This window comes from Porites lutea, chromosome 12 (genome assembly GCF_958299795.1).
Source record: "Porites lutea chromosome 12, jaPorLute2.1, whole genome shotgun sequence".
NCBI classification, from domain to species: domain Eukaryota; kingdom Metazoa; phylum Cnidaria; class Anthozoa; order Scleractinia; family Poritidae; genus Porites; species Porites lutea.
The window spans coordinates 23,592,806-23,664,108 of NC_133212.1; the positions used below are offsets into that span (position 1 = coordinate 23,592,806).

The following is a 71,303-nucleotide window of genomic DNA, read 5'->3' on the forward strand; positions in this document are numbered from 1 at the left end:
TCATGAAATGTAATAATTATAATAATAATAATAATAATTTAATTCTTATATTTAATTCCTCGTGCTGTGTTTATTCAAATGACTCTGATATTAAAGGAGCTGTGTCATGAAATGTAATAATTATAATAATAATAATAATAATTTAATTCTTATATTTAATTCCTCATGCCGTGTTGATTCAAATGACTCTGATATTAAAGGAGCTGTGTCATGAAATGTAATAATTATAATAATAATAATAATAATTTAATTCTTATATTTAATTCCTCGTGCTGTGTTGATTCAAATGACTCTGATATTAAAGGAGCTGTGTCATGAAATGTAATAATTGTAATAATAATAATAATAATTTAATTCTTATATTGTATCAAGAACCGCCATCGACAAACTGAGTGAAGCATAAAAACCCGGGGGGGGGGGGCACTTTAGGAATTTCTGGGTGGGGATGTGCCGCTGGGAGCCTGGAACCCTTAACCTATACCAGAGCTAGTTCAGCTGAATTTTGCTACCCTATACTAGAGTAAACTCCCCAAATCCCCCCTATCCTAGAGTAGCTGTTTCCCTAGTCTAGATAAACTCTTCAACCAACTGATCAGTTCCTGAAAAATGATACCCTATTCTAGACCCAAACGCTCCGATTTATATACCCTATCCTAGAGTAAACTGCTTGAAAACCATACCCTTCACAGCGGCACATACCTATATAGCCCATATATGGCAGTACCCCCCCCATCCCCGGGCATAAAAATAGCCTCTCAAAAGATGAAAAGACGGTGTAAATAACATAGCAAATACAAAAGAAGGCACCAGTGGACAATTGTGGTTTTGGAAAACTTGTTAGCCCAGCAGTTTTTCAAACTAAAGTTCATTTTCTAATGTTTGTAAATGTTTTAATATAACGCTTGAGAGATATATTTGTTTGACACAACTGGGTCGGAGTTTTCTCGAAGTGCAATATGGGACTGAAAACAATCCCACAATGCAATTCGACACAACACCGACGTAATCTCACGAGCAAAATGGACAGATTCATTTTGCTGCGCCAATCTGAGTAAAGCTATCTATGTAGATGAACAAGAGATACCAAATGATGTCACTGAAATGTAGGAAGAACAAAAAAGATGGCAACTGAGCCGAAGGCAATGACAGGCACTGGTGTTCTTACCACAGTTTCGACACCCGTCTGTAAACAGTACCAGGCAGTTTGCGCAGTTCATTATCAACTCATACGAAAATCGATAGAAGAGCTACAATAGACTGGAGATAGATGCTGCACTGATGACAAGTCTCACCATATTATTGCCTCTACAAAAACAAGCAACAACAGCAATTTACAAAATCCTGGTTAAATGGTCTTCTATGAATTAGACGGGTTTACGTCCTTGGGGACCCCCAAGACAAGTTTCTCTGACATCCTCAATGGACGCATAAATTTGAAAAAGGAAATGTCGCCTTCCACTGGAATCATATAAGACGAGTTTCCTTCTTTGTTAATTCTTTTAATTTCGAAGACGGATTTATGTATTCTTCATATGGATATAATTAATAAGGAAACAATTTCATAATAAATAGTGTCAAAGGGATAGCAAACGGACGCAGAAAAAGAATCGCCGAGGACTGCCTCGAATTTAAAGGACTGTGCGCAAATCAAATGTGGCCATCTGTACTCCGGCTACCAACATATAAAGTCTCTTTGCTCCACAGCTTCTGGTAGGGCGACCTCCCTTGCAGCGCAACTGTGATGCCGGACGATTCTCACAGAGACCACTTTCCTAACGCCAAGTTACGTGAAACAGTATGGACCGTTCAGTGTGACGTAAGGTGTTACTGACTGGGGCTGATATGCCAGGCTTTTAGTCAGTTTCCATGTTAGTAGAGGTCTCCAGTGGATAGTTCAAAAACGATCCTTCTCTTAGCTTATAGACAGCAAAAAGGGGCTTGGTCAGTTTAATGAACTATCACTTTTCTTTTCCACATTTATGCCTCCTTCTCCTTATGCCTTCTTAGAAATGCAATATTTCAACCAAGTGTAGCATAGTCAAGCCATTCCTCCCTACCTCCCTCCATTACCCCCCGACCCCCCCCCCCCCGAGCCGCAGACCAGACGTGAACTAACAATTTATAAAAAATATCAAGAGCCTCTAAGTTTTTGTCATGCAGCAGAGAAAATAAACAGCCACACAAAAAACGAAGTTAGAGTTTTGAAGTTAAACAGTTGTATATCAAAAAAGACTCCCATTCTTCCTAGGAAATGTTCTGAAAGTTTGACTTTTGTACCGGCGTATAGCTATATAGAGGCAACTTCCCGTTATAGAGGTACGATAGTTAATTCCTATTTTTATTCAGTATTATTTCTATGGCAACGACAGCAAAAAAATCTTCGTTACACGCTTTAACCTTTATACTGACACTCTTGAACTCATGGCGTTACCATGGCATGAAACAAGGCATGTATTTTAATCGGGCAATTTTTACATGGAATTACTTTGAAAAGAAAGGCCACACCGAGTTATTTCCTTTTGTTATAAAACTTTTCATACTGCTAGCATCTCTCCAAAGTAAGTACAATGCTTTTTTCCTTTATCTTCCTTCATATTACGTGGCCGTGGGATGAAAACGGAAAAGATTAAAACTGCCCTTCGGGTAAATTTTCTTCATCCAACGGCATTCCGCCCTGCCGAGCAGTCTCGACAACATTGTGGGCGGAAGACAGGGTTACTGAAAATCGATTTAAACTGTCACTTTTGTCGCCGAAAAAAAGAAGGTTATTATTCCAACGTATATTTTTGACTTCCCAGAGTGACAATAGTCACGAAGAGTGGATATTCAATATAACGTGACGTAGGCGTTGTGAGTATATTGCATGTGTATTGCGACAGAGAGAGGATGTGAAGGTCACAACTCATATGACGTAATGACAGCGGTAATTATTGTGGGCATTGTTAAAAGCTTCCCGTTTCATGGTCTAATGTTCGTGTTAAATCTCGCTTTCGCGCCGTTCAAATAAATTTTTCCTTGGATCCACTAAAAGTTTCTGCCTCCACAGGTGCACAAGAATAACACAATTATCTTATCACCGTACATCCAATCAGAATGCTTCCTTTTGACATGTGATCGGACGCGTGCAGCTGAGGGGCGCATGGCGCGGTCGCGGACTTGAGGTGGCAACAAAATGGCGTCTGAGACCGAGATGGAAATGTCTCCCGGGTTTTAATGAAGGTCTCCAGATAATATTGACGTCTTTTTGAACGACATGGTGTTGGAATTAAGGCTGCATAGTCCTGCTGGAGCGGAGCCTCTGGTATACTCATGGCCGCTTCTAAAATCGGTGAGTTTTAGCAACCGGTTTTTCGGTTTGTGTTTGTAATTCGCGAGCGAGATGGTAATACATCATGTTTGCCTCTCATATTTCTTAAACAGTTAACGCGACTGTCTTTGTTTCAGGATGGGAGAGATGAAGCAGCAGAAATTGTGGAAACTATCAGGTAAAATGTTTCATCAAGCCCTGATTTCCTTCTTGTGTCATTACAAAAGTTGAGGAGAGCTATTTGCAAAACGGTATAAACAGTTGGGAGGAAGCTTGACGTCCTCTCGTGTTAGCGCCAGTTAATTTTTTTTCTTCTCCCTTCTTGTCTTAGATGGGTTTGTGCGGATTTCCCAGAGCTGAAACTCGCTGTTGAGAATTATGTTCTCCGTGAGTTTGATCCAAGCAGGTATGAAATCTATACAACCACCGCGCTTTGTTTATCATTACAAATTGGGGTTTCGTGTCCCAATGATGTTATAAGTTTATGTCTGTCCTGATACGAAACTTCGCCCAGTAATTTATTATATCTTACACTTTTTTCTCTCCTTCGTTGCAGCTTTGAGAGCATGTCCAAGCTTTGCGAGCGATATAACAGAGCAATTGACGGAATTTTACAACTGGTAAGTGAAATACCATGTCGCGTGTACAAGTATCTCGAGCCACGATGTCAATTTCGCCCGAGGTGAAAATTTCGGCAGGGATTGTTAGAAAATACACGAAATGTCGTAATGTTTTCTGTCGATATGTTTTTATATAATCAAGGAGTAAATTTCACTTGCCAAGGCGTTTTTATTACAGTTAAAGTTGCCGTAATCGTCTGATGGCGTTCGTGGAATACTACACATACCGGAAGGAAAGAAAAATAATCTTCCTAATTAAATTTACGGAGCGGGTGAACCGGATCTTCCGTTTGTATTCCGTCATGACATGTCATTCGTTTCGTCTACTTAAAATGCTGAATTAGCTCTTTAACTTATAGTTTTTATAAAACTTACAACATTAAGAGTGATGTTTGCTTCATAATTTTAAAAAATTCTGATTTAAACCAAAGTATTGATTCTCAATGAGTATCAAGTTCTATTTCCTTTCTTTGAGAGCTTTTACCCACACATCCTTTCTTTCCTTAAGTATTCTAAATACCTCAGACTCTAGCCCTGGGGGTGGGGAGTACTCCTGGGAATTCTCGGTGGGGCTGTGCCGCCTGGTTTTCCAAATCCTGACCCTATTTCAAACCAAAAAATGTCATTTTCCACTCCCATTTTCAGACCTGGAGGTGGTCACAAAACGCAACATATGTGTTTACATTAACATAAAATATGTCACCATTGCCGAGTTTAGTACGCCAACAAAAAGATTTCTTTCTTTCTTTTTCATTTATAACTGAAACAACGAAGACATTCAGAAACTGCCGTAGTTCCTTTGTAAACCATACCTGATTCCAGACCAAAATGGGCAAAATCTCTACCCTTTTTCAGACCAAAACAGCGCCAAAACCATACCCTTGGGGGCGACACATACCTATATGGCCTATATAAGGGAGCCCCCCCTCCCCCCGGTCCAAAGCCTAGTTGTCTACTTGTTTCTCCTTTCTAGTTGCCTGTGGACAAATCCAAGCAAGTAATTGCCTTCATGGCAGGTATCAAAAGCGGTGGAAGTAAGGGAAAAAGGAGGGGTTGGGCCAGGAGAGAGGAAAACGGATGCCTGTTATAAGAACCCCCTTTCATTTGTATGTCAAAGTTCTTATTGACAAAGCCATATTGAGTAACTTATTGATTTGTATCGAGCAAGACACTACTATTTTAGCTGGGAAATCGTCTTTAAAAACCTCAATCTTAAGGTTTCTAATTTACCCATAACCCTATGTCACAAGGGAGACATGTTTATATTTACATTATTTTATTTTTCTCACATCAGTGGAAAGGCTGTGCCCCTCCAGCATGTATTAATGTCCCACCTTCACAAGAACTGTTACGTCATATCATACAACAAGTTTATAGCCGTTCTGTGAAAGATCCTGACAAGCTGAATGACTACGAGCCTTTTTCTCCAGAGGTAGGAACATTTAACTGTAAATACTGTATTTGATTGTTGTAACGATGAGTAAACTGCAAAGAGGTAAAATATATCTCAATTGCATTCATCTGTTGGCCTCATAACTGACTTTATTATAATGTCCATCAAACTTTAGAAGTTGTTTGATTTTGAGGTAATTAATTATAAATTAATAAATTATTGATAATACTGTAGAATTTCCTTGATACAGGGCTGGTAAGTTTGAGTGATAAAGCTGTAATTCTTGTAACCCAGAATTCCCACTCTGGCCTCTAGCTGTTGTTCTATTATTCACTATTAGTGAGTTCATGAAACAGGACGGCAGGAAGAAGAGGACAGCAAAACACCTGTGTGTGACAAACATCACAGGGCTATTACTTGCGTTTTTTGTTGTGATCTTCACTTAACACCAATGTTTTCTGGTCCTTCACAAAAAGATCTGTTTAAAGAAAAGGTGAAAAGGCGTTTCAAACAAAATTATTGTCACGCTTGTCACACAAGGTTTGCTGTCTTCTTTCCTTTCCCGTCCTATTACATAAGTTCACTATTAATTGCTTAGTTACATGTGATATAAGAAGTCTGTTCCCTCCAGGTTTATGGTGAAACATCATTTGAACTTATCGCACAGATGATCAGGGAAGTCCCCATGAGCCCAGATGATCTGTTTATCGATTTAGGAAGTGGTAAGCTGAGCCCTGATTGTTAGCGTCATAATAATTCAATTAACAAAATGTAATGGGTATAAAACCTTTTAGTGATGTCTGCTTTGGAGACTGTAAATAGCTTGACATAGCTTTGGAGTGTTAAGGGCCACAGGACCATAGGGCATACAAGGGGTCAGCTTATGATAAAGGTTTATCCAGGGTACAGGGTCCCCAAGTAGGTTGAGAATAGCCTACATGTAGATCCTAAAGCACAAATCCCCTAGAAATACTTAGATGGGATGTTTAGCCTGTCACAGGGAGACCTGTTTTACATGGCTATTACTCCCAGGTGTGTTACTGCCTGCTAATTATTAGCTACAAGTCCGTCATAAGGTTTTCTATACCCTACTGCATTATCTAGGCATTATGTTGCTGCTGTCTATGTTTATTAAATAAATAAATCTTTTTGGAGTGGGAGGGACGGTGTGAAACAAAGTGTTTTTTTGAAGGCGACAGTGATTGGAGACAATGGTTGCCTGTCCCCTACCCGAGCTCCATGTTAAAAATCCTGTCTCTTTTGGGGGGTGGAAATTAAGATGAAACTCTACAGCATTGTGCATTTTATCAAGTGTTGCTGTACAATGTAAGTATTTCCATATCAAAGTTACTTTTAAGTTGTTAGTAATGTGTTTCCTTGGAATTAATAGCTGAGATTTGAACACTTTCTTCTTCATGTGTGAGGCAACTATGTTATTTCAAACTCAGTTGTAATTGTTTGATATGATTAGGGGTTGGTCAAGTTGTGCTACAAGTTGCAGCATCAGGAAATGTGAAGGAATGCTATGGTATAGAAAAAGCAGAAATTCCAGCAAATTATGCGGAGGTAAACTATGCAGTGTGTGTTTTTTATTGACTTAATACATGTAACTGGAAGAATTAGATTGACTAGTGTACCTTAAACTCCCTGATACCTTTCTACACTTAAATTGTTGTGTACAGTAACTCTCTCTAAGATGGACACCTTTGGGTTTGGCCTTGTGAGAGTGATACCGGTCTTGTGGAGAGTCAAATAAGGGGAGTAAAGAAAAGTAGAGACCAACTTTAAGTGTCTGTTTTACTGAGGTGTCTGCCTTATAGAGGTGTCTAATAAGAGGGAGTTGACTGTATTTTTGCTTATATTTGACCAGTGATTTCCACTCTCCCAGACTGGGTTTGCAGTTTCTTCATAATCCTTTAACTTTTTAAGTCCCAAGAGTAATCAACATCAATTATTTTCCCCTAACAGTATGAATGCCTATTGAAGAGAAAAGGTTACAAGAATTAATGAAATGATCACCAAACGAAACATTCTTTTATCTTTTGATCAAATTCTCTCGACTAATTCTTTAAGGAAATGTATGGTGACCAGTCTGGAGAATTTGTGTATGGGTATTAGGACCTAAAGGGTTAAAGCCATTTGTCTCCTTCCTCTCACAAATCTTGATCAGAAGTCATTTTTGAAATTGTGTGTTACATGTAGTTCTTACTTCATAAACGAATTAACAATTAACAAAGAAGTTCACTTTCAAACTGGCCGCTGTGTATAGAATGTGAATATGGATCGTTCACAAGTCTTTTATAGTAGATTTGCGAAAAGAATGCTAGGTAACAAGATGTCATCATCTGTAATAGTTGAATCCCTGAGTTTGATTGTAACAAATTGTTAGTAAGTTTAATATTGTTTAATCTTTGTTGAGGACCTCCCTGAAAACCACATAATGTGATGGGAGCCTCCTCTATAAAGATTATTTATTATTATTATTAATATTATTATTATTGTTATTATTGACAGGACTGTTTATAATAGCAATACACCTCCTGCTGTGTGTCTGTTTAAAAAAGTTTTTTGTTTGTTTGTATCTTTAAGGATATGGACAGAGAATTTCGTAAACTGATGCGATGGTTTGGCAAGACACACAAGCCTTACAAGGTTATTATTATAGCGAACATTCTACATGTACAGTGTAGCTTAATGTTTTAGGTCAATGACCCAACTTACACTTTGTTTTGTAAACAATGGAGAGAATTTAATTAAGGTTACAGTATGCAAGATTGTTTTAGAAGGAAAGACATTGCCATTAAACAAAAAGTATAATTTAAAAGTTTCAGTCTGCTTCACCTGTCTTCAGATAAATGTAGCATGTATAGACCATCTTACTTGCTTGTAACAAATAGCTTTTATTTCAATTTATTACAACTTGAAAAGATTTCTTTGGAATGAAAATAACTTTTCCATCTAAACCAAGAGAAAAGTAAGGCATTCACCAGTGATGATTTCTTCTTTTCTCCTTTTCCCATTTGTGTTTCTCCCACAATACCCCTCATGTTCCTTTCTTGTGTTCAACAGCTTGAAAAAGGTGATTTTCTTGTGGCTAAGATGAGAGATAAGATACAGTCTGCAGGGTGAGTCTTTTTACGCAGAAAATATTTCTCTTTGGGAACAGTGTAGATAAGTGGTGAGCACGTTGGACTCACAATCTAGCAATCCAGGGTTCAACTCCCTCCCTGACTAGTAGCTGGAATTGCTTTTTGATAGACCTACCAAGTTCAAATCCTTAGCCATGCTTGTATTTATACACATGTAGCATCTAATTGCCTCCTACCAGTTGGGTTTTTCATCCTGTTATGTTCTTTTTGGATTATTTGGCTTGAGCAAATTACTTGTACAGTAGCTCTTGGGCTAAGTGCATGTCATTGTACCCTTTGTCAAAACAAGAAGATGGTCAGTAATCTAGCCCTTTAACGATAACAATAACCGATACCAGTTACAGTTATGAGGGACCTACAGCAGTACTAACAGCAACTGAAAAGAAAACGTTACAACACAATAGCTTTATAAAAGAAAACAACAAACCTGGATTTTTCTTGAAAAGTTCTGGGCTTACTAGCCATACTTCTACATTTTTGCAACATCTTAAAGACCTATGGCTATGGTTAAAATAATGTCTATATTTTGTACTGAAATGAAATGACATACTCACTGTTTATTTATTTACTTTAACCACTGTAGAGTTGTGTTTGTTAACAACTTTGCTTTTGGACCAAGTGTGGACCATAAATTGAAGGAACGATTTGCTTCTATGAGAGAAGGTATGTATGTATGTATGTATCAACAATTACTCATATTCAAGATGTTTGTCTGGTATTTCAATTGCAAAAAGAAAAAAAGATTTGCTATTGTGATGAACAAACCAAGAGAAATGGATCAAAACATTATTTTGTGTTTTTTCTTTTAGGTGCCAAGATCATTTCGTCAAAAGCATTCTGTTCCTTAAACTTCCGAACAACCTCTCGTAATTTATCAGGTAGGTCATAACTTAATGTATTTTAACTTAAATTGCCAAGTTGACACTTACCAAGCTTGTTCATTTGGGAAGTGTTATCCGCATGCACTTTTGTTTAATGTAAACATGCTTTTGGTTCAACTTTTACTGCTTTTCCAAACTTCCTTACAAATGGGTTTCCGTTAATAAAATTAAGAGTATTTTTGTGCCCTACCTAAACAACAGAAATTCACAACAAAGACAACACTGTGAGTCAACTTTTCCCTAAGTTTGCTTTTGCATTTACTTCCTTACCAGACTTGTGCAAAAGTTCTTGGCAGCCCCCCTTGATCATACACTTTTATTGATTTAAGTATTGAAAACATTTTTAATCTCAGACAAGTCTTTCTTCAAACACTCCTTAATCCTTTATATCTTTTCTATCTGGTTTATAGATATCGGCACCATATTACATGTTTCTGAGCTGAAGCCTCATGGACGAGCGGTCTCTTGGACAGGAAAGCCAGTCTCATATTTTGTCCATGTCATTGATAGAACTCTGGTGAGATTGGATTTTGTGTAAACCTGTTTTATTCTGTCTCCATGGTGACCCTTGTAGTGCTTCCTTAGAGGTCTCCTCTGGGTGGTCACACTACTTGATTTGTTGATAGACTGCTGAGACAGAACTATACTATGCATGCATTTTTTGTTAAATACCTTATTGTAATCCGCTCAAATGTTTGCATGACTCCAAAGGTGCATGTAATAAAATATTACCTGTTTCAACTCATATGGTCAACTCTCTCCTAATGGACACCTCTATAAGACAGACTTCTCGCTAAAACAGACACCTATAGTTGGTCCCTGCCTTTCTTTACTCCTTTTAGTTGACTCTCCATAAGACGGGCACCTCCGTAAGATGCACACATAGTGCAGGTCTTAAAGGTGTCTGTCCTAGAGAGAGTTGGCTGTACACAGATAAAGACAAAACGTCACTGACCAGTAGTTCTCAGAAAACTTTCACTTATAAACCTGCTTTCAAACCTGTTTTTTTTTTCTCTTAGCTTGAGCAGTACTTTGCAGATCTCAAGAGAAGAAAGGTTAGTTATGCTCATATAATTAAAATTACAGTTAAAGACACCTCAATATTATGTCCCCAAGCATGCCCTTACATTTCCTCTGAATTCAACCTGCTTGATATGGACAACCCGTTAATAAGGACACTTGTTCTTAAGACACCCTCAGTATCTGTATTAACAGAGTTTGACTGTATACTTAATGATATAAAGAGTGTGAAAATAATGCATGCAAAATAGTTACTGTTGCAAACTTAACCTGAAAAGCCTGCATTTCCACAGGAAGGGAGAGATTTTAGTGATACAAGCAGCTTAAGTGACTCAATGGCAAGTGCACCAAACTTTGAAGAACTGGATGATGTTATCTTTGGTGTTTCAACTCGTCATCAGTGGCACCAGCTCATTAACCAGATAGAAGCCACCAACCATGCGAATAAAAGGGGCGGTAAAAAGACAAAGAATAAGAATAAGAATATATTACAGGAGCAAAACAGGGAAATCTTTCCTATCACAGGCCAAGAGCAGGATATGAAAGGTGGAGCTAAGGTAAAAGTTACAGTAACTTAGGAATATAGCAAACACCTCGGTATTATGAGTAATGGCCTTTGCCATAGTTACAGCAACATAATGCAATGTAACCCCCATGACAGGTAGCCCATATGTCCAGAATTGCCTGGTTAATATCATGTACAGTCTTTTAATAGTTATATGCTATAGCTATAGTTATATTAATAAAAAAACACAGACAACCCAGTCTTAATACGCTTCATGGCATCAGTCTGGTTTTGTTCTGGCACCACTTTCAAGTTTCAGCTATTGAATCTCCATTGTTGGATGTAAGCCTTCCTCTTTGACCTCCACTGGTCCAAATTTGGATGACACTTTGACAACGTTTTATGAAATTATCTAAGTCATCTCTTTATTTTATCCTTGGTATTCCTCTGTTCTTGTGTGTTCCCACAGTAGTCTGCTTTCTCGCCACATGTCCAGCCCAATTCCATTGTGTTTGCTTATCGTTTCACTTACTTTGTAGGCCCATCAACCAACATTTGCTCAAAAAGTCCGAAGGAAGTACCAAAGACAACAAAACAAGAAAGCCCAGAAGCTAAAGAAAAACTCAAAGAATTCCAGGGGAAAAGCCAAGCAAAAACCAAAACCAAGGAAAAACGCTTCACTAACCAAGGTGAAGCCCAAGCGGTCGACATCCAAGGCAAGTCAGAAAAGATACAGTGACTCTCTTGCTGTAACAGCTTTGGAGAATGCTACTGTGGCAGCATTGCAGGTTGGTGGGGAGGGTAGAAGTAGTCAGTAGAAAACGTTTTAAAATACCTTATAGCAGCGTGCAAAGAATGTAGTGTCCTATATCCCTGGGCTAGTGGATTTTGCAATCGGGCTAGTGAATTCTGATATTAACTTGCCCAATGGGCAAGTGAATTTTTTTGAGGAATTCAAATTACAGACTGAAGAACTGTGAAATCAATCTGGTGATCATAACGTTTTTGGGGCTAGTTGAAATGATGTCTGGGCTACTAAATGTTAGCTTTAGCTTGCCCAAATGGCAATCTGTAAAAATGACTTTCTTTGCACCCTGCTTATTGTATAATTTGATTGTAAAACATTTGAGAGAAGGCCTTCATGAGAAGAAGTGGTTTATGAGCCTTCTCTGTCATGACATTGTCCTTTAATGTTAATGAAGTAACAAAATATATGAAAGAAAATATGCTAATAAAAGAAAATAAATAATAAATAATAAGGATTTCTATAGCGCCAAATTCATACGCTCATGGAGCTTAAATACCAAAAAGAGAGGGTGACACTTGACATTTCAAGAACTAATAAATCCATGGCCCTCTAACCTAACTGTCCTCAACTTACTGGAGACAATTTCAAGATCAAAAATCAATTTGAAATTTGGAATGTTAGTTTTTTGGGAGAGGGGAAAACTAGGGAAAAAGGGGGAACCAACGGGAAACTCAAACCACATATGGCATCAACAACAGGACTTGAAGCTGGATTACATTGGCGAGAGGCAGGTGCTTTCAACGTTGGACCATCCCTGTCCCCCCAATGTGTCGTAAATCCTCTATCAATCCCCCCTTACTAGTAAGTCCCCCTTTCTGGGAAAAATGTTAATAAGCCCCCGCCCCCTTGCCACCTCTCTTCTTATTCTTCTCAACAAAATTGAGAAATGACAGACTGTATTGATTAAACACAACTGTAATGCTACGTGTGGACTGATCCGGCATGGCTTATTCACATGCTGGAAGTGCAGATATTTTTTTTTTTTTTTTTACTATTTTATTTTTTTTATCTTTGGCTGCATGACCTCCCAACTTCATGCACTTGATCTTTTTCTCCTTCCATTCTAGGTCTCTATGAAGAACTGATACCATCATCCTTACTTAATTAACCCCCCTCCTCCTTAAACGTGCTTGAAATAAATAAGCCTCCCAAGAGACTTAATAAAGGATTTACAGTAGATAGAGAATTAAAAGAGGATTGCATATGACATGTATTATATTTAAGTAGGAAACAAAGTGCAATGAAAAAACGTTTGCCTTTTCTTGTGGTATTTCTTACCAGAGCCTTCAGAAGAGGAAAGGACAGATTCAGGGAATGAGAATTTCTTCAGCATCACCCCCACCACTCCCTGGCTTTAACATGGAGCAAAGCCTTCCTGCTCTTGAGCACTTGTTGGGTAAGTTAAAGCACTGACCCACATGTACATTGTTGAGTCATTTCTTTTGCCTATCATTCAATAGCCTGCATCATAGGCATAATCTAACCCCAGTTAGTAACGTCTGCAAAGCAGTGCTAAGATCCTTGTTTGGGGCCACCAAAGGATTCAATGAATTACTGGAAGCGTGTTATGAACCTCCCTTCAACATGATCAGCCAACTGAACCATTATGGCTTTTTGAATAGGCCGACCATGGCATGTACTCAAATCCTGGTTCACAGTTAGGGCCAAGAACAACGATTTTGGCGCTGGTTTCAGATGAACTTAACCAGAAGTTTAGTTTCATCTATGGTGTAGGCTAAGCATTCTATTCTGTTATTAACACTTTCACCCCTAAAAGGTGCCTGTTGAACAGATTACTAAAAAATCCCACTTTCTTTTCATAAAACCTAAGAAATATATATTTTTGTGCAATAGATTTTCCTAAGAGTTTTCATCAGAAGACAAATGTAGTAATAGCACAGGATTTCATTCACAGATTTAAAAGTTACTAGAGTGTCAAACAATATTGCCATAATGTGGTCTTGGAGTAGAGGGGTTGCCAAAGTGTCCATTAGCCCTGTAAATGATAGTCATTTAGTAAGAAAATAACCGCATATTTTCTTGTGCACTTTTCACTCAAGCTTAACTCAACCCTGCTGCATTTGTGTTGTTGTCCGTGTCATCTCTTGTGATGGAGTATTTTTGTTTGTTATTTTACAGGAATTTTTCGTTATCAGTTTCTTCATTTCATTTGTCATATGAACTCCTCTGAATACAAAGAGAATCTCAAACGTCAAATTGAAGAAGAAAAGGTACGAGTGGCTGGAAAGAACAAGGCTTCTGACCCGGCGCCTGTGTTCTATTTATTTATTTAATTTTTTTTTTTTTTTCACACTATGGATTTGTTTTGTCATCATTTTTGTTTCCGCTTTTGTAACAGGCAAGAAAGAAAGAATTAACAGGAAAAGTGAACCAAGCCGAAAAAATAGTGAATTCATTGCAAAAAGAGGCTCTTGGAAATCTCCAACAGCGAATGAGTGAGGTATGCAGAGTTTTTAAAAAAGAAAGGAATGCTTGAGACCTGTGTATTGAACATACTACACGCATTCTACGGTAATACCTGTTGGCTTGTTATGGCACAGTAGCTTTAATACTGACCAATGTTGTTCAATGTTGTAGATTGGTCTATCTGCAAAGACGCCTCGAGAGTTACTTATGAAGGCTGGAGAGCTGTTGGGACAACACAAAAAAATGAAAGACAAAGTAAAACGCCTTGAAAAGGAAGTGAAACATCTGGAGAAACACAAAAATGGTGGTCATCACTCACATGTAAGTGAACAGAACATTTTTTAGTTATCAAATTGCAAACAGTATCCTTCTAATAGAGCACGTTGGAATTGGATGACAGAGGCGTGTTGGTGGAATAATTTCGCGCCATGTTTTCAACCAATAAGGAAAAAAACCAAAACCAATCGTAACCTGTTCAGCCGCGTTTTCCCGCGCTTTTTACTGCCTGCGTAGTCTGCCTCGAGTTCTGATTGGTTCTTGTCATTTTCTTTTGTCCCTTTTTATTGGCTGTATCCGTGGCCTTGATTTTGGTTGTACGACACACAATTGAACACCGCTCGAAAACGTTTGAATGACAGAAAGCGCAATATTAATCCATTTCTTTTCTTTTTGTTAGACCAAAGAAAGTAAGCCCACTAATGGAGAGGTTGACGTTCTCCTGAAAACAGTAAGTCTATCCAGCAGTCTAGGAATAGTTACAGTGAACCAGTATGAGATAGTGACAAACTTAGCAAAATACCAAAAGTGATTTTGTGCAGACTCGAGAGAGAATTGAGCTCACTATCTCTTGGCAGACAGTGTAAGATTTTTGGACGGAAGAATCAGAGAATTGAAACCCTGAATGTGAAGATACAGGAAATGAGTGTCTGTCTTACTTAGCGTATTGATTTGTAAGAGAACGCAAATAAGCCATCATGCTACTTTCATTTTCGGTTGTCTCTAGATTCATGGTTCTCCGGAAGTTCGATCCGGTGACCGACAAAATTCGCCGTCTTGTCGTCACGAAAGCCCCGGTTACTCTCAAAAATAATTTTTATTTGCTTTCGAACACTTCTTCAATAACTTAAAGATAAAGCAGATGGCGGCAAATATAGGTGCCTACCTCAGTGATTTAAATCCTTTTCCTACTCGGTCAAAATGCAGTAAATTAACCGCGGTAGGATTAGCTTAGTAGGTAGAGCGCTTGACTACGGAACGGGAGGTCGCGGGTTCGATTCCAGGGGCCTGACCAATACTCAGGGTCTTGAAAATAACTGAGAAATGAATGTACTGCCTTTGTCCTGCAAACGGCTATACCTGGGAGACGTAAAAATAGTGTCCCCAATTAGTACTTAATACATTGACACTTAAATAAAGTACATTTTTAACGACATTTTCCAGGGCCCTTAAAACAAACATTTTCCCAAAGGAAGCCTTCCGACTACCTCGCTGAAAGAGGCGAGGAGGGGGGGGGGGGGGGGAGTGGAGGGGGAAACTTCCCTCTTATTTCTACCCCAGCGTGAAAGGCGCTCCTTTCTATCTAACTTTTTGCCGCCTACTTTTTTTTTTCTTTTACCACAAATCAAACAGATTTCCTCAATATTTCGTGATTTCTCTGTCTTCATCAGGGAGAATCCCCAGCTAAAGTTCAAGAAAGCCTCATGAGTCATCTGTATGAAGAGTTGGCGAAACGAAAAGCATTACTCGAAAAAGTCAACAAGCTTCAGAATGAAGTTGACCAACTTGACTCCAAATCAGCATTAGGTGATAAGTCCACCGTCGCTTCCACGCCCTCTGCAAGTGTGTACACGTCTGTGAATGCAAGACCTTCTGCGCAATCGATAACTACTGTCGCTTCCTCTATTTCCGTAAACTCCAGACCTGCTGTATCGCTTGCCAAACCGCTACTTCCTGTTACAACTGCTTATAGCTCAGCCCCAAGTGTGGTTTCTAAACCCGCCACAGTCATGTCTATTCCGCCAGGAACACTGGTTAATCCTCTTCGGCAGCATTACATTACTACTGCACAGCCTCAACTTGTCAACACTTTCCAGCCCCTGTTGAGACCTTCTGTGGGGGTGCCAGTACAGATGGTATCTTATATATCCAAGGAGGGCAACCCTATCAACAATATGCCGTCGTCCAAATCAAGACGAACCAAGCAGAAAGGAAGCGCAAAGAAAAAACCTAAAATGGACCAGCAATCTCAGCAGCCAGTGTCTAGGGTCACCCAGCCATCCTCTACTGCACTTTTGAGTCCACAGCTTGTGGCTTCCCAAACTACTCCCACCAGCTCTACATGGCAGTCACCAAGTGTTTCTCGCGCCCACCATTCCCTTATCACATCTCCCGTCACGCCTGTTAACTCATCGTTTCATTCTGGAAATGACCGATCGGGTCCAGTCTCTTTGGTGACGTCACCCGTGACGCCGACTCCAGTCAGGTTAGTGTCCAGTGATTTATCTTCCGTGGTTTCCTTGCCATCGCGGTCAGCGTCCTCTAGTGGCCCAGGCAGTGAAGTACCACCGATGGTGTCATTTGTGCAAAGCGGTCTCTCCTGCATCTCTCCCTTGAGCCCTTTATCAAGTATGTCCAGTGCATCAGTATCTCGCTCTCTTACCACCGGTGCTACTCCTCTCAGCTCTCTCTCAGCATCAACACAGAAGTACTTGAACACGTTCACGACACAGAGCACTGAAGCTTCACGAAGCTTCCCTGCCTCAACCAACCAGTCGTCATTTGCAGGTCGAACGTCATTTCTCAATACAGACTTATCAACAGACCACAGTGCTGGGATCAAGTTGCTTTGTGATCTGCTCAATGACACCCTTCCTGAGCAGCCCCCTCCCCTGGTGGCCACGTCACTAGCTGTACGATCTCTAGGAACTCCAACATCAGTATCATCAGCATCTTCAGACTCTTCTGTAGTTGAGCAAGGAAGACACCCAACCACCCCTCCCACTCTTCCAAGCAGGTCTTCATCGAAATCCCCGAGGACCCCTCCCCTGGGAAACACTCTAGCGCGTCCGTCCCCCGGAGGTACTACATCTTCCTCGGAACAAACACCTACTCACAATACCCCACCTACTGCAGAAGCTCCCGCTGCGGGGAAGAAAAGAACATCGCCATTTACGATTGAAAACCTGGTTAGTTCAAACCCAGAAAAGAGTAAAAGTCCGGGTGAAACTGGTGTTGGAGAAAGAAACCCCAGCCCTGTATCAGCCAACAGTAGACGCAGCCCTAAGGGGAAGAATACAAACTTCAGTATTGCGGAAATCACCCGTGATATGAACCCGTCTAGTAAGGAACGTGTTCCTTTTGTGACAGGACCAGTGGGCTGTTCAGTTCCTACATCTGTGTCACCTGGCCAAGAGAAGCAGAATCAGCGAAGGATCTCTCCACCATTGGCAACGATTACAAATCCTGAACCCGATGGGTCTGTCGTGGTATCTACTGGCATAAAGCCTTTGAATGCAGTCCAGAGTTCCACAAACCAAAAATCCGATCCCATTCCCAAGAATGAAGGAGAGTTAAAACGAGGACAATTGTCTGCACCCGTGGCCAGAGTGAGTAGTGTATCCGCCCATATGAACGGCTATGTGCCATCGAGCTTGGTCTCAAAAAGTTCTGCTTTAAAACAGGACGTTGTTCACTCCGAAGGTCAAAATCCCATCAGCAAACATCATGAAGATCGTAGCTGTTTGGATTCAAAGCTAATAAGCCCAACTCCTGATCGTACTCCATCTCAAAAAGCCCAGCCTGTTTCTGATGTTCCCAAGGACGAAACTGCCTCCAGTGAAGTTAGTTCTTCTATTCCTTCATCGACTTCAAGCCCTGAGCGTCACAGACCAGATGCATCGACTCATGCCTCTGAAATCATCTCCGATGTTCCGTTAGATATGATTCCTCTTCCGAGCGGTAAGAGACCCAGCCCTACCAGTTTGTCAGGAAAAAAAGGTTCCGCTAACAAGAAGCGCCGTTCTCCTGTTTCGCAGATTCCAAAATCCGCGAGTCCAGATTCCGAGGTCACCAGCCTTATGACTAATGAGGCTCTTCCCCAGTCTCCGTCAATCTCGTCTTCCGTTTCAAAGGCGACAGCGGTGTTAGAAGGTCAGGCACCTGTGTTAGTTGATAGTAATCCCTGCTCAGCACGCAGTCCTATCCCAGTAGCCCCTTCGTCACTGCTACAGCCTCAATCTGGAGTATCACTACCCTCCTTTGGAAGTGTTTTTTCGCTCCCTAAGGAAGAACAGACTGTGACATCACAGAACTCAGCAGCCAAAAGCAGGTACGGATTGTATTTAGCAGCGTAAGCGTAGCAGTCGACTAATCAAAACGTACCAATTTTTTATTTTATATATTTTGTTTTTTGCGCAGCAGTCATGTCTCTGAGATGCCAAGCCAATGCACAAAATTAGCATCCGCCGAGCCTCCCGCGAAGAAACGGAAGCGTAAAGACAAGAAAAAGATGCCTGGTAAGGCTGCCAAGGGAGCGTTAAGCCTGTTAATACAGTATGACAGTGACAGTCAAAGCTCGTGTAGCACCCACGGCACCGAGAGTGATGATAGTTCCGCCCACAGTACTAGCCCGGTCAGCGGTACACTTAGTCCAGTTGTAGTGGAAACCACAGAAACTCCTCGGTCCCAGACCGCCGGAGCACAGCCGGAACAAAGCCAAAAATTCTCCGCCAAGAACGCCTCGCACATTAACGGTGCTACATCACCAAAGGGTAGGCAAAAAAGCACGGTAAAGAAACAGTCCAGCGTTGGGAAGTCGGCTGCTGAGAGGAAGAAACCCAAAGGAAGAGGAAACCAACGAGGAGACGTGCTTAACGCTTCGCCATTTGTTAACCTGAATGACACTGTGGGTTCAATGCAGCAGATAAAATCCGCAGGACCTAGCGTCGCGGTGCCTACCAGCTATCAACCCTATCCGCCCGCTTACTCAAGCTACCCAACCCCAGGGCAACAGGGCTATGTCATGTCGAATTTCTCAATCCCCACCGGCACACTCAACTTTACCCCAGGGGGACATCAGTTCTCTGCAAGTCTTCCACAGTATTACACAGGAGAGGCGCACCCTGCTCCTACCGGGTACGGCACTTCACCAGGGGGATTTTTCCCCCAGTGGCGAACAAGTTACGCCCCGATGCCGTGTCAGCCACCTGCTTTCAGTTATTCAAACAATGGCAACAATGGTGGTGGTGGTAAAGTGTATAGATAAAGACTAGAAGGAGTTAATTGTTAGTTAGTACTTAAGCACTTGGTGTGGTGCGTTTTCTTGGTGCCTTCTAGAAAACCAATGGTAAATGGTGTTCTAATATAAGACAATACAACAAACAAATACTTACGATTTTCGTCCTCAAATTTAATATCGCCTTGTACAATGTACAGCATAATAAACAGCGCCACAAGGACGTTATGCTTACTAGCTTTTATGTCCCATTTTAGGATTTTAGGCACAGACTCAGATATCAGAACAACTTTGTACAGCATAGTAAACAGTACTACAGGAAAGTACTGCTCAGCAGCTTTCATTTGAATGGTCGCACTTTAGAATTTCATCCACAGATTCAAAAGTTAGAACCACCTTTTACAGGATAATAAAACAGTACGACAGGAAAGAACTGCCCAAGAATGGTCACACTTAAGGATTTCATGCACTTTGTTTAGCATAACAGACAGCACCACCTGAAATTACCGCTCAGTAGCTTTCACAGATGCCACAGTGTGCACACTCACAACGTAACAAGCGACACAACAAGAGGGTAATTCTCTTAAAGATAAAATGATTCTTGGAGGGATTCTTAAAGTAAATGCTTCTGGCAGTTACTTGAATATGCCTATTTATACTACATGAATATACGATAAAATTAGTATACAAAAGTTTTCTCTTTATAGGTTGTCTATTTATCATGGGAAAATTGATTATTTAGGGTGAACCTTTCTTTGCTTTAGAAGGAAAACGTTTACATTTTAATATAGTTAGTATGAAATTTTGAAATCTTTGTAATGAAATTCCTGTTAAGAGTCGCTTATTGCGGCTCTATTTCTTTCAGTCGTTTTATCTCTTTTTAACTTGTGTAAATATGCTTGATCTAGGCGTTCATTTGGCAAGAAAAAAACTTTTTGTAGATCGTTGCAATTCTTTGTTGAAATTTAACGTTTGTTATACTTTAACTAGTTGGTCCGTTTTCTTCACTTGAATCACCAGCTATCAGATTCGCATTTAGTAAGTATTGCAGCTTCAATCGCGAGTCGTTTCCAAGAACCAGTGAGATTTCTGCTGTTTTTCAAAAGAGTCCTAGTGTCCTGATTTAATCTTGCAGCAACCACCTCTGTCAGTCTTGACGTTTCTTCTTTTAATGTGAACTGTCAGTCAAGGGTTTTTAGAGAAAGAATGATCACTGGATAGAATCATGTTTCAACAGAGAGCTACGTTTTCGGTGTTTGTAAGTCAGAAATTACAGCGGCTTTTCACTGAGTGTTGCCACAACGGAATTGACTTCTCTAGCCAATCACAACGCACGCGGGCAATGTAATGAACCAATCAGAACTCACAGAACAAGTGCAGCCGATCGAGGAAACGCGTAGGGAAACAGCAGATTTTATCAGCCAAAAGCAAAGCGTTTCATTGTAATTCGGATGCAATGACCGAATGAATGAAAGCCGCTGTATTCGCTTAGAAGAGGTCCACAGATAGGCTATGTCAGTATTTGAAAATCTGCAATGAAAAAAAAAGTTAAGCGTGTTTCCTAGATCTAGAATGAATTTTCCCTTGTGTCACTCGGAACTTGCCAATTGTTTTTATCCTTAATTGAGACCCTGAAAGCGCACCGAATGTTTAAAACGTTGGCGTTCGTAGAACGATTACTTTGTCTTCGTTCGAGAAACGAGACAACCATCATATGTCTTCTAATCGTTTTTAATTCTAGAGGCTTATGACTAGTGATGGTATTAAGGAGCTTAAGCAACGACGCCGACTCCGGTGGCGAAAAGGTCTCCTAAAAAGTGAATCCACGCTGTTTTAAAATTTCATCGCTCTTCATCCGTGTCGTTCGATTTGTCAAATAATAGTGAATTATTATATAGTTCAATTTAAAGAACTGTATCTAAGTTTTAAAAAAAGTAGGAAATCGTCGTGTGTTCTAGTCCTCCAGAAAACTTGAAATTAGTACAACCGACGACGACAAAGAAATATACAAACAAGCGTGATCCCTGCACGTGCCAAGTTTTGTTTTTCTAACGTAAACCTATTGTTTCTTGACGTTCTCGTTGCCGTCGTCTTCTTTGCTTACCTTATTATGCACGGTCAACGAGCGGCTTGGGTTTGAACTGTGCAGTAGATAGATAAAAGGGGTGGATATCTTAAATCTTATTACTTTCTTGTTTGGTTCTGCGTTTGACATTAAGAAGGAAAATAGATGTTGACATCTCAGTGTGCGGCCTACCATAGAATGTAGGTTTTAGTAGAAATAGATCAAGGAGTTCTCCAACATAAGTCGCAAGTCTCTTTGAATATGGACAGTTTCCTGCTATTTAGCGCCCCATGTAAGAGAATCCGGGAAATCGTTGATTGGAATCCGGAATCCTGGGTTTTGGAATCTGGACTACAGCTTAAGGATTCCAGAATCACACTAACGATTGGAATCCGGAATCCAAATTCCACTAACAGAATCCGGAATCCAATACCAGGAATCCAGAATCCACGGTGTGGAATCCAGAATCCAAAACTGTCTTGAATTCTCTTACATGGGTCGATACTGTAATCTTCTGATATAAAAGACTTCCCACTCTCAAAAAAGCTGGCAGGAAAGAGTAAAGGTTGTATAGAACAGGGTACTTCTGTTGACAGACATATGTGCCTATTGATAGTGTACAGTGGACAAATTTACCTTGAGAAAAGAATTACGCTATTTTTTATTAAAAACTTTGTTGCAGAAGCTTTAGCTTTGTTTGGTTGTGTGGATTATACTAGTGCAGTATTATAAGTTGGGAACTGTGGAGTTGCATTGTTACGCTCACAAAAAACTTCAAAAATGGGACCGAACAGATAATAATAGGAATGGGTGGAGAACGGACACCAAAGTTGAATTTTCACTTGCATGGATTTTATTAATCTACCGTAAATCTTCTATTACGCCCCCCTGTCAAATACCCCCCCCGCCCCTTTTCAGGGGAAGAAAGCTAATAAGCTCCCCCTCTCTGTAAAGCCCCCCGCCCCCTCCCCTAATTATTCTTCACTAATAAATGATAGACTGGATTAATCAATCACGACTGTAAAACTTCATGTGGACTGATCCCGGATGGTTTCTTTACCAACTGTAGGAGCCGCGACTTCTGCCAATTGAAAGTCTGATCCTTGGCTGCATGGCCTGCAACCTTCTTGTACTTGAGCTTTTCCATTTTGTATTGTAGTTCTTTATGGAGAACTGATACCATCCTCTTTTCTAAATTAAATAAGCTCTGGCCCCCATCTTAAATAAGCCCCCCGTCTCTATAACCCCCCCCCCCTTCCCTCAAATTGGCTTGAAATAAATAAGCCCCCCCCGGGGGGAGGTTTAATAGAGGATTTATAGTAAGATCTCTTTGACGGATAAACATGAAACGCAATTTATTAAGATTTTTTGTTATTTTCCGGCTTTCCGTGATTGAGTTTGAGTTCTCCTAACGATTGCCACAGGCGCCTATATTTAGGACGTGTTCGATTGAAAGTATTCCGGAATAAGACTTAAGAGGGATGATGGAATCAATTAGGAAATTGAGTAATTTTAATTCTCACTGGACAAAAACCTTTCAGTCATGTTGTATTCTTTTATACACCTTTCGAATGCTATTATTGTAATAAGTTAAAGGAAATTAAATAACTGAAGCGAAAAGGTTCGCATGGGAGGCCGAGAAAGCAAACTTCAAAAGCTTCAAATTTCACCAAACGAAACTTACGCATGACGATTTTACTTGTGTTTTCTCAATTCCTATGAAATTTGAAATCTATTTTCTCGGGCTCCCATAACAACCTTTTCTTTGGAGTTATTTCATATAACTTACCACATTTATAGTCCTCGAAAAGTGTAAAAAATGCGAATATGTAAAGAATGCGATATGGCTTAAAATATTCTGGTACAAGGCCCACCGGAAAGTAAAATTACTTAATTTCCTGATGGGTTACTTCTTAAACTCTAGAAATCAATTGTTTTGGCATCCATGCCATTGCAGTATCTAAAAATCTGCTTGGAATGGAATATTCCGATGCGTGTAGAGTTTAAATGGTGCAAATCACAGTAGCAGAGATTTGTAACAAAACGTTCACTTATTCCGGAACAGGATCAATCAAACGCACCGTTGATATGACCGTATTGTAATCCCAACCATCTAAAATGTAACTATTTGCAGAGAGCTGCAGTCAACTATTCCACCTACACGTTACAAATTTCTTTATAGAGACAGAGTCATCAAGATTTACTAGACCTAAATAAGAATCTAACAGAAGGGGTTTTAGCAGACCAAGGCAACCCTACTGAGTGGTCTCGGGGAAGGTGACCATGGATAATAGTGTATGAAGACGTTTAGAAAATGTGTTGCTCAGCCTAAATACGGGTAAGAAAAATAGTTGAAAACGTCCGGTCTACTTTTTCAAAGTTTGACTGAGCAAGTTAAGAAAAACTGCATACATATGCTCCCGCAAAAACAGTTTATTATGGCCGGATTGCTGCAACTTATTCGAATATTTTCAAAGGCCGTTTTGTGCCGCATTATCGAATATACAATCTAGGTCTTAGTGTAGTTAACATGAAAATTAAGTTTGAATGAATTATCATGACACTTTCCCTGTTTAAGTTTTTATTCTTGGAATTAGAGTATCTGCACTGCTAAACTTCCCTGTGCCGCATAATGGCTTGGCGATGATTCTTACCATTTTTAGATAAAAAGTTGTGTGACCATTTAAATGAAAGTTATTGATCACTACTTTTATGCGGTACAGAGTAGGGATGAAAGGAGTTTTCAATTCTTTTTGTGATTAAAATTCTCAGTGTTACTTATGAATTGCATGAAAACTTTTTCCGTTATCGAGAAACGATTGAAATTTACAGAGTTAATCTGCATCAATATAGAATTACGCCTTTTGGATGCAAGTGAATGTTAAAGCTTTCGACTGGTTACAATTAAATAAGAGTGACTTTAACAATTAAACACTTAGCTAGTATAGTTTCCTTATTATGAACGTTTGTGGTCGTCTTTGTTTACATTTGGTAACCTTCTTACTATAAATTTGCTAATGAGCTCCATTTAGCCTTGTCCGGTTTGATTTAACTGATTAAACATTTAAGTCGCAAATCGGATGTAGTTTTATACACGTGCTTTGAAAATTTCGTTAACTTTGACTTTTCTACAGGACAACTAGCTTAATTAAGAACAACAAGTGTAAACAAAAAGTACTTCAATATTTGTTCTTCCGTTAAAGTCCTCTTAATTATGCACTTTTCTTTAGTTAAAATCTAAGCTGAGTTTTAACTTAAGTTTGAACAGCAAGTCTGTACTGCTCTATGTCCTGGCTTCATTTAGCAAACAGAAATTGTTATTTTTCAGTAACTTCCTTTGTAAATAAAAAAATGTCGCGATTTGTTTACTGTGAGTCCAAAATTCACAGAAGATTAAGATTTCTTACAATTCCGCGATCTTAATTACTTTGACAATTGGCAATACCAAGTGGTAGTTTAGTTTTACTAAAAGTCGAAACAAGAGAGAAAGTGTATCAAACCGGCAGCTCTGGTAAGTTAACTCTAAACTTCCGTTATTTCAAAAAATATTCATGGGCGCCTTCAGTTTGTTCGGCAATGATTTTTTCTTTGGGAGAACACTTATAAATTGGTAATAAGCCTCAATTCATTATCAAATTTTAAACGTTTTGAGTCAAATTGTTGCCCTCTGTTCATATATGGTGGTTTTTAAAAAGCTATTTCTAATAGGAGATATTTCAACAAGTTGTATTTTAAAAACGTATTGTTAGCGACTGCGGCTAAGGTGACTTTCTCTGATTAAAGCAATTTACTTAGTTTCACTGAAAAGTTGAAAGTTAGCAGTCCATCTAGTCTTCCAGCTGTACTTTTTGATTAAAGGTACAAATTACCATCATCTATAACGGTTCGGTGGTTTGCAGCTACGTTGAACAAAACTAAAATCTGTATTTTCATTGAGCGTCAAAGCAAGAAAAAGGCACGCCGATAAAACTAAAGCTATATACCAAAGGAAATATAAACTTCAACTGTTTTTAACATGTCGAAAAAGACTATGAGATCGAGCTGCTATTGAAGTCCCCTTTTTTCCAGAATTCACGGAGGTATAAAAGACTGAAGAGAATAGTAATATTCCAGTATATCTTCAGTTTGAAATAGATTTGCCCTTACTCTCGTTAACTACGTTAGTTAGCTAATCTGTTTTTGACCTTATTTGCCACTTTTTGGGCGAACAAAGCTGACACGTAACTGCGAAGGAAATCTGTTAAAAGAAGTTAATTGTGTTTATTTCACAAATAGTTTTTTTTACGTACTTGATCAGTGATGGCGACTTGAACTGGGCTTTGCTTTTAGTTCTTAAATGGTTTCTGCGCTACATCAAGGACATCAGCGTGCAGAGCGTGCTCTATCGCTTAATTTAGCCCTGATTAGACTAATCACTTTACTAGTTAAAGGGGGAGGTTATCATTATGGCTCAAACCCAAAAACATATTTTAACAATGACATCGTTTCCCTTAACGAGTTCTTTCATTTTTAAGCACAATAAAACCAACCTCTTCGAATGTCTAGAAAAGGAAAAGCCAAGTCTACCAACTTGAAAAAGACGTTCGGCTTATAACTTTTTCCAGTTGTGTCAATCGCGTCTAAGACAAATCCGTGTTAAACTAAAAACTATCTTAGTTGCATCACAGTGCATCTATATACAAACTCATTCTTTTGAAATAAAACCATGGCTCTCTTATGAGCATTCGGATATTTGATTTGGCCTTGTTTCTACTTTACAAAGGGAAGTATACATTTAGATAAAAACAACCATCAATATTATCGGCACGCCAATGGGCTTCTGATGTTTATTTATACAGAGTATTGATTAAAAAAATAATACTATATTTACTTCATTCTATCACGTAAAAAAATCAAAATGTTTTAGGAGGAATCCATCCAGGTAAAAAATATTATCGCCACTATATGACTTCGTTACAGTATTTAAATCTTCAAATTGTTTTAATCAGATGAAAGCTAGTGAAAGCGTTTCTTGTCGTACCGTAGTAATTACTAAGAGAGAAAAATTTATCTTCTTCTGTTGTTAGAAATATACTGCTTATAGTTGGTATATAGTGGTGCGACGTGTGCACGGTTTGTTCAGTGCAATATATTTTCCAATGATTGGGGTCTTTAATTCGCACTCCATACTCTTGAGTAAAGCCTCGGTAAAACGGGCAACAAAAATGTGCAACGTGTTTTGCAACATTGCGGCAAAACGAGTTGAACAGCGATGTTGCACGTTTTATCACCCACGTTCAAATCTGTTAACAACTAGATTTGTTGTAACATAGGTTTGATGTGGGTGGTAAAACTCGAAACATCGCTATTCAACTCGTTTTGCGGCAATGTTGCAAGATAAGTTGCATATTTTACCGTACCTTAACAGAAATCCTATCTAGTGATTGTACTCATCTTTGAAAGATTGAGAACATAATCCACAAATACGATCATTTCCAACAAAGCAAGATCCTGAGAAGAACTTAGAAGTCAATCCTCCAGTCTGATGGTGTACAAGTGATTATATCAAACTGAAACTGATGTCGTTTAAACCGACTGACATTATATGTAAAAACATGAATACAGTATTCATGTTGCGCCAGCGACCGTATTACAGTTCAAAGCTGCTGATTGCTGGGTTGCAGTTTTTCAAAAAGGCGTTCATCGAGGTACTGCCACTGCATGACTTTCATATAATCTTCAACTTCTCTTGATTTTAATCCTTTCGCCCTATTCATCAGTATTTTATTTTCTCGGTAAAACTTGACGGGTCCGATATGTGAGCTCTTTGCAACCGGAAAACTGACTCCACATTTTCGTCGAAATTGCTCAGTTGCCGGGCGCTGACTTGTTTAGGAAAAGTCAGTGGTAAATTATAAAAACATCAAAAAATCAACTGAGTCACTTTTCTGAGCTCAATCCTCTCACTGATTCATACAATGCATGAACAAAACACTAAATGACATATTTTCCGTTTCCCGGGCAGCGATGTATATAATTATTTCGTAAGTGATGACTCCCAAACAGTTTAAAGCTGGCGGTACAAAGGAGTATCAGTGACTCGCCGTTAAAGAAACGATTTCCCAGGTAAGTTATTTCTTCAGTGACCTTTTTTCGCCTTGGTTTTTATTTCTACGTGTAATCGTGTAATTTTTCAACTCGCATCCCAAAGCGACGGAATTTTGTAGCGCTAAAATGAACAGCGTATATTGAATAGACACTGTGGTTCATAGATTATGCCTTCATCAATTGTTTGCCTAATTCTTATTCAATCATGGCTTGCACAAAAATTTTTTTTACCGATTGTGCTTTTCAAGAACTAAAATACATGAATATCTCTTTGGAAAGTTGAAATTCTATGTTATTGTTTCTTGGTTTCTGGTTTAAGGCGCGAATTTTGGTAATTGCAACATTTTCCACGCGCTGACGTATCTCCAAATTCAAGTAAATGACGGTAGCGTTAATTTAGTTTCGCAGTAAAAGTCGATCTTATTAAACACTGCAACTGTCTTCACCTCCTAAGTAAGAGCTGTTTAAGTTAAATCAGATAATTAAATGACCTTCGGTAAAACAAATATTCAGAAGGCACAAATAGCGTGGTCTATTCCAAAACCGCGATATATGTGCGTTTCTGGAAGTGTGAATCAGTTAACACATCGAAGAAAAAAATCATAGTTAAAAATAGCTACTATAGTTACAAAAGCCATCCATTTTAGAAGACACTAAGGTAAAATCACGTATTCGAGTTATCGAAGTATTTTTGAGTTAATTCTTGCGAATCACAAACTCTCTTTGAAGTTTAAAACAGTGCATTTTAAGCCCACGCATTTTTCACGCGTCCACCGCGTTTCACGTTATGCATTTACTAAGTATTAAGTATAGCTAAGCCAAAGCATTCGTAGCGCTCTTTCGCTTCTTGGCTTGATTTCTTGAGTAAATATTTATGCACACTCGTTTATTCACCTTAACTCGTACTCCTAGTCCATAAAAGCTAAAAAATTAATCAAGGTTTCGTCGGGTGAGATCAAAAGAGCAAGATAATTTCCTTAGGCGTTGTCGGTAATTCACCCTTACATTTGGGTAAATTTTATCTGTGACAAAGAACGATGTCGATTTTAACAAATAACTTCCTCTCTTTTCTATGTTATCCTGGTTCAATTTCGACCCAAAATACGCAGTTTCAATCTAAAAACAGCTCTGTCTTAAAGAATACTGAGGATCTATAGATTTAGCTAACTCCTGCGCAAAATGTGGGTTTTAATTTGCGCCGTATTCGTTTAATTGCATTTCCCAGAACTAATCCAAAATTCCCTCTTGCCATTTTTGTTGGCTTAGCTTATAACAAGCATGCCTTCCGGCAAAAACTGTTTCTTTCTTTTCTTTCTTAAATTTATAGTTTTCACTCGTATTTTTCACTGCGTGGGAATATCAACTAATCGCAAATCTTTCTTCGCTGTGCTGAGTTAGTAAACGCGACGAGCAAAGTTAGAATTCGTAGCACTGAACGCATGGGTCGCGATCGCATGTCGTGATAAGATGTCATTTCTTTCACGCAGCATATGGCTTACTAGGATTTAAGCTAATTACGATACTTACAAGGCAGATACCGTTAGTAATTTGCATATTAGCTTAATGTGTATTTACACTTCAAAGAACCAAGCGAAGTTAGACCTCAATCGAAAGTGTTTTATTAAAATTTCTGTTATTAAATTTTCCGTTTAAGCTTCTCTGTTTGAACTATTCCTCGAACCTTTTCTAAGGAAAAGGTCACTTTGAACGAAAAAAAATTTACTTTATTAGAATACAAAATTGAAAACCGCGTTCATCACTCCGGCAAAAGGCATAAAATTTGATCCTATTTTTTAGTACTACTTATTTCGCTCCCGGCAATTAAGTTTAATGGTTTCAAAGGTAGAACATTATGACACAAACTAGTTTGTATCGGCGTCATAAATTTTCTTAGAGGAAGCCTAAACAAATAACTTGTTTAAGCAAAAAGGCGATCCCCCGCATTTTGCGGTTAAGTCATTAAGAACCTTAAGAAGATAATTTTTCAGTCTTCCCTTGACAGACTTTATTTTCTCAGTACTCTCCTTGCTAATTCTTTGTTCATCCGTACCTGTCGACATCAAAACGACATATTTAACTAAAACAGCAAAGAATATAAAAATGCCAAATGAGCGATCTGCCTTTGTCAAAATTCAACGTTAAAAGCCCATTTCAAGGCCGTTAAAGAGACGTAATGAGATCTCATGCGATGGACAATTTCCAAGCCGGACTGGATGATATTCTTAATTGGTTGTTTCATGCAACAATAAAATTAAACATACGCCAGAAACCACTAAAATAAAAAGGGACACTAGATTACAACCACGAATAACAGGAAGAAACTATCAAATAAAAACACCGAGTTTGTAAAATGAAGACTTTTTCGGCGATATTAGCACATTGAATCAAGCGAAAATTTAGTGGCAGTGAAAATGACTCTATGCGCTGGAGAGTCAAAACCTTAACAAATATGGATTAGAATTGTAAATTTTCGCATGTTCTATCGCCCGGCTTAGTATTTTTTTAAAAAAAAATATAGATAGACAGGTGTCTCTGTAATATTAGCTTATCGCTTTCGGTGTATTATGTAAGTTGAGAATTCAATTTTTAAAAAGTTGCGTTTTTTCTCCAATTTGTTTTCTTTCGATTTATTCATCGCGGACTTAAAATAAAAACCAATACGCGTCTGCAGTCTTTGCACTACGAGAATTGTAAACAGGAATTCCCCGCGCCAAATTTTCTATAAAATTTGTAAATTGGAAAAGTTGTTTTGGAAGTGCTTTATTTATGTTGCGCGCCTATCAGAGTAGGTTAGCTTTCCATGCGCTCAGTTTGTATAATACAAACAAAAGCCTGGTACCTTAGATTAATTTGGCTTTATTAACCATCATAATGCAATCATTTCACTGGAACAAAAAGATTGGGGACAGCTGCAAATTTTAAATTTCTCTTAAAAGAGTTTAGAAGATGTTAAATTGTAGCCGAGCAGAAAACGGCAAATCCACTCGATTGTTTTTAAAGCTTGCTGTTCTTCAATCACCAATTATCGGCGCGTGGTAGTGAAACTTCATTTCGTCCACTTTGAACTGAATGTTGGAGTGTTGATAACGAATCGAAATTAAATTTAGTGGAAAATACTCCAAAGTGAAAACTTGCCAAAATGGACCTTCAAGGCACAGCAAGAGGCTTATCTTTTGTTAGTATTTCCTTCCTATTTTGAAACAAGTTAATTTCATCTCGTAGTTCTTGTCATCTTCTATCCTACCGGGTTGTTTATAATAAGTATTAAACCCTTAGGACAACGCGGAGAAAAGAAAGAAACTTCTAAACAGCGTGGGTGACAAATTTATGATACTGTTTCGGAAGTTTTCTTTTCAAATACACCAATTCCCGGCAAAATGCAATAACTTAGCAGCGCCAAGATTTGTTTGGTTTTGTTAAAAAAAATTATTAATTTTAGTCCGCAGAAGGTTATGCGCGCACAACATACCCAGTTAAGCGAAGTGTCAAAAATTACTTTGTTATCACAATTTAGCTATCTTTAACCACTACCGAAGCGGGCGGAATTCTCAAGAATCGTTTCCTCAATTCATCTTTTAATCCTAGCCCAGAGCACTTTAAAGTCTATTTCTTAAATCATTGCTTTTTTATCAAAGAAATTCGAGCTCGTTAAACAATTAAATAGCGTTCATAAATTTTCACTCGGCGAGGGGCCTATCTGAACGAAGACTGGAACTGTCGTAATTTTTAATATGGACCTGAAATCTCTTGCCAGGTACATTCTCAGTTTAAATAACTTTAATTAGCATAGAAATTGGTCCAAGTCTGCTAGTGTTCGTTTCCTGATTATAATTTAAACCTTTAAACGGGATGTTAATGGATTGCGAATGTTTGATTTTTGCTTTCTTTCCCGAGTGAATTAGTGGCTCGGATAAGCAATTTCGGCAACTTAACATATTTACTGACTTAAAAGTTGCCAATGCGCAAGTTAAAAAAATTATAATTTGCCTCTTGATCCAGAATAAACTCACATTTATTAGACTCGCAGCAGGAACTTGTTTTCAAAGTAAAAATTTTAATGATCCCTTCTTTTTTAACCGTGTTATAAGCAATACATGGCAACTCCCCTTTCATATGATAAGTCGCTGAAATTGTATATTGCGAATTGAGCAGTTGGTCTACAACAGTCAAAATGTTTGCAAGTTAAATTAAGAAAGCGGCTCGGTTTGCGGTGATCAGAATCCCCAAGGAACAGTAGCTAAAGAAAAAAAACAATGTATCATTTCTCAATAGTTCTTTACTTTGCAAAACTTAACTTTGCCGACTTAAATACAGTGTTAGGCTCAAAACCTCTTAGAAACAATGTGGTGGCGAGAGGGCTTTTGAACGCTTTACAAATTCATATCCTGTTCTATGACAAACTGGAGTCTTCATTTAATAAATATTTAGAAACGGAAACTTCCCCAGACACCAGGGAACTAATTGATAAAGATGGATCGCGTACAACTGCCGGAAAACTGAAAAGAGAAGTCAGGTTAATTGCGTTCGGCTCTAAACGAATTTTCGGCGCGTGAGTAAAGTTGTAAAAATTAGACATGGAGATCTGCAGTGTAAACAATGTCTTATTTCATCAGTTTTGTTCATTAAAAATAACTTTGTTATCACTTGCTCAATACCATTTGCCTAACATTTGTTTGATGTCTCTCGCTTTGGTTTTTAATAGGCAATCTAATATGGAGAACAATTTTCTCGGAAAATCTAGTTTACACTTTCTGATTCAAGTCTCTGTTTTTGAAGATCTATCAAAATTTTTACGAAATTGAGAAGAAATAATTTTTGGTAAGTATATACATGTTTGCAGTCTTAAATAATATTTTTTGCCACTGAATCGTAAATGAAGCTAAATATCTCATTTCCCTGAGGTGCTTAACCAAAAAAAATTATTAAAGTTGGACTTTGCAATCCGGATGTTTGTACGATATTGAAAACTATCGTCGCGAACTGTTAGTTTAAGAAGCCGAGCAGCAGGTTCTTTTAAAAATATGAAAATTCATGCTATCTTGTTTAGGCTCGCGGGAGAAATTTCTGTCATTGAAATGTTTTATTTGCACAACGAAAGAAGGAAATTATTTCGCTTTTCATCGGCCAGTAGCCAGTGGTTCTTCTCTCGCGGCGGCTGGGAACGAGTTGAAACCAGTACGCATGCTCATTAGGTTCAAAATAAAAGCGCCTTCCTTCCAGCTGTAATTTACTTCGCTGTTCTTTCTTTGGAAGAAAAGATATCCATCTTTGCTTAATCTACCGCATCTTCCGCCCACTGTGCAGAAGCTCTCGCCTGATCCAAGAAGTTAAGTCCTTCTTGACGCTGGAACGGGTATTTTGGCATTCATCTTATCGCTTTTGCTTACGGATGCATCTCCGGTTTTGTTAAGTGGTTTACAAAGCTCTTCGCTTTTATTGCTAATTTCCAGTTTTGTCGCTCAGCAGCTAGAGTACACGATCGTGTTTATTATCTTCGAAAGCCCTGCATCGGCTTTGCTTATTTGATACCTGACTGCTTGCTCGTCGTGAGAGGGTGGAATTCGCTTATTTCGGGAATAAACTCGATGACGGACGGACCTGCAGTTTATCAACGCCGAGAACTGAGGACCTGATTCACATTTCTTGCTTGACTTGTGCGTACACTTTGGCTTTTATAGACAGTGTTTGCTTTATGAACTTGGGAACACTCTGCGCTTAGCTTAGTTCTGTTTTAATTGAGTTTTTGGTGTCTTTTTTCACGTATTATTCGCTGATGCTTCTGTGGTCAGATCATTAGCATGACATGAATTTAAGCTTAATTTGAAACTCGTCTTATATTGAAGTTTATTATAAAGTAAGCTCATAAATGCACGGTACTGGCACAAATAGACATACTAGATTAAGCGTAGAATTGAAGTAATCTATCGCGAGAATTTCATTTTCAATTTCATTTTCCTGCAATGCCCTGTAGTAGGCAAAGGGAAAATATCTAATGATTAATTATTGTACAGTCAGATGGAAAAACTTGGTGGACCTGCTTATATTCCAAATCCACTGACATCTCCGGCACTTATGGTATTAGCTTCAACAGCTGAGGCTGCACGCTCATCATCATCATCTCCTGGACCAATGAATGACTATCACCCAGTGTATTCTTCACCATCAAGTCGCTACATTGATGGTGAGACTGTTCACAGAATGGTGTTGAATTCGTCGCACTACCAGCATAGATCTTCCCATCTTGCATTGTATCCTGGTGCAGAACATTACACTGAGAGAATGCCTCATGAATTTAGCCCCCACTTTCTCCAACTTCATCACCACCTTAGTGGTGGTCTCCTGCACAAGACAAGTGGGCCGACAGCGCTATTTAATGGGACAGGCGCGTTCCGAAGGGTATTACCTCCAGAGCACACTTTCCCATTCCATCACCTTCAACATCAGCGGTTAGAGAGAGAACATGTTGAAAGCTTGTATAAAAACTCTGAACTTGATAAGGAAACAAGCTTAGACAGAGTAGCAAAGGAGAGGATTTCTCCACATAAACCTGAGAAGGACAGTGAAATGCTGCTCAAACACAGCAAGTCAAAGAGTCCTAGCCCAAGGATGACTTCAAGCTTGCTCAAGGAGTCTGATAATGCAAGTGTTGAAACCCTAAGCATCAAAACAGAACAAATCGATGACAGTGAATGTGGAAAAAGCAGTGAGGAAGACACCGAAGTTGGTGAAGATTTGCCACTGAAAGGTATGTACAGTGTATCTTAAAATAATTTTTGAAAACCTCTTAAATAATTTCTAAATCCTGTTCCTTCCAGTGAAACCCAAAATGTTTTTTCCTGAAGTGTCAGATCATGATTTTTTTTTAAAAAAAAAGATGAAAACAAAGTCAATCTAAAGTATTCCTTGGTAGGCCCTAATTACAGGTGTATATTTATATATCAGCATTGAGTGTTGCCATCTACCCACTTGAAAGTTCCATAACCACATTTCACAGGATTTAGCAAGGGGGAAAAGACTTCTGTGATAATATTATCATCTCTTAAGCTCTAAAAGAACTAAATTAATTTGAATGCTAGTTGTTTCATTTTCAACCCTGAGAGGTTGCAGATGTGATAATATCAGCCGGTTGTGTTTTGTTTTCTACCCTAGACATTTATTAAAATGCTCTTATGAGCCATTAGCTTTATAAAAATAATACTGCAAACACCTCAGTATTCTTCATTGTTTGTCTTTTTGCTTTCATTTGACATACACTGTAGTCAAAAGGAATTCTCGGATATATTAAATTTGCAAATTTTTGTGACTCAGCACAAGAACTTAATTTTCAGAGTGAAAGTCACATGAATACAGATTATTTATTTAAATGCTAGTTGTGTCAGGTTTCTTGCCAAAAACTGGTCTTCTTAAATCCTGATTAAAACTATATTGAATTTGTAAATTCTAAAGTGTTGGATATGAGGGCTGGTTTTCCTTTGCTCTGATGTGCATGGTGGGTTAAGAAAATAATAATGGAGATATTTCAGTGGTGTGTTTTAATTTTATCCTTCTTGTTTGCTAATCATCATTTAAGAAAGTTCAGTAAGTGTATTAAATTGAAAAATGGAGTTGCTTGGATCCAGCAAAGATGAAATCTAGTCTTGTTCATGAGCCAAGACTTTTAAAAATATATGAACAGGACAACTTTGTAATAAATTTGTTTCCTCAAAAAGTAATTTGTTTTCAACTACTGGTGCTCTAGTGGACGACTGAAATACTATCCATTCATTTATTTTATACTTACACTTTTAAAAGTAATTTCACTCATAAATGTCAGGTTATTCGAATTTATTTGAAATATCTCGATGTGATTTTGTAAAGTGAAAGGAAGCAGGTTGGAAGAGCTTATTGGGTTTCCATCAAAGCGGGTGATTATATTCACTTCTTTGGGTTTATTGTAAATATTGAGAGATGTTTGAAATTGGTGATTTGTAATATACTCCTACTAAGTTGTGAAAGCAGATGTGAATTAACATAACAATGTCACATGCTTGGTAGCTGTTTCTGTTACCATGAACAAAAATTGATCCCTCTTTTCAATAGAGGGAAATTTTGTAAATATGGTTTAAAATTCTTTTTGTTTTCAAGAGAGAACATTTAAAACCCATACTTCTGTTAAACACACTTTACAAGAAAACTTCACTTTTACACCCTTTTGATAGAGCATAGAAGTGGTGTCATTGACAGTTCTTAAACACACTGTACTCTTCAACAATCATTTTCAGTTTACACCTGTATGCTAAATAGCCATTCATGTGGTCTTCCCTATTGTCTCTGTTTTTTTCTTTTGCTTTTTCTTAACGAGAGGAGCTAATTTTCTCGGAGCCCTGTTGTCTCTTTTTAGCGTGTTTAGCCAAGATAAGTGATATCAATATACTTTCCTTTATTAGTTGCTCATTTGGGTTGCTGCAGGAGTTAACAAGTAATTGCTATATTTCAAGGGATTGTCTTAACATCCTGAGTTTTTTTTTAGCAGTATTAAAAATAAACCCTCTAAAAAGATTTTGTTGTGGTGAAAAGTGTTTTGTGAAAAAATATCAAGAGAAATAACATACAAAGTCTAATTACTGTTCTGATGACATAAATTTTCCTGTTTAGGGTTCAATTTCAATGAGGTGTAATTCATGCATTTTCATTACGTGACCAAAAGTGTATTTTAGGGTGATTTTAATTATACTAGTTATTCAGTGAAATACCTGTAATTATAAATGATACTCTTCTCCACATGGGGTAAGTTGTGTTAAATGTACACAGTGTTAAAAATTGTCATATAGTTTTCTTCCAGCCAAATACTCTTCTCACTTCTAACAATGTGGATTTAGAGTGATAATAATTACTACAGCACTGTTTTGTCATGTTGTTTTATTTTACAGCTAGGCCTTCATGTATTTTGCATACCTCTTCCTTTTTTTAATAACTTAAACATTTTACATGTTAAGTTGGTTTTGTAAGTCTTGGTCAAAGAAAAATTTTTAAGAGGAAAAAAATGGTTTCTATGGCATCAATTTGATGTCTGTTCATGATTTTATTTTTAGTTTGAAATATAATCCATTGAAACGTGATGCCCAGTTGTTACCTCTTTGCTTATTAGCTTTCCGCTGTAAAATATACTCCAATGCATAGCTACATAATGACACTGTAGTGTATGATTGTGTATTATGAAGGTGAATATTTACTGTCTGTTACAAGTGAATGATAGGTGACAGAAGATAATGACAGAAAATTACAGCATTGTTGGAAGGTGTTTGTAATGGTTTTTAGCCACGTTCGCTATTATGAAGTAAAGTCTGAGCAGGTACAATTTAGAAGGAAAAACTCAAGAATTATGCATTTTGGTTTTATTTTTTTTTTTTTGTATAATCTTTATTTTTGGCTTTGAACTTTGAAAAGAAACTCAAAGATCTATAATGCCGGGGATGTTGATAAGGACTGTCCAAAAGTGACTAAAGTCAAAATTCAACAAAATTTCCAGAATTCATTTCATAAATTGCTGAAAAACAAATAGTGCCTTTCAAAAGTATTGTTGTGGAGGTTTCATTTGAATAGTCACACCATAGGGTTTTGTCTACCGACTCAAATGTTACATGTATAACCACTTTATAAGACTTCATTATTCATTCTGGGAGAGAAACAAAAACATTGTTAGCACCTTTGAAAAGTTTCAACTGGTGTCAATGTATTACTGTTAACTTCAGGGAAAGCCACCTTCTTTTGGCTGTGTTATATTGAGTCTGGTTTGTGCTGAATTAAACACCAACATTTAGAATTATGTTTCTTGGCAACCATTTTTTCCTCCTTAGTATTTTGGTAAATTTAACTTGCATGTAGTTCAGCTGCCTCTCGGGGGTGTGAGATGGTTTTGTTCTGATCGGAATAGTTCCGATGTGGTTCCTATTCATCTCAAAAGCAACTTCATCAAATGATGTAAAGGTCTTGCTGAAGTTTCAACAGCTTTTGACAGCCAATAAGTTAAAAATTTAGAAAACCTTTCATTCTCAGATATTCTTAGTAACATGCTTCTTTCAGCTGTCAGAAATGTCTGTCCTTCAGCTCTGTCTCAAAACACTTATTTTATTGTGTTGCATCCAAGATTGGACTTAGTGTCTTGCTCAAATCCTTTTGTGATTCAACCTTTTTGTTGATTTAAAAATAAACCAGGTTTTTACATTCCCAGTATATGTCTTATTGTTATAAAAGAAGTTTATGCTTATTTTGTAGAAGTAAAGAAAGAGAAATTGACCTTGATCAGTCCGCTTTTGTCGGTGAATCATGACTGTCCCTAAGTTGAGGATTTTTTCTATTTCCTCCACTTCTCTGCCTAACAGTGCATTAATGTTGCAAGAAAATTGAGAGAAACTATCTTTAAAACCAAGAAATGTTGAACCAGAGGGTTGAAATTGAAGCCGGTCTACATACATACGTGCGTAATATTCAACGTGGTATAAAATAAGTACCGTAAAATTCCGAGAATAAGCCCCTCCATGTATAAGCCCCTCCAAATATAAGCCCGCCAAACCGGTAACGCAAAAAACCCTCCGTTAAGTCACCCCTCCAAATATAAGCCCACTGGGGGCTTGTACTTGGAAAATTGCCCTCAAATACAAAGTAAAACAAAGCCAAAACGGTAAATTTCCTTCCAACTCAAGGCTAGCCCAATCGATTTTGAAACGCAAATTTCCCTCTGTAGATAAGCCCCTCCAAAAATAAGCCCTTCAAAAAGGGCCTTTGAAAAATATAAGCCCTGGGGCTTATTTTCAGAATTTTACGGTAGATTTTTCACTAAACGAAGATGACTTTGGTTTCGCATCAGTCTTATTTTTAGTATGATTTGGTTTTTATCAAGTGAGTTGATAGGGTACTGTAGATTGAGAAGCTGATGACTGTTTTGAGCCCTAACCATCTGTCAGAGAAACTTGATTCTCCCTGAGGGGCTGATCGTTTATTACCTGTTAGGGGGTCTACCGTTTTGCGAAAGCTTGGAAGATTTTCAAAGCGACCCCCCAATTAAAGATTGGTGTTTAATACATTTACGGCTGTTACATCTAATTTCAATTCTTGGTCCTTACTGCTTTGTACTACGTTCATAAAATTTCTTACAATGAACCTCCAGATAATGCTACCTAATCCGGAAATGACCCCCCAAAACCAATCAAGATTATGAAAATCATAAATGACTAGATCGTGATGAATGCCAAACGTCAGCGTCTCAATCCCTACAGTCGCATAATATCTATTTTATCAACTCATTATTGTTGGAATCAAATTTTTTGTTTTTCACTCCCCCTTGCCTTTTGACACAACACCACAGTTTCTTCAGAGACTAACCAACTACAGTGTACAGTGTAATCATTCATAAATTTTTACTAAACTGTACATGTAATTTATTCTTTCATGTTTGGCAACATTAGGAAGAAAGAGGTCATCAAGTCAAACACCTTGCTGTCCAATATGTGGCACAAGCATCAGACTAGGAGAGATGGAAAGCCACTTTGCTTGGGAAATGGAACGATTCCTTGATGAAAACAGGTGAGATGAGATCCAGGAAGGGGAGGGGTAGTAATGTACATTCTTTGTAGAACACAGGGGGCAGCTACATTAGTCATCAAGATCATGGAATAATATACATTTATTAGTCATGCACAAAATAATTGCAAACAAAGAGTACAAGAGCCCTTAGTGCAACAATGCTGCACACAATTTTCTCAGTAAACAACCTTCTCAAGCAAGCCTGAGAAAACAGCTGACATTTGACGATGACACCACTGGTTTCCTCACAAAATGACATCTCAGGAACCAGCAAGACAATTCTATACCCATGTCATGTAGCAACCAATCAGAAGCACTACCCAGATCTGGGAAGTGAAACATCATCAATAAACAAACCAAATATAGAAAATCAATGAGAAAGCTTCGGAGTCATGTTAGAATTTTACACGGGCTATTGTACACTTCCAGAAATTTGTAGGAGGTACACAGAAATCTTGAAGCAGCTTCAGATATTTTCAGATAATCTTTAGGCAAAAAATTTGAGGTCGAAGGTATATGCCGTTATTGTATGTTTGTGCAAAGAAGATAACACAATGTGTGGTGTTTTTTTTTTGTACAGAAAACTGCGCCGAAGTCAGAGAGAAGCTGCCATTGCAGCAAGGAAGGTATGTGCATTTCATGCTTTGTATCTCATATGGTGAAAATTGGGTGTTTTTACAAAATACAAGGCTGTGTTCTAAGCAGGGTTTCATGCAGAGCATTGAATTCTTGAAAAAGCCTTGAAATTTGCCCAGCAATTTTCCAGACCTGGAAAAAGTTTGGAAAGTAGAGCTCAAGTCTAGGAAAATGATGAAGAGTCTTGAATTTGTTTCAAAGCTACAAAAAGCCGACTTTATATGTAATGTTTTTTCGTTTCGGTCAAATCTTATTCAATTTCGCCTGTTTGCTGTGCATCATGAAAAAAGCTTTGTCCGTGCATTGTTTAAGGCCCCTATTGATCACCTATTTGATAACCTTGAGTCTGGAAAAAGTCTTGAATTTTGGGTTTTGAAGGAGACAGCATGACCAGGTAGTTTGCACCTCAGACTCACAATGGGATGTCTGTGGTTTTAGTTTGCCTCCTATGTCTAGCTGGAACTGTTTCTTGGTTGTTCCATGACTATTGTCACGCTGTAGTGCTGCAAATAATAATAAGTTACTTCTCCTTTTCCCCCTTGTCCCATATCCTATATAGACATACAAACCAGGCCTCAGTTGTCAAAAGGTGGTTAGTGCTATCCACTGGACGGAACTCTATCCAGTGGATAATGCAATGTGGTTTCCATAATACATGTGCTTATCAGGCCGCAGTTGTTCAAAAGATGGATAGCGCTATCCACTGGATAAATCTCTATCCAGTGGATAGTGCAATTATTGGTTTCTTTAACGTTTATCCAGAGGATAGTGATTTATCTGGTGGATAGTGCTATCCATCTCTTAAACAACTGGGGCCTGCTGTTGTTGATGCTGTTGGGCATGCATTTGTTGACTTTTTATTTCCTTTAGTCATTTGTAAATCTTCTGCTTCAAAAAAAAGTAATGATAGTCTTTAATCAGCAGGGTGCAAAGAAAGTCAGTTTTACAGTCTGCGATTCGGGCAAGCTGTAGCTAGAATGTACTAGCCCGCAAGTCATTTCAACTAGCCCCCAAACCCTTTTTGATTAGCAGGATTGATTATAATCCTTCTGTAGTTTGAATTTCCCTAAAAAACAGCACATGCCTGTTAATGGTTATGTGGCTACATTTACCTTTTAACTTTATCGAGAAATCGTAAATTTGTCTGAAGCTTTGAAAATGGAAAGATTCATTGGATGCTAAGGTAAAGATTGGATTGCATTCATTATAACCACCGTCTGTTTCCTTTTCAGAATGGCGAAACTTTACCGAGGAAGGTTAAACAAGAAAACAGAGGAGATTCTTCTCAACGTTTGGATGACACACCAGCAAGCACCAGGAAGCAGGCAAGTCAATAATAATAATAATAACTGTAATAATCAAATGTTATGGAGTGTGCGCGAAAATGATTGAACGCAAAAATGCTTTTGCTCCAACATTGTGCTTTGCACAAGTTTCAGCCCGCAATAATGATAATGATATTGATAACGATAATGATGATGACGATGATGGTGATAATAATAATAATAATAATAATAATAATAATAATAATAATAATAATAATAATAATAATAATAATAATAATAATAATAGGTAAAGGCCACCTGGTTAGCTCAGTTGGATGAGTGCTGTTATGCTACACGGGAGGTCACCAGTTTGAATCCGGCTTGACAGGTCTTTCAAAAAACTGGCAAGATCTCACAGGTTGTGTCACTAAGTGGTGATGTTAAGCCACTGGCCTTGTCTCCTTCAGCATTCTTTTTCAATAATAACAAAAAACAGATTCGAAGTCAATATAGAACAACGAGCTGTACTCTGTTCAGTAAGAGTGAGGAATACAGACCTTTGTAGTAATGCAAACTGTTATGATGATCCATACGTAGTAGGAAACCAAGTGTCCTTTTGTTTGCCTTTATGCAAATAAATAAACAAATATTAATAATAAATAATAAGTCCCACTAATCTGTGCAAAGCCATGACCAAAAGTTAACACAAGTTGTCACAGGTTGCTTGTCATGTACTCTTTTTGATTGCAAAAAGTGAAGGAAATTCCAATGTTTATGTTTTCTAGCAAGCGTGTTTTGTATTTGTTTTTCACAGACTTACTTACGAGTTTGCGCAAACAGAATGGCAAGAACTGGTCGCTCAGCACCGCTCAAGCCAACGAGGTCTAGAAGCTCTCAAAGTATGACTTTTTAAACTTGTTTACATTATAGTGTTAATAGAAGTTATCTGTTGGGAAATTTAGCTGTCTTACTCTTTCTCTACAATCCTTTTCAAATTCTTTTACACCTCTAAGCGGGGATTGAAAAAAAAAAAACGAAATTTCAGCTTGCTCTTTGGGCAAGCAAGACTTCAGTTTTACTTTCCTGGGTCTATTTCAGAGTTCTTAATTCTCTTCCTTCAATGGTATAGCTTAATTCATAATATGAACAGTAATAATCATTGATGTTATATCGACTTCACTCTTTTGTTATGTGTCATGACCCTAAGCTAACCAGGAAAGTAGCTTGCCCGATGCCAAAAGCTACTTGTCAAGGATGACAGGAGGGACTTTCTTTGAGCCCTGCTGTGAGGTTTTAAACCAAGAAATCTTTGGTTTCACCCTCCATTGTAATAATATATAACAGTAGCTGAAATCTGCCTTAAATTTGGCTGTTAAAAAATTGAAAAACAGTTAACTTAGACCCTTAATTAACTTTGACTTGACTGACTTGAGACGGAAATCCTGTAGTTTTAACTTTTGAGTTAAATTAATTAAAGCCTACATGTACATTGTGAGCATTTAAAGGACAGGAAAAAACACTGCATTGCTGCATCAGATGAGGAGTGAAAAAATGGTTTTATTGATTGAGTTGATAAGATTGATTTACTACTTAATGGTAGAAAGTGCCAACCCTGTCTCAGCTTCATCTAATACATTGCTGTTTTTTTTAGGTTCTCCAGTAAATTCCCCTCTGGCTGGAGAGGAAGGACCATCAGGCATCAAGACAACATTGTGTCCTGTGTGTGAAGAAGTGATTCATGGCAATGGTGATGAACTAAATTCTCATGTGGAAGCTTGCTTAAGAAAGGTAAGGGCATTCAATGGGAAACCTGTGACAGCATTGTTGGGGTTTGAATGGTAAAACTAGGAACTTAAAGCAAATCGCTTTGGTGATCTCTACTACGGCAGTCGTGGATGTGGAGTCCTGGGGAAAGTATGTCACCGTAGCCTGCTAATTTCAACTTTAATCAAGCGACACCTGAACAGTAGCCTGCGTTGTAGATGTAATTAAACTTCATTTAGTAACGTATGCCAGGCAGCGCCGATATCCTTGTTCTCAGCCGCCAACAGACTCAATGAATCACCAAAAGTGTGTTTTGAATTTCCAGGCCTATCATGGTGCATATTCAAATCTTGTTATACGGGTGGTGGCCAAGGTTCTAGCCAGAAGGGTGTCCAGCCGTCCTATGGACGCCCATTTTTGGATGAAATACAAGGAAAATTCACTTAATCTCTTATAATTTTATGGGACAACATGCTTTCTAGACGGCCAATTTTCAATATCTGGCTAAAAGCCTGGTGGTGGCCCAGAACAAGGATTTGGCACTGTTTCACAGACAGACGTACTGTAATCAGTTAAGTTTTGTCTGTGGGGCAGGCTACTTAAACAGTGACTAGGGGTTTCTCGCTCGTTTGCTTTCACTGTTAGTAAAATGTAGGGAAGACAATTACTAGAAAACCAGAACCATCCAATACTTTCTTGATAAAGTGAAAAACAGTCTACAATAGGTTTTAAAACCAGTGATTGTTAAAATTAAGAGAAAAATCCAGTTTTATACTCACTTAGTAGTGACCATGCCACAACAGATTTTCATGTTGTAGGATGTGGCACTATGGTACAGCAAAAGGTCATTTCTAAGCATGTGCACTGCATCATTTTTGAGCTTTTGTACTTCCAGCCGCCATAGTAGAGGTCACCATAGCTATTTGCTCAAAGTCCCTACTGTTTGGCCAACGATAACGTACTATCACTCATAACTTGTTTGTTTTAATTTTCATCTTTAGAAAGAAAGTGGTGGAGTAGATGATAATGAGGACGCTAATGGCCATGATGTGTTTGAAGAGTATGAATGGGCAGGTCAGACAAGAATAAGAGCGACTTCTCTTCTGGAAGGAGGTTTTAAAGGTAACTTGTCTTTTTTGGTGTAGCCTGTGTCACAGACGAAACTACTCTCTGGTTAAGTCTGTCTGCAAGACAGCATTGAAATCCCTGTTCTGGGCCCCCTCCTGAGCACCAAGATTTGATGGATCATTTTACATTTCTGTGAAACTGCTCACCTATCCCTCCCCTAAACCAACATTAACACTTAGTTCTTAATTAGGGCAAAATGTCGGCTTAGGGGAGGGGTAGTTGGGCAGTTTCCCAGAAACATAAAATTATCGTATTTGACTACACTCCATGATTGGCCTGTTAAGAATGCCATTGTCTGTTTGCCAATCAAGATGAAAGGAAATTCGAAAAGCACTTCCAGTAATTCGTTGAGTCTGTTAGGGCCCAGAACAATGATATCAGCACTGCTTCCCAGACATTACTAACCAAGGTTAAATTGCATCTATGATGCAGGCTATTCTTGGTGAGAAGATGGAAAAATAAGCTCATTTTTGTAATTAAAAAGATGCAGTTATCAGCATGCCGTAAGCTAGTGTTTTTAGAACTTATTTAAGGGCAGCACTTTTTTAAGAAATTGGATATGGAGGGAGACCCCTAGTACACTGACTAATATGACTTGCCCCAGGAAGGACCAACATCAGTTTTCTCCTATCAAAATCAGCAGATCATCAAGAGTAAAGGTTATGAGAATTACTAAATTGATTACCAAAGGGAGAATGCTTTGATCTTAAACTAAATTCTCTCAACTATTCTTCAAAGAAAAGTATGGAGATCAATCTGGAGAATTTGTATGTGGATATTGGGGCTTTATGGACTAACAACGTGTGTGGTGTCCTTTTCAGCTTCAGGCTTTCAAACTGGTATAAAACGTAAAAGAGAAGATGAAGATGTTGGAGACCTGAATATTGATGGTGATGATTCAGAAGAGTATGGAAAACCTCAGTATCCTTTACAACTGTCTGTATTTTTTAGGGCAAAAGTAAGTCTGAATCTGTAAAATCAAATTTCTTTTTTTAGTGGAAATCTTTTTTAAACTGATGATTAATATTGTTAGTGGAAATTGGTATTATCTGAATTAAATGCATTCTAATAGAAAAGGTGCAGAACAACCTCTTGAGAAGTTTCACTTGAAACTTGGTGAAAAAATCCATTTTATTGGATATAGAAGGCTAAGCTTGATCCTTTTTACTGTGTGAATCATGCCTTCACAATTGTAGTTTAGTCTTGAGAATCAAAGCTCTTGTTATGACCATCCTTGACTTGTAATGTTGTGACTGAAGGTACACAGAAGCTGATGTAATTCCATGTACCTCTGATGAACCTGATGAAGACCATGTCAGACAGGCTCTCAGGGGAGCCGTGATAAGGTGAATACCTGTTTTAAAAAGAAGGGTGAAATTCAGGGATGGAGGAATGGGCAGCTTACCCTCAGGAATGGAGGAGTGGAGTGGCTTACTATCAGAGATGGATGAATGGGACAGTCTACCATCAGGGATGGAGGAGTGGAACAGCTTACGATCAGGGGTGGAGGAGTGAGGTGGCTTACAGTCTGGGGTGGAGGGGTAGGTCAGTTTACCATCAGAGGCCGAGAGTGAGGTGGCTTATAGTCTTTGGGTGGAGGGATGGGTCAGCTTACCATCAGGGATGGAGGAGTGAGGTGGCTTACAACAGTCTGGGGTGGAGGGATGGGTCAGCTTACCATCAGGGATGGAGGAGTGAGGTGGCTTACAACAGTCTGGGGTGGAGGGATGGGTCAGCTTACCATCAGGGATGGAGGAGTGAGGTGGCTTACAGTCTCAGGGTGGAGGGGTGGGTCAGCTTACTATCAGGGATGGAGGAGTGAGGTGGCTTACAGTCTGGGGTGGAGGGATGGGTCAGCTTACCATCAGAGATGGAGGAGTGAGGTGGCTTACAGTCTTGGGGTGGAGGGGTGGGCCAGCTTAATCAGGGATGGAGGAGTGGGGCAGCTAACCATCAGGGATGAAGAAGTGGAATAGCTAACCATCAGGGATGGAAGAGTGGAGCAGCTTACCATCAGGGATGGAGAAGTGGGGCTGCTTACTCATGAGGTGGCTCACAGTCTTGGGGTGGAGGGGTGGGCCAGCTTAATCAGGGATGGAGGAGTGGGGCAGCTAACCATCAGGGATGGAAGAGTGGAGCAGCTTACCATCAGGGATGGAGAAGTGGGGCTGCTTACTCATAACCTCCTTTTTTTTCCTTGCAGTGGTGAATGTTCACCTGTGGAGAGAAAAAGCCCCACGAGAGAAGAGCAAAAAAAAGATGCTGAGGGTGGTACTGTTGAGACAAAACAAAATGGGGAATGGGTTGATGGGTGAGTGGCTTTAAGTTGTTGCCAAGCATTCAAATATTTTGCAAAAAACTGTGATATCTTTGTGGCTCAAAGAGGAAACAAGACACTAGAGATCTCACAGCATAACCTGCTAGCAAGTGCTCTAATTATTATGGTAAGGTGAAGCGAAGCCAGCTGCAAGAGACTCCCTCAAATGTAGGGCTTGCTTGAAGGCAATCACAGTGATGCTAAAATGCAGCCCTGATTAAGATACCATCAGCTGTCTTAACTCAGGCTCATTATACACTTGAGCATTAGTCATGTTGAGAAAAATAAGGATGAGGTGAAAGTCATCGGCCACATGGCAAATGCTGGCACCCAACATGTGAACTGATAGTTTAAATGTGTTTTTGCAGGACAAGCAATCCAGATCTTGTTATCTGTTCCCTAAAAGCTCGAATAAAAGAATTGGTGAGTAGCAACTTTTTCTTTGTTTCAATACCACCCCTAATAATTCACGTAGACATAATTATACATCATATGACCACCACTCGCCCCCTTCCCGCCCCGTCGCAAAAGTTGGTTGACAATTCTGGTGATAAAATACTGCTTTAATTGCTTACAACTTTTACTTTTCCTTTGCATCTTACCAGGGAGATAAGAAAACTGACAAGATGAAGTGTTTGATTTGTATGGTACGTAGAGTTCCCAAATCTTTCGATCAGTTGTTTGTTACAGCTATTGAAAAAAAATGCCGCCTTTTTTTTCGCGGAGACGTGTATTTATAGCAGAGAGAAGCTTCCACGATATAACGAGAATTCACCTTTGATTTCCAACCTTCTCTGATTGGTTGACAATTCGCGTTGACAGACATATGAACCAATCAAATCCCAGCGTGGAAAAACGTACAAGTCTTGCCCAGATTTGGTTTTTTTCTGAATTTTGATTGGTTGAGGAAGTGGCGCAATATCGGTCGTCCAATCACAGTGCGTTATGGCCATAAAAGCCAAAGCAATGATGCAATTACGTTCGACAGTCTTTTGAAAGGGATGATCTTATTTCTCCATTTCAGGAACCATACACAAATCCCTTGGCTTCAATTTCTTGTTGGCACGTTCATTGTGAGGAATGCTGGCTTAGAACACTGGTAAGAACTTGTTTTGCTTGTAACAATAGTGGTATTTCACATGTATCTTTTGGAGAGCTTCCAAGTTTTTGTAGTAAAAGCTCCTTATTTTAATAAGTCATTTTTAAATCCCCCCGGAACTACAATAGTTGTTGAGAACACGGGCTTGCTACTTCCAAGGCTCATCCGAACCACGAGAAGGTCGAGTCGTTTGCAGAGCCAAGACAGTACCTGTCTCCTTGCCAAGTTATTTTAATTTTCTGAATACCTTAATGCTCTGCTCCTGGGATCAAACCTACAAACTCTCGCTCTTTGGTCCGGCACTCTACCAGCTGAGTTAACTATCCAATATCCCATTGTTCCATCTAGACTTGCCACAAGTCGGCCTCTCGAGTTTTTAAGCGAGCGGAGGGAGCTTTTTACTCCGCTAATTCGCGAGAGGTCGACTTCTCTTCCCATGCCATATTAATTAGACGAAGGACTTTTTTGAAAGTCTATGTTTCATCCGATTTCCAGACTTCTCGAAGTCAATCTTGAAACACCTACAAGAAAATTGCCATTACACAAACCATGTCGTGTTTGACTTATTACTTTTCGAAGTTTGAATATCGAATGAAACACTTTGACTCGTGTTTAATATCTGACTTACTTTGGATGGTAATTCTACCTGGTTTTTGCTTTTTCCAGGGAGCAAAAAAGTTGTGTCCACAGTGCAATATGATAACGTCGCCATCAGATCTCAGGAGAATATACTTGTGATCAGTAAACAATCCTTACAAGTCATGAATTTTAGCACAAAGTGGTAATGGATAACGGCATAGCACAAAGTGCACTGGATGACAGAATCACTTGTGTGATCTTTAGCACGACCTCATTCTTGTCAAAATATTAAAAGGAAATTGCAAGCCCAACTCAACGCCTTGGACATGTCTAGTTTGCAAGTTTACGTGGCAGCATATCGTTAAAATGATGTCCAGACCATTGTTAATAATCCATGGCATAAAATTACAGAGTAGGAATACATTTTTCGTAACATAGATTGCAACGCACGCTGCATAACTTTGTAAGGTTTTTTCGTGTGTAATTAAGGTACACTATGTCATCGCCTTGCTGTTGTGTGACCGTGACATGAAGTCACACAGATCGCATTGGTGTGTTTTCTTTAAACCAGTTCCTCAGATTTTACCCTTAAACCATATTATGACCAGAATTTTCTTTCTCCATACAATGTCAGTGGTTAATTACACAGAAAAGGCGTGAGAATAAAGGCATTGATGACCAATTGTAAAACGACTGAATTTCTAAACGAATTCTCTTCATAAGTACCGAGTGAAATTTAGAAAATGGTGAGGAGAATTGTCCTCGTGATGCAAGAGCTTTTAAAAGGATAATACCAGATTGCAGCAGACAAAGTTGAAGATAATTAAATCTCCAATAATATGAAATTGCGTTTTTTAATCGCCTGGTCCCGGCTGTCAAAACTTTGGATAACGCTATCCACCGGATTTTAGGAAAACTAATTGCATTACCCACTGGAAAGAGATTTATCCAGTGGATAGCGGTATCCACGTTTCGAACAACTGGGGCCAGATGACCTGTTGAAGTTTATAAAACAAACGTTGTGGTTGTTATTCATGTCTTAACCTTTTTACTAGCAAATCTAAATTTGTTTTGTCTGCTTTGGAACTTACACTCTGTTTATGGACTTCACATCACCCATATTATGTGAAACAGCTAAAACAGATTTCTGATAAGCAATTTTGTGCAGTTTCAAAGCCAGAGCTTTTCAATGTCACCCGTTTATTGAATTTAAGGTACATTTGTGCGCGTTCCATAGTAGTCTTTTGTGGCTGAATGTTGTATTTGGTGCATTTTTTATCTCCTTAACGTACCGAGTACTGATGAAAATAAAAAATAGAATCGAAGATGAAATTTATTAACCACATTCGCGTTAAAAATAATGAAAATAAGGACAAAGTATTAAATATTGAGCGTTGTAATAAGGCTTATTTAAGAGAGTGATTCGCCAAGCGTTGGTGATATTTAAATCCATGATTATAGATAACTGTAAAGTAAAAAAATTCATCTTTATTATGGTAATTGTTTTGAAGTGGACGGTTTTATAGTGTGTTGGGGACAGAACAGTTGTCTCAAAAATATTATTTGATTTAATATGAAGATTTTTATCGCTTCCCATAAAGGAATTGGTAAACGTTGTAAAATTGAATAAACAAATACCTTTATACCGTTCATCATCAATCTAAGTTCACTGTTGACAAACAATGGGGATCGAGTATTGATAGTATTGGAAACGTTTTATCGTTGTCAATTCCTGGGGACTTCTTTATAAAAGACTAAACCCTAAAGAAGGCCTATCTGGGTGTGGCGTAAGTTTTACTTTACCCCTAAGGAAACCATACAGTACACCAATACAGGGTGACGGCTTTTGATATTAGAGCGGTTTTCACTTGACTGTCGTAAAACCAAAACCAAAGTAAATACACTAGCCAACCAAAGGGCGTAGTAAAACCAAAACCAAACCAATTCCTCGATTACTTTCGACAGTCAAGTGAAAACCGCTCTATTTAGGTATTCCTTTGCCCATTACCCTAAGTAATACCTTCATGGGCAAAAATATTAAGTGAGGTCAAAAGCCAGCTAAGTGCTCCTTCAAAAGCTGCAATTTCTACCCTAAAGCGAGGCAGCTGGTATCACTCACTCTTGTGTGGATTCCGCCGGGGAGGGGAGGGGGGCTCTATACTATCGTGTCTTTTTGCTAATGGGTTAACACTTCATACACGACACATCGGTTTTGCTTCATCTGCTATATTAAAAGTCCTACAACAGACCTACACCGCGAGTGTTGGTTCGGATTCAATCAGTTGTGCCGTTGAACTCGTCACTTATCCATCACTTATCATCCACAAATCCATCATGTACAAGTACTACCTGGATGCCTTAGAACATGACTACGACCCAGAGAACCCACAATCCTGGAAAACCATCTGTCAGTCATGTAACGTTTCACGTAACGTGCCTGTCCGTCTCCGTTGTTGTTTTTAATTGCCATATCAAGTTTTACTGTTTCTTACATATCTTTTAAGCTCTGGGACCGCTGTAATTGGCGCACCGCTGTTGTGGCACCCCTGCCTATTAAGCATTTATTATTCATTGTTCAGTAATAGGCGAAGCTAAAAAATAAAACAAAATTATGCCAGGGGCCACTTAGATAAAGCTGAACTCCGCCCACTTTATCAACCTCTCACTTTTTTTTTCTTTGTAGCTTGTGTAGCTCAGAGCATCCTATCCTGTGAAACAAAACTAAACTCAAGGCTGGCACTACGGCAAAGGGCTGATTTTTTATAGGCTTATAATAAATCAGCCCTTTTCCCTGGTGCTAGCCTTACATCCAGTTTTGTTTCATTTTACACATCAAGTGACGTCTGGCTACAGCATCTCTTTAATTAGAGACCAGTCAGTTATATTTACGCGTTGCTTGGACCTCTGCATTTAAGCAGTTTAACCTATCCTATCCTATCCTATCCTATCCTATCCTATCCTATCCTATCCTATACTGAATGCAGTAGACAGTCAACAGCCCCAAAGCCTCAGCCCCACCCCCGATCACCCACCTTCTACTAAACGTTAGAGATAAGACATGAAACTTTTGAATGGCCTTTCTCTCCTTGAGTCTCAGCTCAGTTCTTTTAGTAGATAGAGCGTCCTATGTGATTTCCTAGGTTTATAAATCCTCACTGACCCAGTTTCATCTTGTTGTTGTTGTTTTTTTTTTTGGTAATAACACCCAGCAAATGCGTGCAGCCCTTCCCTATTTGGAGAGCGGGCGCTTATAAGAAGGTGGACTGGTACAAGAAATTTTTGATACAAGAAATATATGAAAATCAGACAAAGGAACTGGGTGGTGAAGAATTAGATGAAAGAGGTAGTTATAGACAAAACTTTTTTCAAGCTTTCTTTTTCGCAACTGCGAAAGTTGGGTCAAAAACTGCGATGATCTTTTTTCACTGGGAAGACATTTTTCTTACCCGCGCACAGTTTACGCAAAGGAACTGCATTCCAAACATTCCAGCGGTATTCGGGAAGCTGCGTGATGCGTGATTCAGGAATGCTTCATGTAAAGTAACGCTTACAGTCACGACATCTGCGACTGAAGCTTTGCCTCCTTCTCGTCGATTTCAAGGACGATGTATTCTGTGCGTCGTTCGTCATTAGAACCTTAAGTTTTTCTCATTCTCTTGAAACCTAATATAAGTAGACTTGGGTAAATTACAAGTTAAGTGCGTGTAAACAAGAGCATTGTGCTTGTCAAGATCGCAGAATGCGAGTTGGCCGATGTTAGGAGGTGAGTGAAACTGACATTTGAGTTGTACGGTGTACTGTGACGTTTTCTCGAAATTGGTTCGCGTGTAGCTAAAGTTTAGGCTTTTACTTTTCCGTAAAGGTCTGGCTCTACGTGCATCGTGTCTTTTCGCAAATAAAAATCATAGTTATTTTTCTAATTGCTCTTGTATTGCATATAGTTGATCCGAAATTCTTGTCCAAGTGCATGGTGTTTCTGCAAACCACCTGTAGCTAGCCTTGGTATCGAAAAAACAAAATTTAAGCGAGGAAAATGACGTTTTTCCTCTCTGTTCTCTTGTGATCGTGACTGCCTTCCTTTGAAAAGATCTTTCTATTGTAAAGAAGGGATTAGCGACCTAATCAGCCGACACGTACATACTCGTGTACATGTATTTGGAAGTTACTGCTTGAGTCGACCGGCTAGTTCCTCCGACGGTTTTTAGGTGACGCGTTTCTTGTACTGAAGATAACCGTACTTTTGGTAAAATTTCTGCACGTGCGAACACATTGCATTTGTATGCATTACTTTCATTCTTTTCCTCGTGAATTATCAGCGATTTAGCAAAGAGAATGTTGTTGTAATAATAATGATAATTCTAGCTTGAACAGTTGACATTTTATTGGCTTTATCCATTACAGCTTGCAACATTACTGAGTAGCACCATGGTGATGAAGAAGATTTGTTTTAGGAATATTGCATTGAGCTGGATTCCTGTGTGACAACAAAAAGAATGGTAGAGTACAAGATACCGAGTGACTTGACCTCGCCCATTATGGCAAATGCAGTCCATTTGAAAGATTCTGTATTCTATGCCAGTGGTGATGAATCAATCTTTCCTGCCAGTACAGCATACAGTGAATGTGACTCATCATCTGATATGACATCGGTACTCCTTACTGCACGATCTACCAACTCGACAAATCTTTTAGAAGAAAACGCAGCTGACATCTCAGTTAATGACACTACTGCAAGGCAAATTGACCTTAAGGAAGATCTGTCCACAAACAGTGCCTTGATTCCAGGGAATCGCAGTAAGAGGGTGAGCCCTCAGCTGACAAATTTCTTCTCTGAGCAGAGTAGCACTGCGTTTATGCCAATACCTGCCGAGAGTGCTAATAGTGTCACTTCACCAAGATCAACCCCAAGCCCTGGAATTAGTAAGATGCTTCGTAGCTTATCTGATCATCCATCTGAACGACCCTGCACTCCAAATGCATCAACCTTGTATAAAAACACTCTCACACACTGTAATCCTTCAGAACTTGGACAGCTAACGTATGATGAATGTATGGTAAGTGAATGGAATCCTGAAAAGAAAAAAGGGCTTTTTCTAGAAAGGGTTACTACCCCCTTGAGAGAAGGGATGGGAATCGGGAGAAAAAAAGGAGAGAATTGAGAGAAAGGGCTGGGAGTGGAAACTGGAGGAATGGGAAAAGGATCTGAGAAATGGATTGTTGGGTGGAGAGAATAGGATGCCAGGAATTGGGTGAAAGAGGGTGGGAACATAGGTAAAAGTTTAAGGAAATGTATAAAGTAGCCTGTGAAGTAAAGGGGTAAGGGGTCTGAGAAGAAATAGTGTAAGTAGTAAGAAGTGAGAAGGAGGTTGGATCATTAATTTGTCATTTTGTTTTCAAAGCATATACAATTCTCAAACTTGGGAAGGTTGAGCAGGGAGAGGGCTTTTAACTGTCATATGTAAAAGGTTTTGTGAAGGATTTCTTCTGTAATTCCCACCAAAGTACAGAGAGGTCATATAGCTGTCATACACTTGTATTTATTAACCCCAGTCTACAGTCTGGCCCTATTTGTTCAAAAAGTGGAGAATGCTATCCATAGATAGAGATATTGGTTTATTGGTTTCCCTAATACTTATCCACTGGATACTGATTTATCTTGTGGGTAGCACTATCCAACATTTGAACTAGCAGGGCACTTTTGCTGAAATATAAGCCTGTTTGCCTTTTTTTGTGAAGCTCACTTTTTGTAAAATTGTTTCTTCAACAATGCACAGTTCTTCACCCAATGGGCCAACTCCTTTCTTCAGCACAGTCAAGATAAGTTCTTAATCACAGACATAGCAAGAGACTTGGGAGACGGGATCACCCTACTAAGTTTGGTGGAAATGTTCGGTGAGTAAATTTCGGTTGCAGTAGAGTAAAGAAGTGTGTTACGACATCACAAGAACAAAATTTGTGAAATTGTGGGATTGGTTGGCATATCTAGAAAGAACAAGATGAAAAGTCCCCCACCAACCCCTGCTAAAAATCTCCCTGTTAGCGTAGATTTGTGGGAAAATATAAGTACTGTTATGCTTCAATAACTTCATACAAATCCTTCTAAACATTTATGAAGGGGTGGGTGGGTGCACCCATGTCCCCCGCCCCTCTCAAAATCCACCCATGATGAGCTTCACTGTGATCAATATTGTGTCTCTCCATCCCCAGGTTCATATTTATTTGTAACACTGTAAGGTTTTGTTTACACAGCACAATCTTTACATTACCAGCTACAAGGTAATCTGAGGAGTGCAGAGCTCAAAGGTTACTGCTTTTCTTATTTTTGTTTTTGTTTTTGTTTTAAATTCTGCAACACAGTTGGAGAGTATCCTCCTCAGATCCACATCAAACCAGCTCTGGATGTTCAGAAAATGGAGAATGTACAGACCTGCCTTAATTTTTTAGAGTATTACAATGTGTCAGTTAATGACATTACTGCAGAAGGTAAGAAAAACTCCAGCTTTCTTATCTTCTAAAACGCTCTCTCTATTTGTAGCTTTTATTTCAGTGGTTTGGGAGTTTGTGAGTTTGCCTTTGCAAATTGAAAGCTATGCCACCATTTGAAAGTGAGTCTAAAAAAAATTATGTCCTTCATGGTCCAAAGTGTACGAGGGAGAGAAATTATGGTTGATGATCATGGAACCTCCATCTACAATTTCTGCCAGAATTCCTGCCCAGTATTTCGTTACCTATTTTAATACCTATACCATATGAAGGCATCTCTTTTGAACAGACCCATTTGGTTTTTCCTACTTTGTGGAGCAAATCATCCCAGATAAAGTCACTTGACACTCATACAATATTTCTGATTCAAGTGTTTGTTTTTCAGACATTGTCAAAGGAAATCTTAAAGTTGTTTTAGCCTTATGTCATTGTCTCTATAGACATTTTGGGTCTAGTCAAGGTAATTGCAGTCATGGCAATACTCTTTAATTCTGAAATTTTCAGTGTTTCCAGCGTTTCTTTTATACATTTTCAAAACTGTATCTATTTTCATTGTGGCAGAAAATCATCAAGTCAACCATGTTACAGAGGAAGGTCATTTGGCGGCACTCTTTGGCTGGGTATCAAGAATGACTGGCAAACAAGTCACAGATTTTCAGAGGTGAAGTATAAATAAAGCATGATAAAACTTCCTATTTATGCTTACTTCAATCATGGATAAAAGTCGTGGTACTTGGGGCATTTTTTAATCTCACATGCCAAACCCTTCCCCCACCCTACAATAATAAACAGCTATTGACACTTGTATTCAGTACTTATTCCAAGTTTCAACATTGTATAAGGTGGGGGGAGAGGGAGAACTGTAAGATATTATCCAAAAGGAACCACTGTTTTGTGAGGGCACCCAGAAATTACATGTATATGTAATTATGAATGTTGTATTACTGTTCCAAGGACTTTTTGTTCAGGATTGTAGTTACATTTATCAATGTTCATCATAAAACTTCTAATTTTTCTGAAAGCCTTGTAATATTTCCCAAAGGATACCGAAGCATTAAAAATGACTTATTTTTGAACTGTTAGCTTTTTTATTTCTTTACTGATTGACCAATTTACATATTATCACTGACTGGAAATTGATTTCAGTAATTAGATTTCTCTCAATAACGTGAAGAAACCACAGTTTCATAACAAGCGAGACTCGTTAGTTTTAATTTATTTTGTGCAGTCTGTTTGTTGTCTCCGTTTTTTTTTTTGAAATTTTTAATTTCTTTCTGTTGTCAGTTTTCAAGATGGAACAGTGCTATGTTTGTTAATAAACACTCTTTTCGAGGATGCAGTTCCCAACTTGGTAAGTGAGATTAAAAAGATCTAAAATTGATGGTTGTCCGAAGGGATTGTTAGTGGACCAAAAAGCTTACAGTTAGTGCGAAGCGCTAAGCCTTAATTGCTCAGAGGAAAGTGCACCGACTGCTAAGCGAGAGAAATTACACAATAAATACTAAGCTGCCGAGAAATAAGCAGCGGCTGCTAAACGCATAAAAAAATCCGCAAAGGATACTAATTGCTGGGGAAATGCGCAATGGCTGCTAAACGCCTGTAACACACAACGGATACTAAGTGCTGGGGAAATTCGTAGTGGCTGCCAGATGGTAAAACTACGCAAAGGGTACTTAGCGCTGAGTCATTGCGCAATTGCGCTATGTCTGCTAAAGGTTAAACGCAGTGGATGCTGTGCGCTGGGAAAATGCGCAGTGGCTGCTAAACGCGACAAAAACGTAACAGCAGCTAAGTGCTGGGGAAATGCGTTAAGCGCAGTAGCTGTTAAACGCCAGAAATTCGCAACGGATGATAAGGTCTTTGGAAATGCGCAGTGGCTGCTTAACGCCAAAAATACACAACGCTGGGGAAGTGCGCAGTGGGTGCTTATCTCGATAAAAACGCAACAGAAGCTAAGTGCTGAGGAAATGCAATAAGCGCAGGGCTGCTAAACGCTTTAAATAGCTGTACGCTGCGAAAATGTGCAGTGGCTGCTAAACGCGACAGAAACGCAACAGCAGCCAAGTGCTGGGGAAATGCGTCAAGCGCAGTAGCTGCTAAACGCCAAAAATTCGCAACGGATGATAAGGGCTTTGGAAATGCGCAGTGGCTGCTTAACACAAAAAATACGTAACGGATGCTAAGTGCTGGGGAAATGCGCAGTGGGTGCCAAACGCGATATAAACGCAACGGAAGCTTATTGCTGGGGAAATACGCAGTGGCTGTTAACGCCAATAATACGCAACGCATGCTAATCGCTTTGGAAATGCGCAGTGGCTGCTTAACACCAAAAATACGTAAGGAATGCTAAGTGCTGGGGAAATGCGCAGTGGGTGCCAAACGCGATATAAACGCAACGGAAGCTTATTGCTGGGGAAATACGCAGTGGCTGTTAACGCCAATAATACGCAACGCATGCTAATCGCTGGGGAAATGCGCTGTGGGTGCTTAACGCTTTAAATACACAACAGATGCTAAGCGCTGGGGAAATGCACGAAGATACGCAACAAATTCTTAGCGCGAGAAAATGCGCAGCGGAAGCTAAACGCGGGAAAAGGGCTCGTTCAAGTAAGGAAATCATGTCTTGAATTTGTTCTTACAGATATCTTTGTATGCGTTGTAACATTGATTTCAGGTCTTGCAATTTGGTTCACCTTTCGAAAAAGTCAGTCTTGTACTGCAAGTGTCGTCCGAAAAACTGGGCTTTTTTTCAAACTTAAGAACAGAAGATATAACACAGCTGAGGAACAGAGAACAATTTCATAACTATCTAGAATCACTGTACCTATTACACTCCAGTAGGACGAAAGGAGTGCTTAATACGTCAGACCAGACCAACTTAAAACGGGAGATTAAGAGGCTACAACTTAGAGAACAAAGGCTTAAAGAGCGGCAAGGTTCTGAGTTGACTTATCTTGGAGAACTGAGTCAAAATAAATCCAGTTTTGCAACGGAGAAGCGAGAACGGTCTCAAGAAATCCCTACAGTGGATATAAACAGAACAAAACAACTAGATGAACTAGATGTAGTCTCGCCAACAGGGAGTAATCCAAGGACAATGTGGCACAACCAAAGTTTGACAGCTAATACAAAACGAGAACTTGATGAACTGGAAGAAGAGCTACGGCTTCTAAAACTTGAATGTAGTGATAATAGTTATGACACCAGAAGATATTGGACAGAACAGCCGGGGCAGTTTTCCTTCAACGCTACTTTTTCGCTTGGCTTACCAACATCAAATTTGCCGCGTCAACTGAGGCAAACAAATATTAGGCAAGAGCTTAAAAATTTGCATCGCGGAAATCCAGTAATCGCGCAGTTGGACAAAAGGGCTCAGAAAACTGTTGGAAATACACATAGCAATGTGGATACTTCTTCAATGCGTGATGTACTTAACAGCGACCGTGAAAACGGAAAACTGCCGTTTGGGGGATGTTATCTTAGTGAGCCTTCAAATGGATTAGAAAATTCGGAACGAAGGAATTTAGATCTTTCATTTGACGAAAGTTCTGTTTTCACGGAGTATCCTATCCTCCCTTCCTTTCCTCTACAAAGGTCGTCTCCACCTTTGGTTAATTCAAAGAAAGTAAAGCGCAATGGTCATGCGCTAATTCCTGAGCCATCTTTGGAAACAAAAGAAATTAGTAACCTGTTTGATCTCGACTTCTCTGATTTTGATGCTAGAATAAGTCGTGGAGGCGGAGATTCAGCTATAAAGCGAATGGTAAGAGCTGGGAATCGATCCAAACTTAACAGCAATTCAAATTATGGGTTAGATGCTGGTCTTTCTTCAGGTTCGGCTTTAGCAAATCCAGAGGACAAAGTGGCAAAGTCTGCAATGGAAATTCCTCTTACTTCAGATAAAAGAGAACGCTTTGATGCGTCTGGCAGAAAATTAAGACGTGGTTTAGATGGGAAACTCTCTGACATTTCAAATGGAGATGACAAAATGCCAAAGCAACCTCATTTTGTAAGTTCTATCTCCCAACGAGACCAAAGAGAAAGTTCGTGTTTGCGTGGAGGCCAATCACAGCGTGAGTTTGCTGGCACTGAACTGTCTTCTACCATGGGTGAAACGAATGCAAATCATCAAGTAACCAGCGGTTTGTCAAGTTCCTTCGCGGCTGGAAACGACAAAGAGGATTTAATCGCTACGTCGTTAAGGTCTTTACCGTCAGGAAGGTCGACTACGTATAAGAATGAGGAAACTGAAAGATCTCTTTCCAAAGAAACACCTTTCGGGAAGATTTCAAGACAGTCAAGAGAACCAGTTAAACAGCTTCAAGAGAGCGTTTCAGAGGAAAAGCGGCGACACAGGGAGCAAGTTCTGGCCACGAAAACCTCACGAAAAAATCAACCGTCTTCGACGAAGACGCATTTACACGCTTTGACGGCTCTAATAAGATCTAGCTCTAGAAACGCTGGTGCAGCGTGCAGTGAGGAAGATTAGCAACGATATTTTGTAGAAAACCTGTATTAACTTCCGGTCTTACGCGAGTGTGTAATTTCGCTAGTTGTTATTTTGAAAAGCGAGTCTCCTGGACACTCGGAGTCTGTCGTCGGTGCTCTTTCAGCTTCTTTCGTGTGCTGTCAGTGACGCGAGAGGCTGTCGACCACTGGCCTACGTGCTCGGCGACTCTGAAACGTTTTTTAAGTTTTTAGGAAGTTGAGACATTAAATATCAAGTATTCATGTATAGATTTCATTTCACATATTTGAAAGAGTCTTATTATAATAGCATTATATTGATAGACAACAAGTATTCAGAATCATTCCTTATGCTTTCTCCCTTTAGAAAAGTCATATTGATATTTTTTGATATGTTTTCTAGCGTAACAGTTTAGTTCTTAATTAGACTTTTATATCTCAATCAATTATTATTATTATTATTATTATTATTATTATTATTATTATTATTATTATTATTATTATTATTATTATTATTATTATTATTATTATTATTATAGCTAATGGGGAGGGGCGCTTTCAAAAGTTATAAAATATATCAATTATTGTATAAAAAATAGATCTCTGGATTACGGTGGCCCACAAGTGCACACCGAATTCCAGAAAGTCACACCGAATTCAAATAACTCACACCGAATTCAAATAACTCACACCGAATTCAAATAACTCACACCGAATTCAAATAACTCACACCGAATGCAAATAACTCACACCGAATTCAAATAACTCACACCGAATTCAAATAACTCACACCGAATTCAAATAACTCACACCGAATTCAAATAACTCACACCGAATTCAAATAACTCACACCGAATTCAAATAACTCACACCGAATTCAAATAACTCACACCGAATTCAAATAACTCACACCGAATTCAAATAACTCACACCGAATGCAAATAACTCACACCGAATTCAAATAACTCACACCGAATTCAAATAACTCACACCGAATTCAAATAACTCACACCGAATTCAAATAACTCACACCGAATTCGAATAAACTCACACCGAATTCGAATAAACTCACACCGAATTCAAATAACTTACACCGAATTCAAATAACTCACACCGAATTCAAATAACTCACACCGAATTCAAATAAGTCACACCGAATTCAAATAACTCACACCGAATTCGAATAAACTCACACCGAATTCGAATAAACTCACACCGAATACAAGTAACGAGCGACGCCTGGGTGCGAGTAGTGAGGTGACCAATCCCGGTATCCTCTTGGCTTCTTCTTCCCGCGATTTCAAGATGGCGGCGGCAAACTCAACAACATCGCTAACATGTGAAGTTTGCACAGCAACAGTGACGCTTTACAGCAAGTTTTGTGCCACCTGTGGTGCTGAGCTTGATATAGAAACACAAGCACTGAAATATTATTTCAACGAAGGATACGAGTATGAGGTTATTCTGTGCTTTTTGCTGAAATACCACGGAATAGAAATGAGCCTGCGAACGCTCAAGGAGAGATTCAAGTCACTTGGGCTTCGACGACGGAACCTATTGGATTCAAATGACCAGGATATCAGAGCTAGAATACAGGAGGAGTTAGATGGGCGTGGTTGCTTAAAGGGGTACAGGAGCATGTGGCATACTTTGCGCCGTGAGGGTTATCAGGTGTCGAGGCAAGCAGTGGCGACATGCTTACAAGAAATGGACCCTGAGGGGTGCGAACGAAGACGAAGGCGGAAGCTCAAAAGAAGAGTTTACACTAATCCAGGGCCGAACTACTGTTGGCATATTGATGGCTATGACAAATTGAAACCTGACGGGTTCCCGATCCATGGCTGTATTGACGGTTACAGCCGAAAGATAATATGGTTAAGATTGGACAGAACAAACAATAATCCCGTAGTGATCGGGAGATATTATATGGATGCTGTGAAGGAATACGGAGGATGCCCCATGAAGGTTAGAACTGACTGTGGCACTGAAAACGGCCTTGTAGCAGCAGCACAATGCTATTTCATTGGCAATGATCTGGCACATATTTATGGAACCTCACCTCACAACCAACGAATAGAAGGGTGGTGGTCGTACCTAAGACAACACTTAACTACTTGGTGGATGAACTTTTTCAAGGACTTACTGGAACAACAAGTCTTCACTACTGGTAATGAACTACAGATGGAGTGCTTGTGGTTCTGTTTTTCCGGGCTCATTCAGCAAGATTTGGATAGCGTAAAAGTACACTGGAACAGCCACTACATCAGAGAGTCGCGCCATGACACTGTAAAAGGAAGACCCAATGAGTTGTTTTACCTACCTGAACTGCGCAATACTGAGGACTTTCTTGCTCCTGTCAGTGCACAGCAGTGTGACTATATCACAGATAATTACCTTCCCCTTGCAGAGAGCACCAATGAATACCAGGAGTATTTTCAGTATGCCTTTCAAGCTGCAGGTCTTTCCAACCCCCAAAACTGGCGGGAAGCCTTAGACTTGTACCATAATCTTTACAGGTATGCATCCAGTTGACTATTTCAGAGTCAGACACACCTGCCCTGACTCATATTTATTTGAATGGTAATGAAGATCGGCAAGACAAAATGATGTATACATAATTTTCTCTTGAGATCAGATACCAAGTTTGGTTTCAGAAGATACACTTGTTTCAAATCTGTATTATTAAAATTGTTCTTGTATGTGGGGCAAACGTGTCTGATTGTCCAACTGGAAGCTACGACACCAGATTGGTTTTCCTTCACTGCCAGGCAACCAAACTTCTGTTAAGTTGTCTTGGGTTCTGTGACCGTGTAAGGTCGAGTAAAAACAGACTAGTACGTTTACAAACAACAACAACATGGATTCTATTTATTCTTATCTGTCACATGACTAGAGCATTCCAAATATGGGCAACATTACATGTAGGTACGAAATGTTTTCGTCATGGGTCATTTTTTGCCTCCATAACATAACGACAACGAAGCCCTTTGTAAATGTAAACATAAGACTTTCTTCAAAAGGTTGTCAAACTGTTCTTTCATTGTTTTTTATTGTTGGTAACAGAAAGATCTGAGTTCTTTAAATACAGTAAAAACCGGCGTGTAAGAACCTATTTCAGAATCTGTTTAGCCTAATGTCCTGGTAAGCACCATTTACATAAGAACCTGTTTAGGCTAACTTGCAAAAATCTAGGTTCTTATATGCGGATATTTACTGTAGGTAACATCTCCTTCGTCAACGTTTTATGTGAAACAATTATCTTGTAGTAACAGTAACAATAACATATATTAGACACTAAAAGCACTTTCTGTTTGATTTACAAGAGTGTTTCATGCAGCATTCTTAGCCCTTTACAGTTTATGGAATATAATATCTTTTGCAGCCCTACTGACATTTCTCTACATCCAGAAATGTTTTCTCTCCCCTGGTAAACTAAACAACTGGACTTGGTCGTTAATGGTTAAGAAATCTCAAGAGCTTTGCAGCATTACCCGGGTAACACTTATCATAAAGTACTGTAACATTCAACTAATTTAGTAGTAAGCATTACTGCCTACCACACCAATGTCAACTTACTTACTGATACTAACAAACTGAAACTAGAGTGGTTTTACATAACCCGTGAAACACTGTGTGAAAATTACTGTGTAATACTACAAAGTAAGCAAAAGGAAACAATGCAGTTAGTGTCTAATAGTGCGTACTAGACTACTATTATTTTCACGAGTTAGGTAAAGTCACTCCAAAACATACAGCTTGTAAAAAGCCCTTCCCAAGCCCCAATGTTATATTAACAGGAACTAGTCACAATGAATTAACATGAACTAACTTATAAAAATTTGTACATACACTGAAAATTAAAACTTGTCCCAAGAATGCAAAAACAATACTTGTGAACAGTCAATAATTTTCTTGTTCTATCACTAACTTTTGTTACATGTGACCATTTTGTCACTTTTCAGTCAGTCGAAACCAACTGTGAGCAAGGCATGCCTTTTCTTTAAAATTCTTCAGGTAACAATGCAGGTAACTACAAAGAATATAGCTGCTTTATAAACATTTTAAACTCTTGTCAGTTCTGCTGGTAAATGGGAAATGTTTAAAACTCGTGATAAAAGTCCAGTCAGCCAACACAAGAAAAATTTGAAATTCTCTGAGTTAGTTATACAAAGCTGTCAATGCAATAAAACATATTTACTTTACTCTGTCCAAAGTCCTTGCATTTGTAAATTGCAAAATTAGAATACATTTTAAACTGCTTTGGGTCGGTCATGTGGCTGACTGGGTCTTCACTAAGGCTGTGTGGCCAATGAAATGCACTAACCCGACTACCACCCACAGCATCCTTTTTGCATGCAGCAACATTGTAAAAAAAAAAATACAATGAACTGCATCAGTGACATTCCTCAATGTTTCGACTGGTCACTCAAAAACTTAACAAACATGTCACTAAGCAGTTTCAATTCAGCGTAGTAAAACCAAAACAAATATACAATTACTGTCGCCAATCACGACAAATGCAAACCATGAAACAATGAACCAACCACAACTCGGCAAACACATACAAATGTTTTCAAGTTTTGGGTTCACTGCTGAGAAACTAACATGTTTTGCTAATCAATTGCAGAGTACTGTCAAAGAAAACCTGAAATTCATTTCGAGACTCGGGTGAAAACCATTCTATACCTTAACCTGTCACTTCACTCTGTCCAAAGTCTATGCATTTCCAAATGCATTTCCTTTGCACATGGCAAGTAGTAAGACATGTTTAAACTGTTCTGGGGTTTTCATGTGGGAGACTGGAAATGTGATTTCCTTGCTGCAGGCTGCCACACGGGGAAAGCAGATTGTGTGATTAGGATTTCTTGTGAAGCAATCATGGTCGAAGAGGGCAGTGACATTCAGCGGCTCTCCATTTAAGGGGCGGTGCTTTTGGCCTGTCAGCCACCCCAATACACCAGATGGTGTGGTGTCCATGGACTGAAATCGCTCCACTTCGCTACTTTCAGTGTTCGTGTCATTGAAGTCCTTCCATGCTACTGGCTCGGAATAGCCAGTTATTTGTTCATCTTCCAATGACATCAGAAAATCTTGTAGGTTGTCAATGACTGCCTCTTCAAGTGGTCGTTTTGACGAGCCCTGTTCCGAGTAGCTTGGATTGACAAGCGAAAAGACATAATTGGCATCTACCACCTGATTTGAACCTTTCACAAAAAGAGGCTTGCATAAAGAAGCATTGCCCCTAATGACATCATATGCACCATACAGCTTCAGACCTTCACAAAATTCTTTCATGTACAGCAAACGCTTGGTCATAATGCTTAGTTGCATTGTTCCAATGACATCCTCTTTGTGGTCATGATCAATGATGCCAGTGTATCCATGGTCAACAATTACATCACACAAAGCACCTTCAAATGTGTCACAAGCTCTTACTGCGTCGAATAGCTCTTTGTCCTTTGCAGTGAAATGCCTGTCAACATCTAGGTTGCCAATGTTCACATCAGGGTCCAACATCAACTGGTACACACTCTCATCCAAGAAAGATGGCGCTGGTCCTCCTTGAGCCAAAGACACTGCAATGATTTCCCCACAGGTTTTGAAACTTTTGTTATGAACATTGTACAGTGAATTTATGGGGGCTCCATCTGGAAACACTGCCAGCCCCATATCATTAATCAACTGTGCCAGAAATTCTTGCGATAATGCACCGCTGTCTACACCATTCTCTCCACTATAGCGCACTCTTAGCACTTTTTCAGGAGACGATCTGTTGGCTTCTCTTTGCCACAGGGACAAAACTCTAGGAAATGGGGACCCTCTTCTAGAAACAATAAAAAACTGACCATCTTGGTCAACCTTTTGAGACAGGGACTTAATTACACTTGAAATATCTTGATGGATAGTACCCATTGACATGTTGTCATCTTTCCCATCCTCCATGTTCTCGACAGCGTCAATCATGTCAATGGATAACTCATTGTCAAACTCCCTTTGTAACTCAATTGCAATTTTCTCATCACTAGCAAACACAGCAGATGCATCAGGCTCTTCATCAGTTGTCAAGCTTTTCAGTCGCTTCTTCTCTGGCTCCTCAACCAGCTCATCAGTATCTCTATCTGATTCACTATTTAGGTCAAAGTGAAAGTCACTAAGCTTGCATAGGTACAACACAATTTTGTTGTAGTCCTTTCCAGTTTCTTCTTTGTATCGTTTGAGGGAAAAAAACTCTTTACTGGCAGATGAACCTGGAAGAAACTGGGCTTCTTCACCATTTTCAAGTAGAAGAATGTAGTCTTCGTTCTCATCATAGAGGTCGCTGTTAAAGGCTCTCCACTTTTCTACAGCTTTCTGCAGGATGACTTTGTAGGTGGCTTTGTTGGACACTCTCAAAGCAAGACGCTTGCCTCTCTTTGGTTTGATACACACGTTCTTGTCACTCCATACCATGAGCCCAATGTTGATCTGCACTTCTATCTCTTTGTCACTTGCACTTCCAGCCTTTTTGCTTACAATGGATTTCCACTGTTGGCCTTTCAGTTTTTTGAACATATTGAAAGATTTCACGTGACAAGTTGAAGCGTGAGAAGTTGAAGCGCATGATGTGGATGAATGGCCTAAGAGTAAAGATGACAATACTCATTACTCCCTAAGTGATTAATTGGAGGTAGCAAATGTGATATAGTGACAAAGAGAGTAATAATATTCACAAAGTTATAACATAAAATCTCTGGTCCTCTAAAATTCAGACTTGTGACAATTTTATCCTGGTTACAGCATCTGATGATTCATACAGTAGCACTTGGCAACTGTTGTGTAGCATGAAGTGACAAGAAGCATCACCATAATTCAGCATTTTGTTAGGTTTACCACTCACCATTGCTCATTGGTCATTGGTCATTTAGAGCATTGTATATATGGTGTGACTGATTGTGTGACTGATAATAATTTGTGCATAACAAGGGATCATGAGTTGTGTTAATTGTATTTCAGTGTAAACAAATTACCGGTACTGGTAGTGTGTTTTTAACATTACCCATGGCTGGTTATTACAATCGGTATTATGAAAAAATTATGGCTAATTATACACAATATAAATAACTTACCCGTTGCACGCAGTTCATTAGATTGCTCTTGGGAAGAATGAGCTAATGGAAAAATAATTATTAAGAAAATATTAAGTCTAAAAGATCACTATAAAAGTTCCAGTATTCCTTCATTACAATAGAATGTGCATTTCCAGAAAATAACCATACTCCCCCCACGGAAGGTTTTTGTTTTGCACCCCCCCCCCCCCCCAGGAAATTCCACTTTAGCATCATACTTTTCTTCTAAAATTTTGGGGCTTAAAACCCCCCTCCCCCTAGGAATATCCGAGACCTTCAATGGGGTGGTTATGGATTTTTCTGGAACTGTACAATATATTATTTTATAATTTGATCAATCATATACATCTAAGTCTACTGCATCTAACAGGAATTCAAATCAGCAAATCAATCAATTACAATAGCAATAATTACTATAAAAATGTTCAGTGCAATTGTACCTGAATTTCCTGGAGTTGTGGCAGTGCTGCACCGACCTAGAATAATTTTATGCAATAAACACATAGTTACAAACAAAGATAATGCAATAGCCCATTGATAGGATAGGACAAAGCTCTTAAAAGCTTGTGATTTATTGGTTTTTGCATTACACTGTTCACAGTCCTCTATTTTCCCGTAAGATTGTCGCGAATGTTACGAGCGGCCGTCTCCCACCCCCACCCCCACCCTTCCTGACGCCCGTCCCCTAAGTGTTTAGAGGACGCGTTCGCCTAAAAAACAAGATGGCGGCTACTCGTATAAACAATCGCAATCGCGACGATCTTACAGGAAAATAGAGGACTGTGAACAGTCTATGCCCCCATTGAAATGACCACTAATGTGTATCAAAATTGTGACTTGTGCAATCCTCTATTATAAAAATCGCATCTGCATGGTTGCGCTTTTAAACATAAGGATACATTTCATTTATATTTCATTCCACGACTATCCCCTATCCAAAGTGAGTCAACACAGTGCTCGACTTTCAGAAAAAAATCTTGGGGCCAGCTGGCCCCCAAGTTTTCATTTTTTGTCGCCAGAACAAGTATTCTGGTTGCCAAAAATTATATTTAAGAATTAATGGATTTAGTTGTGTGAAGGATAACGGATTATCGTTAGTGTACGTTTTCCCAAAGAAGATAGTCACCTATCTGGGGGGCCAGGTTGGCGACCAGGGGTGAAAATTTGGTCGCCACTGAGTAAAAGCTGGGCGCATTGGCGACCCCACGGGTCGCAACGTCGAGCCCTGCAACAGACGAGGGAATCACCGCTGTATAGGTGTAGCTGCTTAAGTCTGTAAATTACGGTATGAAAGGCTTGTATACACTTACCTGCACCACACTTGGAGCAAAAATTGTCCCCTTCTTCCAACGCACATCCACAGCTCGAGCAGAACATGGCGGGAGCGGGAAGAACTCCAGGGAAGAAGAATAAGAAGAAGAGGATACCGGGATTGGTACCAGGATACCTTGCAGTCACTTGACTGCTCGTACCCAGGCGTCGCTCGTTACTTGAATTCGGTGTGAGTTTATTCGAATTCGGTGTGAGTTATTCGAATTCGGTGTGAGTTTATTCGAATTCGGTGTGAGTTTATTCGAATTCGGTGTGAGTTATTTGAATTCGGTGTGAGTTATTTGAATTCGGTGTGAGTTATTTGAATTCGGTGTGAGTTATTTGCATTCGGTGTGAGTTATTTGAATTCGGTGTGAGTTATTTGAATTCGGTGTGAGTTATTTGAATTCGGTGTGACTTTCTGGAATTCGGTGTGCACTTGTGGGCCACCGTACTGGATGTTATTTTCCATATTTAGTTTCTACAAGAGACTATAAAGGGGACAGAGAGGGCATCCCCCATATACACCCTATTCCATAGGTAATTCGTCTCGAGTTATTTTTAGAATCGGGATAAAGTTACCTCGCGCGAGGGGTGGATGTTTCGTGGAGGTTTCGCATGACTAAACGTCGTGCAAAACATGTCGGGCGAAAGGCAATGAAAGCGTAAAAAGATCGAGAGCATTCCTGAATATTGAAGCAAATGAGTCGGCGCTCACCTGGGGAAAAGGAATCGCTGGACTCTTTGACAACCCGTGAAATCAGTTTAACTCGAAATTGTCGTAACCTCAGTGCTTTAATAAAATGAGAAATTTCGCCGGTCTATTGAAACCGGTCCTTTCTACAATTAGGGAGTTTAAGATCCAACGACACGGACGACAACTAGAACGTCAAAAAAACAATAGGTTTAATTAGCAAAACAACAACTTCGCACGTGCAACACACTTTTTTGTTCATTTCTTTCCTGTTTTTGCACGACTACGACGTGAAAATGCCTAATTTCGCGTTCTATTGAGGACGTAAACAAGCAACGACGAAATTTTATTTCTCTTTCTGAGCTTGAATATGGTCCCTTGAAATTCAGCTTCAGGAGGGTTCGCCTACAATTGACAAAGTAAGTGGGTAGGAATAATCGCTATAAAGACTGAAAAAACTCAAATTCACTTTTTAAGCGACGTTCTTGTCGCCGTCGCGCCGTTAAATCTTAAAGTCCCTAATAAGGCAAGTAGGACGCCAAGTGTTATTTTTGTTGAATAATAAAAGACTAATAAAGGAATAAATATCAAACCAGAAATTGCTCTCTTCAAACTGTAAATTATAAATGATCCTGAGAGAATATTCAGTGTGTTAAGGATTTCCCTGCTGTACTGTTAGCTCTATACAAGAGAGGAAGGGCGATTCTTTTTTAATTTCCGTTTCGCTGACACAGCTTTCGCAGAAATCTCGCTGTAGTCGTTTTCGTCGACAAAAGGAATAGCAAAATCGCTCTCCACGTCTTCCCCCATTTTGTTCCGCGTCAATTCGTGGAGGACGCGTGGCTCTAGCGTGGGTCGTCCACGCGGAATACATTCGCGCTATGTGATTGGCTGTTGTCCAATCCCCCTTGGGATCTGCGGTTCTAAAAATAACTTGAGACGAATTACCTATGGAATAGGGTGTATATGGGGGATGCCCTCGCTGTCCCCTTTATAGTCTCTTGGTTTCTATTATTCAGTTTTTTTGCTTGATAGTTTATTGTAAGATGAGTACAAATAGTTCCTATATAAAACAGCAATTATTAAATGAAAATTTTAATCAAAAGCTTGAAATTCGAACTTTTGACGTGATTCTTTCTAGACGCAGTTCCAGCTTTCACTCACAAGTTTAAGCTTGATCACTTTAGAGACTTGTCACGTATTCCACTCCAGAAATACCATAACTTACCATAATGCTCTTTGTTTGTCACTGCAAAATTTTGCATAAGCATTGTCTTCAGTTTCTCTTGGGAGTTAAAATAGCCCCAATAGAAACTGGAAACAATGCTCATGCAAAATTTGGGGTGACAAACAAAGAGCATTATGGTATGTTATGGTTTTTTCTGGAGTGTTCAAAAGAAGTGAGGCTGGAGGTGACCTTGTTTTGGTTGAAACCCCTACTGCTTCTGAAATGTAAATCATGCTCTTCTTTATTTTTGTTTATTATTATCATTATTATTATATTATTTTGTTTTCATGTTCTTAGGCATATTAATGAGGTTTCTATCAAAAGAAGGTCACTGCCTGCCTCGCTCCCACTCGAAGGCTAGGTTCCTCAGTACACCGTACTCAAATGTTTTTCACCAGACGTCACCAGTCCTTGTTCGTACGCGGCGAGTGTGGAATCTTGGGAATGTTTATTCTCTGTTTTCCCCGAACCTTTCGAATATAGAATGTTTTCGCATGACGTCACGGCGGCCATATTGGTGTCCCAAAACAATGAAACGGCCGCCATGTTGGTGTCCCAAACCAATACTCTGGGAGTTGGACTCTTTTCTTATGCAAACGCTTTTTTTTTGTTCCAATAAATTTGCATAGATGCTGGCCACGTGAGTTTAAACACTCTATAGCGCCTGCTGTTTCGCCGGGTTGCACTTCTCGCTCGCTCGCTCGCTTCACTCATACCAAGCAACTGAAGGTGATCGTGCTAAAACCTTTTGCAAAACATTTTAGTCACTTGACTCAAATGTCAATTTTAAGAACCAAAATGCCGTTTAAGTACCTCGCAAATACGTGGAGGAAATATTTAGACTGAACTAAAACAAGAGCTGCAATAATGGATGAAGTAAAATTTGTATTTTTATTTAATATGAAATAAATAGAGGATATTCATGGCGTGGCCGAATATTTTTATAGTATATTTTTTAGCAGGAGAAAAAAAAATTCGTATCTCCAAGCGACCTCGTAATGTTCTATCTATGATATAAACACCAATGAAATACCAAACCTTTTCAATTTTTATAGTGTTTTTGCTGTAAAATTCGCGATTTATTGTCTAGCCATAGCAACAGTTATCTTTTCACCTTTGAAGATATCGTGCTTTCGCGCGAAAGCTCACCTGGTTTTTCTCATATAATAAAATTGTTTATGTTAGTTCACGAAAAAATACGTTAACTTGCTAATTATCTAAGCACACGTCATCAGTTTAAAAATAGACAATTCATTTATGGCATCTTCTGACCAACTGCCGAAAAAAAACGGCAAATGCACGTTTCACTGAGTTGTTTGAAAGTTGGTCTCTTAATTAATGTTAGGATAATGGAAACCATTTTAAAATGTTATTTTTAATCAGGGATAAAAGGTTTTAAAATTTTAAAAACCAAACGTTTTCGAATTATTAAGACCAGGGTCAAACGTCGAACTTTTCGGTCTATGTACCGACTGAATCACACACGAAAACCGTATCTCTAAACGAATCATTCAAGGACTATACAATTTCTGGTTCTTTTTTGTTTCGTTCTTTCATTTATTTTTTTATTCACTCACACAAACGGAGCATTTGAAACAGAATCAAACTGTGAGTTAGCTCAGGTCATCTGTGGGTTTTAAAACAACTTATGGTCTTCCTAGAAACTATTTTTTTCTTTTTTTTAATGCTTGTAGCTATTTACTGATGGACCAATTAACTTCTCAAACTCATTAATAATTCATTAAGAAAATACAAAGGAAATTAATGTTTAATGAGTGTTTGGAAATCGGATGAAACACTGCTTAGTATTTGCATCCTTAATTTCTCCTTCAAAAATGATTTTGTTTGAGAAGAAATATCAAACATTCGACACAGTGTTTCATCACCAGATGAAACACCTCGAAGTTCGTCAAAAATACTCCGCTGCGCGTCGTATTTTCAACTCTCTTCTCGGTGTTTCATGTAATATATCAAACATGAGATGCAGTGTTTCATCACCAGATGAAACACCGAGAAGAGAGTTGAAAATACGACGCGCAGCGGAGTATTTTTGACGAACTTAGAGGTGTTTCATCTGGTGATGAAACACTGTGTCGAATGTTTGATATTTCTTCTCAAACAAAATCATTTTTGAAGGAGAAATTAAGGATGCAAATACTAAGGAGTGTT

At 39.0% G+C, this 71,303-nt stretch overlaps 4 protein-coding genes across 7 annotated transcripts; 3 read left to right on the forward strand and 1 right to left on the reverse strand.

Annotated features, from left to right (window-relative positions):
* Positions 1-3,001: 3,001 nt before the first annotated feature.
* On the forward strand, positions 3,002-22,092 carry LOC140953524 (uncharacterized). 4 transcript variants are annotated; one of them, XM_073402927.1, is made up of 22 exons: positions 3,002-3,328; positions 3,445-3,485; positions 3,639-3,713; positions 3,864-3,927; positions 5,222-5,359; positions 5,952-6,042; positions 6,792-6,886; positions 7,910-7,972; positions 8,390-8,445; positions 9,053-9,132; positions 9,279-9,347; positions 9,761-9,867; positions 10,370-10,405; positions 10,664-10,927; positions 11,415-11,663; positions 12,965-13,079; positions 13,823-13,914; positions 14,043-14,144; positions 14,282-14,431; positions 14,787-14,837; positions 15,778-18,437; positions 18,527-22,092. In XM_073402927.1, exons 1-22 carry the CDS (start codon positions 3,254-3,256, stop codon positions 19,371-19,373), a joined length of 5,520 nt encoding a protein of 1,839 aa, XP_073259028.1. In that variant the 5' UTR covers positions 3,002-3,253; the 3' UTR covers positions 19,374-22,092. The 4 variants fall into 4 exon arrangements, with proteins under 4 accessions (XP_073259028.1, XP_073259029.1, XP_073259030.1 ...); XM_073402928.1 differs by having other exon boundaries at positions 18,530-22,092; XM_073402929.1 differs by having other exon boundaries at positions 11,415-11,591.
* Positions 22,093-32,680: 10,588 nt separating this feature from the next.
* LOC140953989 (E3 ubiquitin-protein ligase RNF220-like) lies at positions 32,681-49,495 on the forward strand. Its single transcript, XM_073403375.1, has 14 exons — positions 32,681-34,240; positions 38,940-39,057; positions 39,638-39,683; positions 40,926-41,018; positions 41,773-41,857; positions 42,610-42,746; positions 43,724-43,844; positions 44,672-44,771; positions 45,110-45,196; positions 46,054-46,161; positions 46,536-46,590; positions 46,773-46,814; positions 47,192-47,266; positions 47,933-49,495. Exons 1-14 carry the CDS (start codon positions 33,511-33,513, stop codon positions 48,002-48,004), a joined length of 1,869 nt encoding a protein of 622 aa, XP_073259476.1. The 5' UTR covers positions 32,681-33,510; the 3' UTR covers positions 48,005-49,495.
* A 2,791-nt stretch (positions 49,496-52,286) lies between these two features.
* Positions 52,287-59,220, forward strand: LOC140921152 (uncharacterized). The gene is made up of 7 exons (XM_073371121.1): positions 52,287-52,899; positions 53,620-53,737; positions 54,203-54,328; positions 54,714-54,788; positions 54,890-54,989; positions 55,613-55,679; positions 57,003-59,220. The coding sequence occupies exons 1-7, from the start codon at positions 52,339-52,341 to the stop codon at positions 58,815-58,817; spliced, it is 2,862 nt and encodes a 953-aa protein (XP_073227222.1). The 5' UTR covers positions 52,287-52,338; the 3' UTR covers positions 58,818-59,220.
* Positions 59,221-62,228: 3,008 nt separating this feature from the next.
* LOC140953908 (uncharacterized) lies at positions 62,229-67,590 on the reverse strand. The gene is made up of 4 exons (XM_073403284.1): positions 67,212-67,590; positions 66,342-66,377; positions 65,902-65,943; positions 62,229-65,412 (listed from the first exon to the last, which is right to left on the reverse strand). The coding sequence occupies exons 1-4, from the start codon at positions 67,276-67,278 to the stop codon at positions 63,512-63,514; spliced, it is 2,046 nt and encodes a 681-aa protein (XP_073259385.1). The 5' UTR covers positions 67,279-67,590; the 3' UTR covers positions 62,229-63,511.
* Positions 67,591-71,303: the final 3,713 nt, after the last annotated feature.

Coding starts and splice junctions, on each gene's coding strand:
- LOC140953524 (XM_073402927.1), top strand. CDS start 3,254: ATGGTGTTGGAATTAAGGCTGCATAGTCCTGCTGGAGCGGAGCCTCTG. Junction 9,868..10,369: donor ATGTCATTGATAGAACTCTG/GTGAGATTGGAT, acceptor TTTTTCTCTTAG/CTTGAGCAGTACTTTGCAGA. Junction 10,928..11,414: donor ATATGAAAGGTGGAGCTAAG/GTAAAAGTTACA, acceptor CTTACTTTGTAG/GCCCATCAACCAACATTTGC.
- LOC140953989 (XM_073403375.1), top strand. CDS start 33,511: ATGGAAAAACTTGGTGGACCTGCTTATATTCCAAATCCACTGACATCT. Junction 41,019..41,772: donor CAGCAAGCACCAGGAAGCAG/GCAAGTCAATAA, acceptor TGTTTTTCACAG/ACTTACTTACGAGTTTGCGC. Junction 43,845..44,671: donor TCTGGAAGGAGGTTTTAAAG/GTAACTTGTCTT, acceptor TGTCCTTTTCAG/CTTCAGGCTTTCAAACTGGT.
- LOC140921152 (XM_073371121.1), top strand. CDS start 52,339: ATGGTAGAGTACAAGATACCGAGTGACTTGACCTCGCCCATTATGGCA. Junction 54,990..55,612: donor CAAGTCACAGATTTTCAGAG/GTGAAGTATAAA, acceptor TTCTGTTGTCAG/TTTTCAAGATGGAACAGTGC. Junction 55,680..57,002: donor AGGATGCAGTTCCCAACTTG/GTAAGTGAGATT, acceptor CATTGATTTCAG/GTCTTGCAATTTGGTTCACC.
- LOC140953908 (XM_073403284.1), bottom strand. CDS start 67,278: ATGTTCTGCTCGAGCTGTGGATGTGCGTTGGAAGAAGGGGACAATTTT. Junction 66,378..67,211: donor TTGCTCCAAGTGTGGTGCAG/GTAAGTGTATAC, acceptor AAATTATTCTAG/GTCGGTGCAGCACTGCCACA. Junction 65,413..65,901: donor TAATGAACTGCGTGCAACGG/GTAAGTTATTTA, acceptor CTTTACTCTTAG/GCCATTCATCCACATCATGC.